Below are 72,089 nucleotides of genomic sequence, written 5' to 3' on the forward strand. Positions count from 1 at the left end.
ACTTTATAGGAACCACTCTTTTTATTGTCTAATCTAAGGGTGTAAACTATAAGTCTAAAGCTTAATGCTAAAAGGGAGTGCATGCAAAATAAAGAAATAAAAACACGGGGAAAGGAAAGAAGTTTTTAAATAGTTGTGCTCGCTTAGGCCCCGCGATCTAATGCCTACGTATCTCTTTCAGGAATCTGAGCGTCGTAGTTAGGCTCAAAAGTTTTAGTTTGTTTGTATTTTTTAGTGGACGAAGTTACATTCACATTCTAGCTTTAGGATAACTGCTCATTGAGTGAAGTCTTATGTGTTACATGTCTGCAATCGAAAGGAAGTAACATGTTCGATTAAGGAAAAGAAAGCCCTAAAGGCAAGAGAGGAGAGAATTATTTGTTGAATATTTTTTAAGATGAATGCAAAAGAGAAAGACTAATCAAAAGGGGATCTCAATCCTACTTGTTGTCATCTTATGGACCTAAAGTTGGGATAAGAGGGAGATCTACTTAATGTTGGCATGCATGGATATGAATCCTAAGGTCTATATGATTCACCTTGAGCCAAATGGAATCACAATCCTAAGGGAGCATGGTATCACACAAGAAAAAGAAATTAACACTTCAAACAATCAACATACAAGGCATGAGCTAGCCAAAACAAGAATCCAAGGTGGATTTCACCGTGGGAGTCAAAGGACTCTTTTCCACTTGAACGGGCTCAAGCTCAAAATGAGTAAATCGAGTGAAAACTCGAAGCATCAATGTCTAAGGGACGCGAGCTAAGTATCGTCGGAACGAAGAGAAATTGTGGGGGTCGATTGCGGGTCTTTTCCACTTGACCGACTCGATAATATGAACAACACAATTCAAAGCATTAACGTGTGGCGTGAGCTAAGAACGACCAGGGGGACTTGAAAGGCGGGGGCCGATTGCGGACCCTTTACACTTAAATAGTTCACCAACTTTTTTTTAAAGACCTCCTTTAAAATTCGTCTTAAATCTCAATGTAGGTTGGATCAACCCTAATTAATTCATGTAGTTTAAAATATGCGGACCCAAAATTTAATTCATATAAATTAAGAAAGATAAGATACTATATACTTTTAATTTATTTTTTATTTTGAAGGCATTGTAATCTAATACCAAAATAAACATGTATACACACACATTGCTGTTTAGATATATTTAGACCTGTCAATATGGGCTATCGGCCCTAAACGGCCGGGTCCTAGGCTTTTCAGGATTGGCCCAAAAAGACATTGTGTAATAAGGGTTCGAAATTTACTACCCGAGCCCAACCTTAGATGGACTTCGGGCTACCCGACTCTAAATGGACTTTTTATTTTAAAAAATTAAAATAAAAACTCCACAATATTTATTATAAATAAAATTAAAAACTATGTTATTTTAAAAATAATATATTTTTAATTACTATATTATCTTTTATAAATATTATAATGGATTTCTAAATACAATATATGTCTAAATTGTATAAAATAATACTTGAATATTTATTATAAGAGAAAAACTAATATAATACGATGAAAAAATGTTGATTATATTAATGTATAATATTTAAAAGAGACGGATTAAATAAAATAGAGATAAAATTTAGTGAAGTGAGAAAAATCAATATGCTATTTTGGAGTAAGATGATATAAATATTAATAAATTTTTTTTAAAATTTATAATTATGCAGGTCTAATGGACTGATCCCCACAGCTCATATGAGCTAGTCCTAATGAATAGCGGACTTTTCAAAGCTGGATTAAAAAGACCATGAGAATATGACTTTAATTTTAAGACAGAAGCCCTATATTTTTAGACATTGAAAGTATCTGAATATTGTGAATCCATTTTATTAATAATTCTCGTCCATACTTGACGATTATTTTACAATATTTTATTACTCAATTTATAAATTTGTAATGTAATTGTTGGAAGCTTATTTAGTGTACACATGTACACGAGCGATGAACGCATACAGGAATAGTGCCGGATGGGCAAGGCCAATGTTTACGTACACAATCGCCATCGTTGGCACAATCTTGGAGGATATCCTCACTCACTCCTCTGGCTTGTGACTCTCTAGCCATATCTACATACACAAACAAAGAAAATAAAAACAGTTGTATATAAAATATAAAAGACGTTTTGAAGTAGAAATCATAAACAAATTTCAAATCATTTATTAGTTTTATACCTGATGCAATTATAAGAAATGCCAACAAAAATACCATTGTTAGAGAATATTTTCTGGTTGGCTCCATTGTTTTTAGGTAATATGTTCTTTTAGAGTTTTTGGTTTAGTAATGGTGGTTCTTTAGGAGTGTGTTTATATAGCCTCTGAGCCCACTTTAAACATTGAAATTTTTATTCATAAAAAATATTATGTATGGTAAGTAAAAATTATTTTATTAATTATTATTATTATAAAGGAAATATATTTGACTACACTTTATTAAAGTATTATTTTTATACATAATTAAAAGTAAAATAGACTTGAATATTATATATATATATATATATATATATATATATATATATATATATATATATATATATATATATATATATATATATATATATATATATATATATAGGAGGGTTATATTGACTCAAAGAGTAAATGTTCAACACTTACTCCAAATCATAACCATTGATTATCATTAATCCAACGGTTTTAATTAAAATTTTATATAAAAAAATATTTCCAAAAATAATTAGATTAAATGATCAATTAAAACCGTTACATTAATGAAAATCAATGGTTATGATTTGGAGTAAGTGTTGAACACTTACTCTTGGAGTCAATATAACCCTCCTTATATATATATATATATATATATTATATATATATATATATATATATATATATATATATATATATATATATATATATATATATATATATATATATATATATATATATATATATATATATAAGGAGTGCTAACAACACTCTCAAACACTCACTTTTTTATTGGTTGAAACACATGTGGGTCCCTCACTTTGAAAATAGGTCCCACATAAAGTGGTAGGACTCACACATGTTTCAACCAATAAGAAAGTGAGTGTTGAAAAGAGGGTGTTCTTAGCATTTCTCATATATATATATATATATATATATATATATATATATATATATATATATATATATATATATATATATATATATATATATATATATATATATATATATATATATATATATAACGTATACTATGAAAATATCATTTTTATGTGAGAACATGATAATGAATCTGAATCATTAGATTTTAAAATAAATGGTAAAGATTATGTGTTATTCTTTTTTCTGTCACCTTGATTCATAAGCATTCTTGTGAAGAAATTTTTATTATTCTCAAAGGCAGGAGCATTCTTGAGAAATACCCTTGGAAAATCCAGAGGAGCCCTTGATCTTTCTAAATAGCAGCACAACATATTTCATATTCCATAATTAGGCTCATCAGGTAAATCATTTAAGTATTGTGACATATGTTCACCTTGATTTCAATTAGGGGGTGGGGAGTTTAAGAATTGTTTCTTAGATAAAGCAGGTTCATTTGAGTCTTTTCTTGACATAATAACTCATCAGTAGCAATTCTGTAAGATGATATTCTTACTACATTTCAATTTTTATTACTCGATTCGTTTCAAAATAATCGTCATTTAAGCATATACTCATTTTCTTCTTGTTGCAGTTTGCTAGACAATAATGACCTTGTTGGGAGCCATCGAAGAAGCCAATGAAGTCAGTCGATTGGTTACTCCCATCACAAACATTGTCTTGGTATGAATTTGTGTTAATTTTATTGATTTATTTCTTATAGAGATGTAAGTTGATTTTGTTATTGTATCGTATTTGGGGGAGGCAGCAGCTGAAGGTTTTAGGTATGGGCTACAGGGAGAATCAAGCTTGGGCGTGGGGCTTATACTCGGTCGAATCCGAGCTGACATTAGAAGGGAATGAGCTGTGGAATGAGCTTTGTTCAGTATTGCAGGGCATTCACTTGGTTCAGCTGTGGTGTGATCTTCCTTCAGGGATGATCTTCGTTCAGTATTGCAAGGCTATTCAATCAAGCTTTTAGGGTGTTATACTTTTTTTCTTCATTAAGTTCAATGTCAAAAACTAATATTTGTACTCAAGAAAAACAAAATGAAGGTTATTGATATTCTGGCAAAGGATATGAATTTTTGTTGTTATTATGATTTTTTTGTGTAAATTCATCATTTTAACGTGGGTTATAACCCTCTGTAGGTTGTTTTAAACCATCACAATTAGCATTAAAAACGAAACAACAAATAATATTCACGACGGTTTGAACCGTCGCAATCAACAATGAAAACAAAAATCAATTGGAAATTCACGACAGTTTGAACCGTCGCAATGAACAATGAAAACAAAAACCAAACGGAAATTCACGACGGTTGGTAACCGTTGCATATTTAAGTTAAAAAAGAATACATTTCATGACAAGGTATAATGTCAAGGCGCACCATGTTTTAATTTAAAAAGAAAAATCATCTATTCCCTCAGTTTCTGAATAAAACCGAGGGTAAAAATAATTCAGGACATACTTCGAATTCCAGCAAATACAGTTGATGTTTTGACTTCTTTAAAAATGGTGTCTTTCTTTTTATTTTATTTTTTAATTGTAAATTAAATAATCTATTCCTTTGGTTTCTGTAATAAGTGAGAGATTATATAATCAAACTTTACTATAAAAGTACATGTTAATTAAGTTGTCCAATAAACCTAACCCACCTATAGCCGCTCCAAACTCGTACACATTACTCTTGGGGATAGATTGCAAGACATAAAAAATCTTCAAGGTTCTGTGTTGTATGTTGTTCTTCTAACACCAACGTTGAACACAACTTTTTTTTCTTCTGATCTTACAATTTATCTCACATAATGATGTTTTTGTTATTGTTGTTGTTTCCACCTCTAGCAAGACCATTGTTATATTTTGGAATAACCTTTCTATGTTATCAATCAAAGAAAACATTCCATAATTTATTGTCTACTCAGTTGACAATATTGAGAAATTTATTCATCAACATACTGTAAATTGCAAACAATGTAGTTGTTTCACAATACACGTCATTTGTTTGAATATTATAGCACACAAAGAAAGTGGTGAATGACAAAAAATTGAAAAAGGAAACAATACATGTTACTTTTAATTTTTTACCATTCACCCATTTTTTTACAAGTAATATATTACCTCGGCTCTTTTATAAAACCAAGGGGAAAGTCCCTATTTTGTTTTATTTTTCATTAAAAAAGAAATAACCTTTCCCCTCAATTTTATAAATGAACCGAGGGGTATGAGTACTCAGTTAACCAACATCAAATCTATGTCTTACGTTGATAAACTAACAACGTCCAAGATATTACAACACATCAATCCACAAGAAACCCTTTACATCCACTAAGAACGCGAACACCACCACTATATATTGGGCGCTATCATGTGAAACTCAAACATTGATAATGAATGTATTTGCCATGAAAACAATGAAAACATTTGTTCCAAGGTTGAAAGCAAATCTCTGGATGAATTGCAAGTGTAGGAAAATATTGGTTCCAAAGTCGATGTTCTTACATAATATCTTATCTTTTTATTCAAAGTGATGATTATGAATTAGGTTTGTTAAAAATTTGTACATGTAGATTGAAATCAAAATAATGTAACATAAAAAACTTTGAATTGAAAATTTTGTGTAATTTAGTTATTATGTGTAATTTAGTTATTATTTTGTGTAAATTTTTTAAAAAAGTTTTTTATAAAAGTTTCAAATGAAAAATTAGTTTGAATAGTTATTCTTAAAATTTTATTTTAAATATTTTATTATTTTATTGATTTTTTTAAATATTAAAATTTGAAAAAATCACTTAATTGTGAAGTTAATTCAAATAGTTTTTCACAAAAATCATCTGAGATGTAATTTTTTTTTTTAAATTGTGATTTCGACATTTTCAATAATATATCTTTATTTTATAAGATGTTAAAATTAATTTTGAAATTTAAAAAAAAAAAATTTTAAAGAATAGTTTTATATAATCCATTTTTTAAAATAAAAATAAAAAAACCTATTTTTTCTAAAGATAAAATAAACGGACCCTAAATGTCAAATTACTCAAACAACCTCTAAAATTTCTCCAAGACCGATAACTATCCAGAGGTTCAGTTATTGTAGATAGTATAGTAATTTGCACTTTGGTGGATGGAATTGAATTTAATGTTATTATTAAGGAATTATATATTTTTTAAAAGGCAAAATATTTATTTTGGTCTTTTAATTCTTTTTCGTATTATTTTGGTCTTTTAATTTTTAAAACGTTTTATTTTAGTTTTTTTTTTTAATTATAGATGAATTTAGCGACCTACTTCAAAGTTTTTCCGTTGTAACTTATACAAAAAAAAGACTAAAATGAAATATTTTAAAAGTTAAGAGATCAAAGTGACACGAAAAAAAAATAATTAAAAGACTAATCTAAACCCAAAAATATAATCAAGAGACCGAAATCGATATTTTGCCTTTTTAAAACTTAATATTCGAGTTTTAGGATCAGCTAATTCGAGAGATCAATTTTACCACCTATTTGTAAAATCTTATTTAAAGTAAGTTTTGTTCGGTATGAACTCATCTAGGGGCGGATGCATGTTAATGACATTGGGGGCTTAAGCCCCCACAAGAACAATTTTTTTTTAATGCCATTAACATGTATAATATTTAGAGCCCCCATAAAATTTAAGTAGTCACATCATATTAATTTACACTTAGCTATACATTATAGTTTTATCTTTTAACTTTAACTATTTCAATTGTTGTTTTTTAAATTCTTATTATAAATTCTTCCACTCTTTATAAAAATAGTTTGTCTTTAATTTGATATTTTATTTAAAAAGTGTTAGATGTGTAGTTAGTTTTGTTAGAAAATAAAATTTTTTTCAACCATAAATTTTAAAGAGAATAAAATATGCACTCATATATGAAGGATAAACGATTGAACGGTTATATAATTTTATGTATAATAAAGTGTCATTTTCGAGAACTCATGGTAGGTATAGTAGGCTTCAAAACTCAAGAATATATTTATAGTGTCATATTTGATAATATTAATAGTAAAAAATCATTAAAAAATTTTAGAACAAATTCATAAGAAATAAATACAATTTATATAAATTTTTATATAATTTGAATTTATATGTAATTATCACTACAACATTTAGGCTCTCCAGCAACACTTGAAAAATGTTGCCAAAACTTTGGAAAACGTTGCCTAAAAGAAAAGGGGACGTTTTTTAAGTGTCTCCTGTGCAGGCGTTGCCTATTCTCTAAGGCGACGTTTTTCAATGGTCTTTGGGCACGCTTTTCAAAAACGTCGCCTAAACCGAAGGAATAGGGGACGATTATTAGCGGCCTCAAAGGCGACGTTTTTAAGTGTTCTTTGGGCACGCTTTTAAAAAGCGTTGCCTAACCAAAAAAGAATAGGGGACGATTATTTGTGTCCTATTAGGGGACGCTTTTTAAGTGTTGCCAGATGTGGCTACAATTTACTAATTGTTCCCTTAAATCTGAATAAGGAGGAACGTTTTCAAAGTGTAGCCATAAGTTATAGGCTGTTCTTTTAGATTGTCCCCATAAAATATATTATTTTGTAATTATTTTCTTGATAATATAGTCGATGATGACTAATTTAAAAAAAATGTCGATAATAACATAAACAAGATCAAATTTAAACGTACATCCATAAAAGTTATATTATAATAAAATCTAGTTCTAACATTAATTCAAGATAGTAGCCAATACATAAAATACCTAATGTAATAATACTTATAATATTACGTTTAAAACTTTAAACTATGACCCTAGCAAAATAACAAAAAACATAGTTCAACAAAAAACAAGTTCAAGTTTAATGCTTTCAACTACAAGTAAAAAAAATCCATCATCCAACTCATTTAAGTTTTTCTTCTTCGAATTCATCACCCACACCGTCTTTTTGAAATTCATCACACATGTCTTCTTCCAAGAATTCTTCATCTACGTCTTCCTCTTGAAATTCACCATCTATATCGTCCTCTTGAAATTCATCATCTAGATCTATGTCGTCCTCTTGAAATTCATCATCTAGATTTGTGTCGTCCTCTTGAAATTCGTCACCTACACCGTCCTCTTGAAATTCGTCATCTACGTCGTCCACTTGAATTTCACTATCTACGTCGTCCTCTTGAATTTCATCATTGATATCATCATTTTCTACATCTTCATTGATACCTTGCTGTATAAGTAAATAAAATAAAATACATCAACAAGAGTTAAACCTCGCATAAATAAAAACTCAAAAAAATGAGTAACACACTCAATTATGAATTATCAAACCCTTTTTCAATTTATGTTTTCCAATTATGGAACGCAAAAATAGAAACTAATAATGCAGAGAACACAAGTTTGTACAAAAAACACAAATTGAAGAAACAAAGTTTATACATGAAATCAATCTCCGTATGTGTAAAATTATATCATGCTCCAAGGACTACATATAATACTCTGTCAAGTGAATTTATTTATAATGTTAGAAACCTGTGATTATTATAATCAACAAGCTAGATTGACACCTTTAAATTATACTAAATATATATAATATAGTCCTAAATGGATTAAACCCATCACTTGCCAACCCAAGTCTTATGTTACGAGTTTCACAAGCAAAATCTGAATGTTTGGCATCAAAGTCTTTCCATGCTTGGGCATCGGCCGGATGCCTTAACTTCCCATCCCTTGAACGATGCTCGGCATGCCATCTCAATGTGTCGGCTGTCTTTGAACACATAAAAAGTCTTTTCAATCTTGGAATCAAAGGAAAATGTCTTAGAACTTTGGCAGGAACCTTGTGAGCTTTTATAGATTCTTCAAGATCATTAGCAACTTCAGGATATTCAATCCACCTTGATGCTCCACAAATATGACATGAATCATCTTTCCCATGATCTTTCCAAAATAACATGCAATTGTTGGGACATGCATCAATCTTTTTATAGTCTAAGCCCAAATCTTTTATCATAGATTTTGTTTTATTGAAAGAGACAGGGATGTTCAAATCTGGCATAGCCTCTTTCAACAACTCTAAGAGAGCAGTGAACGATGCATTGCTCCATCCATGGAGACATTTCAACAAATAAATTCTAATAGTGAATGATAACGAGGAAAACTTTTCACAACCAGGATACAACTCTTGATTTGCATCATCAACTAGTTTATAAAATTTCTTTGCATCTTCATTTAGCCCTTCATGTACTCCACCTCCTTCAGCCGCATCTTTAAATGTCTCAAATAGCAACCCATCAATATCATCATGAGATGATGTTTCATCATTACTATCACCATCCAGATCCATAAGGCTTTCATCTTCACCATGATAAATCCATTCAGTGTATCCCTTTACAAATCCTTTGCTACATAAATGGTCATACACTACATCTCTTACTTCCCAACTATCATTGCAACATACAGCACAAGGACACAAAATCTCTTCTTCTTCAACCTTTCCTTTGGTGAATGCAATATCCAAAAAGTAATTGACACCATCCTTGTAACCTTGACTGTGTGGAGGCAACTCCACCCAATCCTTTTTTATCATGTTTGGTTTACTAAAATGAAATAAATTATATACATTTTAGACATTCTTAAATTGGAAATTACTAGATAAAATAGTAGAGTACCCTTTCAATTATTAACTAAAATACAAGCTGTCATATGCCATGGTGAGACTTGAGAAAATACGTGAATATATAAAACATTTTTATTCTTAATAACTAAGCTTTATTAGTGATATATTTTTAATTCTAATTTAAAAGAAAAATTAGTTTAAGCGATGACTCTACAACTTTTTCATATATGCACTGTATTATTGAACTAGAAAGAGACTAACGGGAAAAAGCCAAGCATTTGTTGTTTCGGTTTCTATATAAAAAAAGGAAAATTCAAACACATTCTAATATATATTATATTTTCTATTCCTTTATTCCTTGAAAAGCTATACTCATTTTTTTAAAAATAGACAAGATATAGTATTCATGTCTTATACACATGCATTGTTAGTTTCTCATGTAAATTGTTAGAGTTTTTCTATCACATAGCCATGTGCTCTTAATTTGGTTAAAAAGTAGTGAGATTAATCATTTCTCTTTTGTCAAAAATTACAACTTTTTTATCCTAAAAAACTGATCATTATTCGGTGAAGGTGAAGAAATAGAAAGAAAACTCTTATTTAATATTTTTTTTAGTATTTATATATTTAATAGAAAGAAAACTATAAATACTCTTTCTAGCTTTACATAGAAACAAATGTTTTCTTAATTTGAATTAGAATGATTATTTTATTAAAAAAATTATAAAAGAATATATCTAAGATAAAACAACTGATGTACAGTGGATACCCTTTCAATTATTAACTAAAATATAAGCTGTAGCAAAATTAAAACAGAAGCAAATATTTTCATTTTTAAGAAAGCTAAAGCTAAAGCAAAATATAATATATTAAGCCTGTATGAAACATATAAGCAAATAAGTTTAAAAATTTACCTGAACACACCAACACAAGGAAGCAAGAACGCAAGAACGTCAAAAATGTTGAAACGCAGAACGTGTCGAAAGCGATGCTGCAACCAATTGTTCAAAGAAGTTAATTAACTTAAGCTATGTGACTTGTAATAAACCAAAATGAAAATGTAGGAAACATGAGGGAAAAGGCCTTGAGGATGGGTATTTTTTCTTTTCAAGCTATTTCACAGGATGGTAAAGAATTACTGCCTAATATCACTTTAAGTATAAAAAACTTGTGCTTAAAAACTGTTTAATTAAATATTTGAGATCAAGTAGTTTTGCATTTTCACCAATTGTAGCTACAGTCATTTCTTGAATTTGTGTGTTCTTAGTGTGCAACGAACTCTTTTGATCTATTTCATTTCTATTACCTTCCACTATTTCCAAAATAATAATTTATTTCTCCTAGAGTTTTCTAACTGAGAGAGTTCTTGACCTGCTTTTTGTTCATTGGATTTGCTATAATTGGCACAAGAATATCGTTTCATGAATATAGGTTTATCAGTATTGTATATGATACCTGCACTTTCATGCAGTTTTTGTATGATATAAATTGCAATATGATATTTGTGTTATGACCTTAGAGTACCCATGTTCAATAATTGAAGAAGGTATGTTTCTTATAAGTGTTTGTGATATTCAGTTCTGTCTCAGTATGAAGTTCTAAAGTTATTGTTTCAGATTGGTAGACTGCTGGACTGATGAAGAGATAAAAACTGCAACCGGTGATTCTGAGCGCCACTTGGCTGTGCATCCATTAAAGCTGAATAGTTCGTATGCCACTGTCAATGTACCTAATCATTCTTTTGTAGCCTACTTTTTATATTAGTTTTCATATTCCTTCTCATGGTAAATGATAAACACTACAAGAAAAATGAGTTTTCACAGCGACTGAAGTTGTTGAGAAAAACACAAAATTGCTGCGAAATGTGTTTTTAATAGCGAAAACATTGTCGTTGCATATCGTTGGTATAAGTGCCGTTGCAAAAAGTTTGCAACGACATTTGATGTCGCTGTCGTAACTTGTGTTCTTACAACAATAATTATTGTCGCCTTATTTGATAGAATAAAATAATCATAGTCGCTGCGAAAAGATATTTTTGTCAACTAAAGATGTTGTTAAAAGTTTATTTTGTCAACAATAAAAATTATTGCGATAAATTAGATTTCCCAACAACTTATATCATTTAATAAAAATAAAATTATATTTTTTAGCTTCTTTTTAAAATTAATATTATTCACATTTTTAATTTAAATTTTTATTTATATTTAAAAAATAAATAATTTTACAATATAAATTACGACATTGTTAATATAATTTTTTTCAAAAAACATAAACAATAATTAATATAACATTAAAATATAAAATGTCATAAATTATCATAATTTAATAAAAATTTAAACACCTAAAAAAATAAAAAATAAAAACTAAAAAATAAAAAACAATTTTATTCCCATTAAAATTAAAATTTATACATTTGACAAATAAAATCATGACTTGTGCCGAGCATAAATATTAGTTCTTCTTCATATCCTTGTTTCAAAGCTTTCTTTGTGAACTAGTTGAAAAACTCTAATTTCACCTGCAATTTCAATACAATCAAAAGTTATTAGGAACCCATTCTCAATTGGAATAATAGGTGAGTAAATTAGAAACAGGAATATAGAAAATACAAAAACCAAGTCGGACATATCTGTTTCATTCCTACTTAAGCCAAAATGTCTATATTCTAGAGATAATAAAAAAAATTCACTCCATGTTGAAGGTACCGTTGAAATTTAAAAACCACATAATAAAGAAGTTCTTATTTTCAGTTAGTGAAAATCATGTAAGTGAGAATAATTGTATACTTATTTTCTTAGGTTATTAAGAAAAATCTCTAACTTACTGCTAGAGCTCTATTAAGATCCTCTAACAGAAGGTGTGATAACTTTTGTGTATAACATTTCACTTGCATCATAATATATACATGAATCAGTTTCATATATTACTAAAGAAATATACTAAGGATGATGCCACAAACATACTTACATTTTTCAGTAGCCAATGATGGTTCCAACAGAGGGTCATAGATTATTCTTCTTCCTGAGCAACTGACAATCTATCATTTTCACAATCAAATAAATTGGACCAATATAAGTTTCTGCCACATTAACAACTAAACATTTCACAAAGTATTTAACACCAAGATAAACAATAGGATTGAGACCCTTGCACATTGTTAGTCCAAAACACAACATTGTTCCATAAACATAGTTTACGGATAGCTACATCCAAGTAATCACCAATACATGCATTCAGAACCAAAGTCATCAAAAAAATTGAGAATTGCAAGCATAAATGAAGGAAGAATAATGTCTAACCTCAAAACCAAGCTCATCTCAAGCCTTTCCATCATCTAATCTTCCATTTCCAAAAGATAGTGTCTTACCCGCCTTCATAGTCCAAGGAAGTCGGAAAGATAGGATATTATATTAATTCAACATGAGAGTTATAATTTAAGATTGCAATGATTTGCTAAAATAATGTATATAGACAATGAAAGAGCACACAAAACTCACACCATTTTTGGTTCTAAGATGGATCAAGGCATGTACATAATCGATAAGAAGGCAATACACAGACAATAAAAGAGAACACAAAACTCACATCATTTCTAGTTGTAGGATTGATCAAGGCATAGACGAGATCAATAAGAGAATAGATGTGATGATGCGGCATGGAACTAAATCTGAAAAATGTACAAAAACTTTATCGGTAAAAAAATTCACTCCATGTGCATCAATTTAATTCATATCAATTAAACCCTAACTGCAGTTTTGAACAAAATCACATAGGAAACAAAGCAGTCGGAAAAGTAGTGTTCATAATAATACCAAACTCTAACCTATCATTAAAATACAATCAAAGAATAGGAAAGTTAATACAAATATCAGAGATGAAACTAGAAGTTAATACTAGAAATCAAATACAATGCGAAGAACAAATAAGAAGTTGCTTTTGGTTTTATGATACCTAATAACAGAAAACTGGAAGAGGTAAAAATTGAAGATAAATGAAAATTCATGGACAACACAGACAATCAGAACCTGCATAGATCAGAGACATATTGATCGACGAGAGACTAGAGATCAGCGGGAGGATTGAAGGAGCAGATTGATGATGAAATCGATTGAGAGATCGAAAGCGGGATTCCCAATTTTGTTCTAAGTTTTCGATGAGAGCAAGAGAGCGTTGAAATTTGATGGGAGCGGTTTGAAGAGCGATTTATGTTGGGGGTAGTAGAGAGGGATGCGTGGTTTCAGACTCCTTAGAGAGAGAACATGTGTATCTCGATTGAGGGCACGAATTTTTTTAATGTTATAAATTTATCATAGAATAAATAATATAATAATACTGAGCAATTAGTTAAAAACTCAAAAGGAATGTTATTTAAAATTGAATTTTACTTTTATAACTTGATATTAATCACTTATTTAATTGGTAGTTGAATGATGGTAATGAATCATATATTTATATTAATCAATGATCTTTGTGAATCAATAATTGGATTCAAATATATTATATCCAAACAAAACGCATGCATACAAGATATAAGCGTTCTTATTTGAGTTCAAGTTTAATATATACTTTTCTTGGCAAAAAAATATTTTTAGAAATAATTTTTTTTCCAACGATAATGAGCTTGTTGTCAAATAAATATTTATTACAACCACTTGAATTAGTCACTGCAATATATATATTAAAAACTTGTATTATTTACAGCAATAAATAATTATTGTTGTGATAAGTCACTTTTCCCAACAATAATGTCATTGTTGAAAAAAATATTAACTTATTACAACAACTAAAATTAGTCGTTGCTATATACATGTTATTGACAACATTTTGAAAGTCGTTGAGAAAAAGTCGCTGCTAACACTACGCCAAATTTGGCTTTTAGCAGCACCCCTACGAAAGCGCTTTTAGGAAAAGCGCTGGCATAGGCTTCGCTAAAGACAAAATTAAAAAACACGCTAAAAAAGCGCTCTAATAGTGGGGGGGTATGAAAGCGCTTTTAAGAAGCGCTCTGGTAGGGGGGGGGTTATGAGAGCGCTTTTCAAAAGCGCTCTGGTAGGGGGGGTACGAAAGCGCTTTACAAAAGCGCTCTGGTAGGTGGGGGGAACGTGGGGGGAACGAAAGCGCTTTTCAAAAGCGCTCTGGTAGGGGTGTTTAATGAGAGCGCTTTTTGTCAAAAGCGCTGGTATAGCCCAGGCTATGAGAGCGCTTTCCAGAAGCGCTTTAGTAGCCTTATTACTAAAATTAAAACCAAAAACACGCTTCTACTGTTTCTCACTTTCTCTCTTTCTTTTTCTCTCTGCACGCGAACCAGAAACCCCACCCCTCACCGTCGTCGGTCCTCCGTCCACCACCATCGCGCGAACTTCTTCTCCTCCGTCCACCACCATCGTTTCGTCTCCGTCTCTTCTCCTCCGCCACCCAGGTATCACACTTCTCATAGCTTTCATATCTGGAAGGCTTCATGTTTGTGAGTATTTGTGAATATCAGTTGTTGTTCTTTGTTGTTTTCTTTTCCTCTTAGATTCATTATGAGATTGTTGTGTTTAATAATATATTCTAAGAGAGAAAATTGCAAGATAGATATAAAACAAGTGTATGTGTTTCTCAATCTGTTAGATTACACTCAAAAACACAGCATTTTGTTAATTGAATTACCTCTTTTCTTAACAAATACAATTATTGTTGGGCACTGTCATGGAGAAACATGAAGCCTTGCAGCAGCTACAAGAGTTTTTTACTTGAGTATTTCTTGAATTAGAGGAAAATGTTAGGTTATTTCCATTGAGGGAACTATTTGATGAATACATATCTGGAACTATGTTCATCAATGGCTTGTAATTGATCCTAAATCATACATTTACTTGTGGTGAACTATGTTAATTTACAATGACTCCTACTGGGCCTTGAGTTTCTTCTTTTTGACCCTCATGGCATCACCAAAAGAAAGTGTAAAACTAGTGTATGTTGTATGCAATTCATGACATGCTTTCTATTCTGTTCATGTTCTTTATGCATGTATTAAATGACTTTATGCTAATGTAAATATAAAATATTTTATTTTAGTATCACAGGGTTAAAAGGAGTCCAGGATATGATTTCTAAAATAAATTCAAATAAGTTATAAAATAAATTTGTGTATGGAATTTATTCTAATGCATTATAATTATCTGTAAGATAACCATTGATGGTGCATTGGTGGTGACTTCAATTCTATTTCTTCTTCGGACGAAAGAATTGGAGTTGCTAATAGAGGAAATAGCAACGACATAAGGAACTTCAATGAATTTATTGATAATAGTAATAATAGAAATTAAATAATAAATAATATATAATAATAGTAATAATATATACCTTATGAGAGTTGAATTAATGAGGAAGAGAGAAGGTAAAGAATGAAACAAGAGTGAGTTAATGTATATAGACAAGGATGATTCATAAGGTTTGCTTTTGAGCAAAAAGTTTTATAGCTTCGTGTTAGTAGTGGTGTATTTAATTAACTGCATCGTGTGTCTTGTGTTAGTAGTGTTAGTAGTGGTGTATTTAATTAACTGCATCATGAGCTATTCACCCATTCTTATTATAATCATACATTGAATTGAATTTCTTGTATAGGTCTGACTGGATTGATAACTTTGGATCTCTTTGGAGCTCGTATCATTGACTCTGGTACTACATATTTAGGAGTATGTACACACATCAAACTATTGTTGATTTCCTTTGTTCAATCGATTTTGTCTTGGTGGTTACTAACTTTGTGAATTTGCTATAGGGGTAACTTGTGTATAGTGAAAGTTTGATCGTTTCCCAGCCTAGTTCGACGTTTGGCGTTTTCTTGAGTTCGGTAACATCCGAGGTAAATTTCTTTCTCAAATTACTGGTATTATGATGAATTTGTCTGAAATTGTGTGATTATATATGTTACGTTTTATTGCTTCGGATTCATTCCGTTTATACTTTGCGTTTTGACAGAAACACATTAGTTTTATGTGTTTAGAGAGTTAATATAGGAGGTACTTACTAACTTTGTGAATTGAATTCGCCATAGGGGTTACTTGTGAAGAGTGGAAGTTTGACCGTTGTTGTTTAGCTTAATTAAGACATGGATAAGACATGGATGAATTCAAACCGATTGTCGAAAGAGTACGAGAAAGGGGTATGGGAATTTGTTGAGTTTGCGGTTGCGAACTCCAAAGACCCGCTTCGAATGCCGTGTCCTTGCTTGGGTTGCTGTTATGCCGGGGGTAAGGTTAACGGGAATCAGTTGGGATCTCATTTATTACGGTTTGGAATTGATAGAAGTTATACATGTTGGACAATGCATGGTGAGAAAAGTACCGGGAATGCTGGGTCGAGGTGTAATAGGAAGTATGCTTCAAACGACGATTGCACAGACACATACGATTGTGATCGTGTCGAAGAGATTGCAGAAGCGCTGGAAGAAGATCTAGCGGATTGTCCCAAAATGTTTGAGAGGTTGGTAAGCGATGCAGAGAAACCGTTGTATGATGGTTGTTCAAAATTCACAAGATTGTCTGCGGTGTTAAAGTTGTACAACTTAAAGGCGGACAATGGATGGTCGGATAAAAGTTTCACAGAGTTATTAGCCCTTATGAAAGATATGCTACCAGAGGATAATGTTCTTCCCAATCGAACGTATGAAGCCAAAAAGATGTTGTCTTCTATTGGAATGAGCTATGATAAGATACACGCATGTCCAAACGATTGCGTTTTGTTTCGAAACGAGTATGCAGCGTTGAATGAGTGTCCTAAATGTGGTGCCCCTCGATATAAGAAAAAGTTGTCTCCTGCTAAAGTCTTATGGTATTTTCCTATAATTCCGAGATTTAGACGCATGTATCGTAGTGAGACCGATTCAAGACACTTGACTTGGCATGCAGATGAAAGAATTATTGATGGAAAGTTGCGACATCCGGCAGACTCACCACAATGGAGTAAAGTTGATACTGAATATCCTGAATTTGGAAAAGAAGCAAGAAACCTTCGGTTGTCATTGTCTACTGATGGAATGAACCCGCATGGTATTCAAAGTATCTCGCATAGCACATGGCCTGTGATTCTTATGATTTATAACTTACCTCCGTGGCTATGTATGAAGCGTAAGTACATGATGTTATCTATGCTAATTTCTGGGCCTAAACAACCAGGGAATGACATAGACGTATACTTGGCACCCTTAATCGAAGATTTAAAGTTTTTGTGGGAGAGAGGTGTGGAGGTTTACGATGGGTATAGGAAAGAAAGTTTCAACTTGAGGGCGATGTTGTTTGGAACAATTAATGATTTTCCAGCATACGGAAATCTATCCGGGTACAGCAACAAGGGTCAAAAGGCGTGTCCTGTTTGTGAAGATGAAACCGATACGACACGATTGGCGCTTTGTCAGAAGAATGTCTTTCTCGGCCATCGTAGATTCTTAAATTCTAATCATCACTACCGTGGGTGGAGAAAAGCATTCAATGGAGAGGCCGAACATCGTACAGCCCCGCCTTTTTTGTCAGGTGATCAAATTTTTGAAAAGGTGAAAGATGTGAGCACTCAGTTTGGCAAGCCTTTTGCACATTCAATTGTCAAGGGTGGGTGGAAGAAGAAGTCAATTTTCTTTGAACTTCCATATTGGAAGTCGTTGTACGTAAGACATTTCCTGGATGTTATGCATATTGAAAAAAATGTATTTGACAGCGTTATAGGTACGCTACTCAATATACAAGGAAAGTCTAAGGATGGCGTTAACATAAGGAATGACATGGTAAACATGGGGATGAGAACTGAATTGGGGCCCGTGACGAAAGGAAGACGAACATATCTGCCACCTGCTGTTTACACTCTATCTAGAAAGGAGAAGAAAACATTGTGTAAGTTCCTCAGTGAAGTAAAAGTTCCAGAAGGCTACTCTTCAGATATTAGAAGACTTGTGTCCATGAAAGACCTCAAGTTAAAGAGTTTGAAGACGCATGATTGCCATGTTATAATGGAACATTTTTTACCAATAGGTATACGTTCTATTCTGCCAGAAAAAGTAAGAAGCGCAGTAACTAAGCTGTGTTTCTTCTTCAGGTCTATTTGCAGTAAGGTGGTCGATCCCGCGATCTTACCAACATTGCAAAATGAGATAGTTGTTACTTTATGTGATCTTGAAATGTATTTTCCTCCCTCGTTTTTTGACATAATGGTTCATCTAGTCGTTCATCTTGTGAAAGAGACACAACTGTGCGGACCAGCTTATATGAGATGGATGTACCCTGCTGAACGTTATATGAAAATATTAAAAGGGTACGTGAAAAACAGAAGTCGACCGGAGGGTTGTATTGCCGAGCGATACGTTGCTGAAGAAGCGGTTGAGTTTTGTACTGAATATCTGTCAAATGTTTAATCAATTGGACTCCCCAAATCTCATATTGTCGAAAAAAAAGAAGGAAAAAGGCTAATTGGAAATAAAGTTGTGACAGTATCAATGGTCGAACGGGATCAAGTGCACTTGTATGTTCTGCACAATGAGATTGAGGTTGAGCCGTTTGTTGAAATGCACAAAGTTGTTCTCCGAGATTTAAATCCAAATAGAAATGAGAACTGGATAGTACGAGAGCACAATCGAAGTTTCATATCGTGGTTTAGAGATCATATTTATTCAAAGTATCGTTCAGATCCTGCTTCAGTAACAGAAAGGTTGAGATGTTTAGCCTATGGTCCATCTGTAATTGTACTTTCTTATAGCGCATACGCAATTAATGGATACACATTTTATACCAAAGAACAGGATGATAAAAGTACTATGCAAAATAGTGGTGTTACCTTGGTAGCTGAAGCTATGCACATATCAAGTGCGAATGACTTAAATCCGAAATTTGCAAATTTGTCATATTTTGGGGTTATCGAGCGCATTTTGGTGTTTGATTACGCGAAGTTTCAGATTCCTGTATTTGGTTGCAAGTGGGTTGAAAATAATAGTGGCGTACGAATGGATAAGTCAGGATTTTTGCAAGTGGATCTCAATAGGGTAGGGTACAAAGATGAGCCTTTCATTCTAGCCTCTCAAGCTAAACAAGTGTTCTATGTCAATGATCCGACAAGTACGAAATGGTCTATAGTGCTTTTATCTAACAAAATAGTTGATGAAAAAATTGAAGATCAAGGTGATATTGGTGTTGGCATTGAATCTTGTACAAGAAACGATCAAAATGAGAATGAATCTTGTATTAGAAATGATCATAATGAGGGTATTTGGATCAATCCAACCGTCCGCATTGTTAAGAGACGCGTAGTACACAAACCTACCAAGAAAAGAAAGAGACGTTAGTGATAAAGGTAATAGTATACATAGTCCGACTAATTTGTTTTATTCAATTTGGTGCATATTCTCGTTTTGTACATAACTTTTGAACCATGTATCCGCTTGTTGACTTCTTTACATGTAACTATACTATTTTGACGATTCCGGAGCTGCTCATGCACTTATCTTTACATTTCGGGACTATTTTTTTATCGGTTTTGCTTCTGCCCGTAATCAAAAGTCGGGCTTAGGGTCTGAATTTCGGAAAACCGACTTTGTTTTTGAGTCCGTGGCGACGTTTTACCATAGCCATGTAAATTTCGTTCAATTCCGATAACTTTCTTTTTTTACGCTTATTTTGATTTGTACCGATTTCGTTTCCGATTTACTTGTACATGCATGGTTTGACTTCCATTTGACTTGTATAGATTGTTAGCTTATTAACAGTGTACTAATGTGCTTTAGTTTGTTTGATACAGGTTCAATGGCTTCAGATAGAGATGCTCCACCTGAAAACCCACCTGAAAACTTACAAGAAAACTCACAAGAAAGAGTTGCTTCGGATACAAATGCTCCACCTGATACTGAAGCAAAAGAGGTTGCACGAGGCATCACTATTATGAGGGATATCATACGACATAGAGACCAAGGATTAGTATACCGATTGGAATGGAATTCTGATAAACAACCAATTGGTCCTAATTCTGCAAAGTTGACAAGTTATATTGGTACACTTGTCCGTATGCATATTCCAGTCTCCATAGCTACCTGGAAATCGAAGACGAAAAATTTAGAATTGGAGGAGAAAAAACAAGCGATTTGGGAAGAGCTTCAGGTATATATCATATATGGTTAATTGTTGTTATTATCTTGACGATAAATTGTTTAAATTATTTATACTAACACACTATGCGTACTCTTTTTGCAGAGGACTTTTGAGATACCAGATGAACGTAAAAGCTACATACTTAGTTTGGCCGGCAAGAGATATAGAGGGTGGAAAAGTTTTTTGACAAACACCTATCTTAAGGATAAAGATGGAAAATTTCTTGAAGTTGCACCGGGACGGCCAACAAAGTATGCGACCTTCATTGATGAAGCAGATTGGGCTGAGTTTGTAAAGCAAAGAGATGAAGCTTTTCAGAAAAAGAGTGCCACGAATAGGGAGAGAGCATCCAAACCCGCGTATCCATACAAAAAAGGGCGTTTGGGATATGCACGCTTAGAGGATAAAATTGTAAGTAAATAGAAATTCGATTTAATTAATTGTCTACATGTGCATGTTTTAATTGACGATTTTATCGTTTGTGTCAATGCATAGTTGGAGGAGACTAAAAGTGAGGAAGCTTCACTTCCTGTACATGTGTTGTGGAAGGAAGCTCGTGTGGGCAAGAATCACGCTGTCGATCCCGATGTTCAGAGAGTTTATACTGAATGTGTAAGTATAATACTGTGTCTTTAATTAAATCAAATGTTTTTTAATATATAAATGACTTTTTATCTCCACTAATAATTATTTAAATGTAAATGAATTACAGGAGACCTTGTCGCAATCGGCATCCACCGGTGAGGAGAGCGTACTTAGTAGAGTACTAGATGCTCCCGAGTATCCCGGTCGGGTGAGGGGTAAGGGTCATGGTGTGACTCCAACCTCTTTTTATAAGAGTTCTAGGAGAAGATCAAATCTTACCAATGAAGAAGTGTTGCAAAAGTTGCAGGAATTGCAAGCACAGGTCTCTGAATTGCAAAGAGATAAAGATATGTATATGAGAGAAAAGTGCAACACTTCATCGGTGAGAGAAACTAGTGATAAGGCTAGTATCAACTATCAAAAGAAATTTCCCGAGGTAATTATAAGTTTTTTTCCTTACAAACTGTTCTATTTTATTAATGATAATGACTTTATATTTACTTTTGGTTTAGGGCATTTCATCTTGCCAACTATACTTATCGGAACCGAATTATCGACTAGTTGGCAAGGGAAAAGTGCACAACACTTCGGGAGATTTACTTCACCACAGACCGCTCCCGGATGGACACCTGAAAGTATCAGTGGATGTTGTATTAGATCGTGATGCGATTCTACCGGTACCTGACATGGTCTCAGAGACGACATTGCTGCGAGATGCAATAGGATCGTTTGTTGCATGGCCCTCGGAGCTCATTACCATTAGTGATGAGGTAAATTGAAAACGATTATGAATCATTTAGTTTTCGAATGTCAATTCTAAACCGTTTATTAATTATGTTTTACATTTTATTTTTAGACTGCTCCTATAAAACCCGCAATTAAGGGTAAAGGGATTTTACAGGAGGAGGAGTCTGTTGCATCGCTAAAAGAGGTACATTTAAAGTGTTAATATATAATCTGAATCAAAATATGCATGATTTTATATTTTACCTAACTTATATGATTTTTAGGCATCCGCTCGGGAGTCACAACAAGTGACGCAGCAGGTTCGTAGCGTACCACCCAGTGGTCCTCCGAAGCAAGCGGCAAGAAAAGGCGGTGCTTTTGTGCCTCGATACCGGGCGACACTCGCAACAATGGTTGATATGTCCGATATGAAGGATGGTGCTTTACGGGAAATCGATATGGATGAAAGTGTCTTCGGTATTGAGTTCAAGTCACATATTACAATTGACGACTTGCAAGAGATTTTTGACCAGGATCAACTAGGCGTCAGTAATATGCAATCATACATCCGGTAATATTCACTCATCCGATATATTATTTAATTAGTCCCACAATATAATTTATTTACACTTTTCAATAAAAAGAATCTAATGTTTATTATGTTTTTATTTAAGGTTGTTGTATGACAGAGTGTTGCGCGGGACTGCATTGTCTAACAGATTCCGGTTCGTGTCTTCCGCCCATTGCAGCGGAATGGAAATTGTTTCGGATCCGGAATCTGTTAGACAGCGCTTAGTCGATAGATTCATGTCCACCGGCAATACAGAATGTCTGCATCTTTGGGCGTATAATACCCGACCAGTAGGGTTAGTTTCTCATTCTTTATTCATCTAATCTCTGTTTCTTTAGTGTATAGCAATATTTTCATATAACCTATTGTTTTAATTTATAGAGCACACTGGTTGCTGCTTGCTATCAACCCGATAAGGGAAGTCGTGTATTATCTGAATTCGGTAAAGGGTGAATGGACCAATTATCCGGCCATGAAGGAAATCGTTGATTTGTAAGTGGGATCGTTCTAAATATATATTCGTGTATATTTATATATTTACTTATTTGTGGGATTGATCTAAACATATGCTTTTATATATTTGTTAATTAGATCAATACAAGTATTCCGTAGTCAACGGGACGCACAGGTATCCCGGACTAAATCAAACAACATCACCTGGATCGAAGTGCAGGTACATTACTTTTCACAAATTTGCTTATAATATTTATGCTACTTGGTAAAACAAGACAACTTATATAGAATCTTATTTGTTTTTCTATGTAGTGTCCGATACAGCGTAACAGTTCAGAGTGCGGATACTTTGTATTGAGGTTTATGAAAGAAATCATTCAGGCGAATCAATTAGAGATTCCTCCCACGGTATAAAGTTATAACTTAAGATAATTTCATATAATTTATTACATTTACCTAAATATATTATTCATATTATGTTTTTGTTTTATAGTACCTTGACGAATTCCGTGCTGCTGGGTACTCGAAGCTAAAGTTAGAAGAAATCAAAGAGGAATTGTGTCAATTTTATATTAAGCAATTTTTCATGCAGATTTGAACTATAATATTGTTGATTTTGTAATGATGTATATATATAATTTTGTAATGATGTATATATATAATTTTGGATATTATAATGGTATATATTAGTATATATATTGTCTTACTGATGGCTGAAATAATATAGTCGAAAATATATTACAGGTCGAAAATATATTACAGGTCGAAAATATTACAGGTCGAAAACATTACAGGTCGACTGGGAGGATTAAATTATAGGCTGCACATAAGAATACCTCATTTAGCAACTACAGCGCTTCTAAAAAGCGCTCTTAAAGGTCCACATACTAGAGCGCTTCTTAGTAAAAGCGCTGGCAAAGACCAGTAAAAAAGCAAAAAAAACTAAAAAATTACGCAGCATACAAAAGCGCTTTGGGAAAAGCGCTCTGGTAGGCCCCCCTATGAGAGCGCTTTGTCTGGAAAAAGCGCTCTCATAGGGGGGCCTACCAGAGCGCTTTTCCAAAAGCGCTTTTGTATGCTGCGTAATTTTTTAATTTTTTTTGCTTTTTTACTGGTCTTTGCCAGCGCTTTTACTAAGAAGCGCTCTTAAAGGGGGGTCTACCAGAGCGCTTTTTCCAGGAAAGCGCTCTTATAGGGGGTCCTACCAGAGCGCTTTTTCCAGGAAAGCGCTCTTAAAGGGGGGGTCTACCAGAGCGCTTTTAAAAGCGCTTTCGTAGCCTACGCCAGCGCTGGCTTTGGCAGCGCTTTAAAGCGCTGTTAAAGGCCAAAAAAAGCGCTGTGAAAGCCCTTCCGTGTTGTAGTGTAAATATCATATTTCTTGTAGTGAAACCTTTTTCAGGGTTCAGCTAGTACCAGGGGATTCAATGGGGAGCCCTTGGCAACTTCCTATCACGCAAAGTTTATTGGTACTGTAGATTATTTATGGTAATGAAACTCCTTCTTTAGTTCTGACAGTTTAGGTTATGTAAAATATGATGTTTAAGGTCTTAATGATGACAATTACCCAATAATAATAATAATAATAATAATAATAATATCTGAGCGGGATAGTTTCAACCTAGAGGAAGAAATTCTGAAGAAAAAGAAACGTAATACTTATGACAAAGACAAACAAATCCTTGTTGTTGATCCAAGTTCTCCATTCTACATTAGTTTTTTAGACAACCTAGGAACTCCATTGGTGTCGGCTGTTTTCAACGGCGAAAACTACAAAACAGGGTCACGATAAATGACGATGCTTCAAACAAAAAAGAAATTTGGTTTTATTGATGAACAATAACAAATTTGGTTTTATTGATGAATAATAACAAATTTGGTTTTATTGATGAACAATAACAAATTCTGAAACTCTCGACCTCAACGGTAATACTTGCTAACTCGGCATGGTCATTGGGAGAGACAAAGAGCTTACAAGGGTTTTACTTTGGTTGTCGACGACAAACCGGAACCCAAACGCATGAAATTAACCAGAATATAAGAAACATTCAGAAAATGATAAAAAATCTAACCTTTCGAATCGACTACTTTTTCTTGAAAGTTCACAGTTGTAACTGGGGCTTCACTCTCTGCTTCTATTCACCATATCAGCATAGACACTTGAACCAAAACCTAATCCATAAAATGGTTAACAAACACATTAAAATAAGCTTTTTTTTCAAAAAACATACAATTTATTTATAAAAAATGATGAAACGCGTGGAAGATGAAGAAGAGAAGAAGAGTTACAGAATGAGATTGGGATTGAGGAAGATGGGCAACAAGAAACTCTTCTAGGGATTGAGCACTCTGTGAGATTGGGATTTAAGGTAGTGATTTAGGGTTTGAGGAACGATTGGGATTGTGGTTTCGATTTAAGACGGATTTAATGAGCGATTTGAAGAATTACGATGCAATTGGGATTTTGGTTTGATTTGGGATTCTGGTTCAATTTGAAGAATTATGGAAAGCATTAGATTTGAGGTGCGACTTGAAGACTTGCGGAACGAGTTTCATGAAGGTGAAAGGTTTTTGAGGAGCATATTCTTCGATATAGGTTTTTTTTGACGTACAATATGAAAAGGGTACACGTATGGTTTTGGTGATGATACTGAAAAGTTTAATGAATAAAAAATTATTTCTATAATGTTTAAGATGATTTTTTATATTAGTATATTATCTGTTAGATGCATTTTTATATTTAAATTTTTTCTAATAATGTTTCAAGGAAATTTTTTGTTTTTTTAGTTTATAAGTTTGGAGGGAAGATTGCCACCAAAAATTTGATGTTGAAATTTTTTTTTTGTAACTTGAAGAGATGTAGCCTTTAATTAAAAATAAGATAACACTCTAAAAATGACCCCAAAAATATTTAAGGGGACAATTATTAAACATTGCTAAAGAAATTGTCTAATGACATTCCAAAATCGTCCCCAAAGTATTTAAGGGGACAATTATCAAACATTAATAAAGAAATACTATAATAACGCTCCAAAAACGTCCCCAAACGTATTTTAGGCAACAATTATCAATGGTTGCAAATATATTTTTGGCAACAATCATAAATCGTTGCCTACATGAATTTTAGGCAACAATTTTTAAATGTTACTTAAAAAAGTGTTGCTAGAGACAACAAATGTTGTAGTTTTATATAATTATTTTAAAATTTGTAATATCTTTTTTAGTCAAAATACTTGCACTATTTTTTGCCCCCACCAACAAAAGTTTCTGGATCCGCCACTGAACTCATCCAAGACATAAAATTATTTGCTATATTACTATTGAATTTATAATAGAAAAATAGTTTCCTATATTACTATTGAATTTATAATAGAAAAATAATTACTATTGTCGCATTGAAAGTGTGAAGGCATATATATGATAGTTGCAACTTATAATATGGGACGAGACAAGTTATAACTTGGCTTTAACGTAGTCCTAAAGAGTGTATTCATAGAGACACTATTAAGAACATATTGTAAAAATATTATCTATCATTCAGCTAGCTTCACCATCGCAACAACAAGTATTTTCATGACATTTTCCATGTAATTCATATCCAAAGTTTGAACATAAGAAGAAACACTTGTGTTTGTCATCAGGACAGCCCCACCAGTTAGTGCAAAATACTTCATCATTCTTGTTAGTTCCTCCTTCTAATCAAGGTGAAAAATATTTTGTATTTCAAACATCATTCACTAAAATATAAAAGAGTAATTTAAAGTTATGAAGTAATTACCTGAACTTGAAACTACAATCATGGCAATGCATATAATTGCAAAGGTAAAATAGAGACTTTTGATGTTGGTAGCCATACTACTTCAAAAGGTTGATGAGCAAGTCCTTTCGACATGCTATTTAAGATGGCTAGAGAAGTTAATTGAATGATAAACAAATGAAGAGCCATTTAAGAAAATATATTATGTAAATTCTGTCCAAGCAAAAAAACACATTAAATTAAATACATTGATAATAAGGCTGGACATATACATATACATTTATCATTTATATACTTATATAAGTTATTTAGATATATTTCCGCTATGTTGAAATATCGACATCAATTTGAATCTGCAAGATTTTAATTATTTATTTTTAAGAGGTGAAATTCTTATCATTATATTAATAAACAAAAAAAGTGAGCTCTCAATCTTAGCAAAATGTTATTTTTTTTACTCGCTAACAACTTATCTACCGCAATTTTTAGATAAAAAAAGTGACTCAAACTTAGTAGTCTCATTTTTCACAAAAAATAAATAAATTATTTCTTTAGCGCTTTAACAATTCATCTACCTCAATTTTTTTATATAAAAAAATCAAATAAGTGATTTTTACAGAACGTGGGTTTATAATAGTACCAGACCTAATACTCGACCCTTTCCCATCTAAAGCAGGTCGTTCTCTACAAGCCTAATCTTCTTACTCGCTACACCTCCTCTAAGTCCAACACACAATTCTTTTCTCTTGATCCATGCAAACACACTTCCACCCTTACCGCATCTTTCAACCTACTCATAAATACTCCTCGCAACATCTTTTCATCAACATGGTGCAACAAAGATGACATGAGTTCGAATTCCTTAATAAACTCAACCACTAAATGAGTTTTCTCCAAGCTCATCAACAATTCATAAGGATTTTCTGACATTGCATCCTGAAAATGGCTTAGAATTTTTTTGCCTAATTGAATATATGAAATACATTCAGTATGAGCTTCCCACCATTGAAACCAATTAAGGGCTTTAGCTTCAAAATAGATTGACTCTGCTAACACCTTCTCCTATGAAATATGGTTGATTGTAAAATATTGCTTAGCAATATAGATCCACCCATAAGGACCTTCCTTGGAACAATAGGGTACCTCAAATCGGTGCACCCGCTCCTCTCGCCGATCAAACATGTGTCCGCAAACGATAAACATTTCGTCCTCCTACAATTGTCGTTGCTTTGTATAATAAATACATGAAAATCTTCCATCACACCCACTAGTGACTAACGATTCTTATGTTGGATCTCTTCCAAATGCCTTTCTAATGATTGAATTTACTCCATTATCGTTAGTACCATACACACCCTTGGAACGAGCATTAAATACCAAATAATAGACTAAATATAGATGTATAATTCATGATATTATAAAGTGTTGCATATATAAGGATAATCAACAATATTAATGAATAACTTTAACATACATAACGTCATGATCATAAGGAATACATGAGTTTTTGATAACAACATCTACTCCTAACAAAAGAGAATTTATATAGTCTTACTCATAATATCTTTACACAAATGATAAAGAAAGAAATGAAAAAACATCAACAATCAATCTTCTAACTGGGTGAAGCCTCCACCTTCGATCTTCAATTCCGTCCTTGAGATTTCTCTCTCTATTTGTTCTCTTTGTTTTATGTTGTATTATGTATTGGAATGAATTAATTGATGGGATTATATGGCCTCTATTTATTGTGGTCTGTCAAGGAAAATTTTTCCACTGACTACTTAAGCTCGCACAACGAGCATACCTTACTTCACCTAAAAGTTTTTCAGCTCATCCCAATGGGCTTTGAACCTCTTGAATTTCGCCTAGTGAGCCAAAATCTTCTCATAGTGAGAATGTGTCTGTTTCACCATGAAGTAACTTGGCCAAATAGGCTCTAAACCGCCTGAATTCCATGCAACAAGCTTGTATCTTCGCCTAATGAGAATGTGCTTGCTTCACCATGAAGTAACTTAGCCAAGTGGTGTTATGAACCACCTTATTTCACCCAATGACCTATACTGCTCATCGAACACTTCCTTTCTACAACATGAAGTATTTTCCAACTTCTCCCAATGACCCAATAAACTCGCCTAGCAAGCCCTATGTTATTCAACATCTCTCTTTTGTGATCCTTTTGCATTCTACAGTTGTTTAACCTGCATTTGATAACGGCATAGTCATAATGTTAATAAAGATGCTAAATTTCTAGTTTATCAACTATTTATACTGAGTTAGAGGATTTTCATAAGATTACTTGTTAGATAAGTTAGTAAATATCCTTAAATGTACATTTAAAACACGTAATTTTGACACTTATCAATGAGACGTTATCTAAGCCTTAAACTCTTGAGGTTAAGGGTCCATACTTCCATGAACTCTAACAATTATTCACTTGGAAATATAATGAAAGTTTATTTATATTGTCTTGAATTTTTGACAGAATCTTGATTTAGATAGAACCAACTACAATAAATCAGATACCTCCAAGAAAAGTAGGATAACAAATTATATACCTCCAATAATAAATCAGAACCAACAACAACAAGTCAGATACCTCCAAGAAAAATAGGAGAGCCACCAACCAACTCCGAAATTAGGTCATAAACACTCGAACCAATGACGGAGCCAGAAATTTTAGGCAGCTTGGACAAAAACTTTACACCATTGATTATTCATCTGTTTTAATTTTTACACTCTATTTTATTAAATTTTCCCCTGATTTTTTCTAAAAATCGACTATTAAATTGGGAGGAGTACAAAGAAAATAGGGGTTGAGTCCGGGTGTAACACCCTTCTAAATACCCCGAAAAACATATTACAAAATCAGAGTTAAACATGAATTCAAGGGTGTCACAATTTAAAACAATTATACATTCCAGGTGTAATCACGCTCTACTGAGAAAACAACATGTAATTTATTCAAACTCATGTTTTATCACAGCAGAAAATAAAAAATATTTGGATACTCCATGAAACATCATTCATAAGGATCTAAGCCTTTTATTCCAACAAAAGAGAATTATCCAAACCAAATAATAAAGAAATAAAAGAGTATGATAACTATAAAAACATGCGTTCCCAGTGTTACAAGTATTCAGAGCATGACACCAACACCTAATTATTAGACTAAAAACGATAACTCCTTAAAAGCCATCCTCACCAAACATCTAAGCCACTTATCTTTAATCTGAAAAATAAGAGTAAGGGTGAGACTACATCATAAATTAAATAGCATTATAAATCGTCAAATATAGAATTCATAAGCAATTATCCACCCTAATTAGCATATTCAGATTTATCAATTCATACCAATCACAATCATTAATCAACACACAATATTATAACATTGGAACACTTTCATTCTTATAATGATTCATACACCTAATGCAATGCAACTATATGCATGTGGTACCAATCATGGGTTTCACCCATCTCACCGATCCACCATCATCAAGGATACGACTACTTCCACTCACTAATTCCACACAATGAGAATTAGCGATCATTGATCCATCTACGTCGGGATTCAACCACCATATGATTCATAAATGCATGCACCATCTATCACATGCTAATCACCACTTTAAATCATATGAACATCATCAACATAATTTAATTCGCCACACAGTGTAAACAACAATAGCACCTCTCATAATCGTGTACCAAGTACAACAAATCAACCCAACAGCAATAGGGCATTTACATCATTCATCAAAACACATGATAACAACATTTACCATGAATAACATCCATCTGCATCATCATTCATCAAAACACATGATACCCATATTTACCATGAACAACATCCATTTGCATAACAAGCAAAAGCAATCACATTATAACAACACACGTCATTGCATATATTCAATTATGCAAACAACAAACCATTGCACATCTTAATTATGCAATACAAGAATAAAACTCATTTGGAGAAAATGATACTTTTCAAAATAAAATCAAGTTATTTTTATTTTCCTTATTTCATATGGTAGAGTATTTAATTTAAGGAACAATGTCCAAAACGGCGTCTAAAACAGACTTACGGTTTGAAAGTTAGGAGCTTTTAAAGTTAAGTGAAATTTAAGAAAAATTTGTGGAACCCGGTTCCTCCCCATCTGGGAACCGGTTCCTGCTGAACAAAATCACCTCGTTTCAGGTTTTTACTATGGGAATTCGGTTCCTCCCACCTGGGAACCAGTTCCTGATGCTGCTGTAGCAGAAAACTCCAATTTTATGACTTTTCTTCATTCCCACTTTCACTATCAACACCAAATACGAACCCACACATTATAGTGACCAATTTTCATCAGTTTTCATGATTCTAACACAACAACAATGCAATATAACTATCATCCATCAATCATAACAAACCAAATGCATCATATTCATCAAATTGGGCATGTTAGTGTCAGAATCTCATAAATCCTAACATCCTAAATAGAGGTTCAACTCTTAATCTATTCTACCATCATCAAAACTATAATACTATTTAATAAAGAATAGTCACTCCTTACCTTGATTCACGGTTGGATTCTATTTCTCTTCGCGTTCTCTCTACGTATTCCTCCATGTTCTTCGTGCCCTAGCTCTCTCCCTCTGCCTCTTCTCAAAACTTTGATCGTACAGAATGAATCCCTCTTTCCTACTTTCTCTTTTTACCCCTAGGACCCCTAATATGGTCTTCCCATATTGCCCTCACTTACTCTTCACAAATGATCACTCTTATCCTTAATATCTCTAACATTGATATTATTTTATTTTACTAATTAAAATAATTCCTCTTATTATTCTAATTATTCTAAAATACGCCAAAATTCATCGATACACATAAGCATCACACAACCGCCAGGACATCACATGAATCACCAAGACATCACATAAGTCATCATAATCTCAAACATCACAAACCATAATAAGGACTCAACATATCATCACATTTTCAATACTTCACAATGACTCATAGATTCACGCTAAAATAATTAAGTAAATAATTAATCTAGAATTTGGGGTGTAACACCGGACGCCTGTCCGGTCTAGTTGGGCCTTGACTCCGCCCCTTACTCGAACTACTATTGATTTAGATAAAAGAGAGGATTATGAAGCTACTCGAAAAAAGAATATAGTTAGTCACTAATCTATCAAAATACTAATTCCAAATTTGAAAATTATATTTTTCTTCTACTAGTACATCTTTCACATTTATTGATGAGACAGAGAAAATAATATCATTACATACATTTAAATAGTCCAAATTACAAAATGTCAAATTATAACAACACTATTCATAAATCGTGTCTTCTGTCCTAAACAATATTTTGAACTTAACATAGACATGCTCTTACTTTATTTCGACCGAAAAGGTCATTTCACTGAATTTTTTTAATACAACACATTAAAAAATAATAAATAAATAATAATAATAAAGAAGAATTCATAACTTGGGAAAAAAAAAAAGAAGATGGTATCACCCTCTCTACCCTTTATTAATTTTTTTAATTCACTAAATAACCTTTGGTATTAAGAAAAAACATTCCATTAACTTCTCTAGCTATCTTAAATAGATAATTGGAAAGACTAATTCTTCAACCTTTCAAAGTAGAATGGCCACCAATATTAAGATTCTTTATTTTACCTTTGCAATTCTGTGTATTGCCTCAACTGTAGCTTCAAGTTCAGGTAACAAACTTACTTTATAACTTGAATTTTATTTATGTAGTGAAACAAATACGAAATGATGTTTGAAATACAAAATATTTGTCTAGAAAATCCTTTTTTTCAAATGCATATCTATAGTGTATTTGAAATATATAAAGTTTCTTAGCAATATTAGATAATATATATTTTAAAGAAAATGTTCCATCTATTATTTTTCTCAAATGTTATTTCATTCAAAATTGTGATTAACAGGAGAAACTAATCAGAAAGAAATGTTTTGCGGTGATTTTTACGGATGTTCTGATGACGATACAGCGTGTTGCTTCCATTGTGCATCCCATGGATTGCATGGAACATGTTATAAAAATGAATGTTGTTGTGATACTACTTTACCAACTTGTTAAAGAGAATATTATTAATGCTCTTCAAAGTGTATATTTATGAAATATACTTTTTATGATTCCGGAAAAGCCAAATTAAAATAAATAGAAAAGTTTAATTATAATTCTTTTTTAGAATTTTTTAATTATTAGTTATTTTTATAAAAAAGAAGTTCATTTTTAATATATATACACACGCGATCGTTAAACATTAAATCTCACTAACGATAATAACATTAAACATTTTATCTGACACAATAACAACAATATGCTAACTTGAATCTATATTTCTTCCTTGCCACATTCAAGTTGGAGAAGAGATGTTGGAGTTCCGAAACTTATCAATGAAAGTTTTTCGAGTTTGGTTTAGTGAAAGAGATTATTTTGCATTGCTGAACCAAAACTTATAATTCTTACTAGTTCAAATATAATGTTTATTATTTTGAGGGACAATTATAATGTTAACTTGAGATATTTGAGTCATCCTAAAAATAAGAGACAAAGAACATATGTGAGAAGTGGAATAAATATGGTAGAATTATCTAAGTGAGAGAGAGAAAGTGAGGAGCAAATGCTAAGAAACTTCAATATATATGCTTTACATGGTGAGAAGAAGTGGCAAAAAGGTGAAATTATTTTGGAGTAACTTTATGTGATATTAATTTCCCAAACTGAGTTTTATGATGATATCCTAAAAGTAAGCATCACTTATATACAGATATGACTTTTGCATTAAAATGTTTGGTTTTGATGTTGACAACACTTTTAAATGAAGTTTTCATCAGAAATGCAAATCAAGTCTCTCTGGTGTTGATGATGACAAACACTATTCGATGATGTTATCATTTAATGTAGTGATCAAGTTTTAAAGCTTGGAGATCAAGATGTCAAACTTATCTTTAGAGTACAACCCTAATATCAAGCGGCATTCAATGGAGTCAGTGGAGATCTTTGATTAAGAAGTATGTATGATGATGGTATCTATCATGAAGAGTTATTTCAAGCCTCATCAGAAGAAGATTCAAGATTCTCGTGAAGTGTTAAAGTGAAATATAATGTAGCAAAAAGTAGAAGTGTGAAAGCTCGCCGAATTTAGGTACAAAACTAAATGTTCACGCTGGAAATTCATAAACAATCGCTAGTCCTCCAAAAACGAAAGTTATTAGTTTCTCGCAGGATCAACTAGATTGATCCTAGGACATAGTCTAATTTTTGAGATTTTTTATGTTTGTTTCGTACATATCTTTCGATTGTTTGGTTAATTTGTAAGTAGACAGTTTGTTTAACAGACAAACTAAAAGTGCAGAAAAGTAAAGGTAATTTAAAAGGGTTTGACTCGAAATGTAAAAAGAAAGTAAATGGCTTTTGATAAAGTAAAGGCAGAAATAACTGGAAATTTGAATAAATGGTGGTGAATCATATGTACATTTCTTAGTACTCATTTCTCGATATATGTTGGTACTTTGAGTATAATTGAGTATTTGTACATTGAACACACAAAATCTAATGCTAAGACTTTAATTTATACTAATTCGACCCTAACGGTCTTTTCCTAATGGAGCGCCACGTTCGCCGCTTGCATGCGTCTCGATCTCTAAGGCCTCCACGCGGCTTTTTGGATAAGACTTATCGTTTGAATTTTAATTTTTCTCCTTTCGAGGCGCCAAACTCAACTAACGTGGCCGTCGAAGTTTATTCTTCTAAAAAGCTACAAAAATATTCTAAGTCTTTATATATCTTTGCTTCGATGGCATTTCATTCAATAGCTCTTGAGAAGATAAAAACTTTCCAAACGTTTGACATGACTTCGAATGCTCTTCGTGAGCTTGAATTCGCATCTTATTTCGAAGTAACTTTTTTCATCAATAATTTTCATCTCATTTTATTCGTCGAAATTCCCAACTAACAGTAACTCTTCAATTTAGTAAAACAAATATCACACACTTTTAATGATTGAAAAATATCTTTCTTTTTATTTATAAAAAATAAGTTGTTATGTGCACTTCATAATTTTGTTATGTAGATACCACGACTTACACTGGTATCCACCATTATATAAGTTAGCTCACTGTTTATTTTGTAATTGCGCAATCATAATGACATTAAAATAAAGTTGATCATCCATTAAATCTAGCACTGTATCTTAGTTTTATTCATTTTAAAAGAAATTATATTTTATTTTAGCTTACGCTCTTACTTAATTTGGAGCCAAAAGGCCATTTCACTAGAAATTGTTTTTTAATACAAGACATCAAAAATATATTAAAATAACAATGAAGAAGAGTTCATAATTGAAGGGGAAAAGGGAAGATGGTATCACACTCTCTACCTTTTATTAGTTTTTTTTCTTTTTTTCTTTTTCTAATTCACTAAATGTCCTTTGGTATAGAAAAATCATTTCCTTAACTTCTCTAGCTATATATCTTAAATAGGAAATTGGAAGTACTAGTTCTTCAACCTTTTAAAGTAGAATGGCTACCAATATCAAGATTCTCTATTTTACCTTTGCAATTCTGTGCATTGCCTCAACTGTATCTTCAAGTTTAGGTAACAATCTCACTATATAACCTAAATTCTATATATTTTAGTGAAACAATCTGAATATATATTTTGTGATTATGCTTGAAATTTTATATTTGATCTTTTGATTTCATGCAAGAATAATCTATATTGATAATGTGATTGAAATACAATTTATAATGATTTTGTGATTAGCAGGAGGAGGAACCAACGAGACTAATATGGTTTGCGGTGACATGTATGGATGTCCTGATGACGATTTTCCATGTTGCTTCGTTTGTGCAACTTATGGATTACGTGGAAAATGTCATAACAATGAATGTTGTTGCGATAGTGGTGCACCAATGTGCTAAAGAAAGTGTTATTATTGCCACTCTTCAAAATGTATTTATGAATATACTCTTTATGATTTTGGAAAAGCCAAATTGGAAGAAATATAATAATTTTAATATAACTTTTTTTGTCATGTCCGTATTAGTTGTTATAGCAAAACAAGTTTATATATGTCGTTTTAGGATTTCATTGAGACAATAGTAATTATTTTCTATTACAAAAATTCAGTCATTGTTGTTAATATAGTTTTTTACATGAGAAATCTAAAAATTCTCCGTTGCACTTTGGATGATAACACCAAATTCAATATAAAAATAAGTATGGAATCCATCTAAGAATTACGTTCCTTGATCATAAAATAACTTTATCTATAATTGTTGTAACATTTAATGACAATCATGTTGGAACAATTTGCAAAGGAAAATGTCAAAATTTTAATGACGATGAATTTGAAAAAAATTCTTGTGTTAATTTTAACATGTCTCACGTTGATCATGCTTGTCTTGCATAATTTTTGGTTATCTTGCAAATTAGCTTAAAGAGAGCGATCACGTCAACGACCCGATTAGATAATTTTTCCACTAGTATATTTTTAAAACTGATTTTAAATTAAAAATCTTTAAGACATTTTCAATTGATATGGTTATCGAAGAAATTATTAGTACTTTTGTTGTTATTTTTAACAAATCAATCGGGTTTAAGGGAAGCTACTTCAAACATTGGTAATAGAAAATGCGTTTTCTCCTAACCATAAAAAAGACTGTCAATGTTTTGACCGATGAAATTTATGTTGTTCTTCCTTCTTCAAGATAAAATGAACATATCAATGGTAAGAAATCTTTAAATTCAGATGGAACAATCAATTTTGGTATATCTAAGACTAATGCTCAAATTTAAGAAAAGATTTCACAATTAGGGAAAGAATTAACCTTATGGAAAGAGAATGATTATCTTTGTAAAAATTATATTCTGAATGAACTCGCAGATGATTTGTATGAGTATTAAAGTAATTGTGATATTGCAAAACATGTATGGAAGACTACGAAGAAGAAGTATGATATCAAAGAAGTGTTGGAGCACAATGTTGAAGATGAAGATGATGGAAGAGAGAGAAAAAGAGAAACTATAACCAACTTTTACTCAAATTGAAAACGATTACAATGATTCTATACATATTACCAACTACAAAGCAAAATGCAAATTATACTAAACTCATATTAGACCAAACTAATTAAATCCCAACACAAGGCCCAAAACAAACTAACAGCAAACACTGAATGTGCAATTACACTTCAATACATTTTCTTATATCAGCCTCTGATTAACAAGATAGTGCAGAGAATACAGTCATGGATTGCAAGTATGTTGAGCTATGCGGGCAGAAGGCAATTAATCCAGAGTATGCTCAATGTCATGACCACCTATTGGATGCAAGTCTATCATATGCCTAAGAAAGTCATCAAACACATATGTGTTATCTGCAGAAGCTTCTTATGGTGTGGGAAAGATGTCATTAGCAGAAAGTCACCAACGGATCGGGAATCTGTTTGTAAACCAAGGAAAGTTGGGGGTCTGAATCTGGTGGACCTAATCACTTGAAACAAAGCTACCATAATGAAACTTTTGTGGAATCTCCAGGCTAAGGATGATAAGATGTGGGTCCAATGGATGCACACCTATTACTTGAAAGGCCAAGACATTACAACATGGCATGTCCCTAGCATCTACTCATGGATTTTGAAAAAAATGACGAGCTACAGAATTGATTTATCTCACAATAGTTATATTGGCAAACTACTAAACACAAAGGTGAGTATAAAACAAAGCTGATGTATCAAGAATTTCATGGTGAGAAACCTCCAACCCCAGGGTACAAAATCTTCTACAACAATGCTGCAAGGCCTCGTGCCAAATTCATCCTCTAGCATGAAGTGTGAGGTAGATTACATACAAAGAGTAGAATTGCTTGTTTTGGCGTTTTCAGGGATGGTCATTATGCATTTTGTAGAGAAGAGGAAACACAAGAACACCTTCTATTTTCTTGTGACTTTAATAAAAAAATATGGAAAAATATCCTTGGTTGGATAAGATTTTGCAGGGTCCCCAAGGAATGAAAGTGTGGAAAAAGCTTGGTTGAGTACAAAATCAAAGAAGAAAAGATGGAGGCGCCAAATACTAAAGGTTGCAGCAGCGGAAACAATCTACTCCATATGGAGCTTTGATAAGTGCAAATTATAGCTATTTTTGCATATACTTTTTAGTGCACTTATTGACTCTTTGTTGTTAATTTCGGTTGAATAAACCCAACTTTTGTGTAAATACGTTTAGTTTGTGTATACTTGTATTTTTGATTCATTTATATACCTTTTGATAGTTTTCCATTCATTTTGTAGGTATTGAGGCGTATTTGGAGCATGAGAAATAAAGTGTCGAAGACACGACTTCAAACGCGCGATTTTGAGCAACGAAACCAACTCGTCAAGGAATAAGGATCAAAATAAGGATTATAAAAATCATCAATTTGGTTTCCATTTTGTCATTTTTAGATAGAGCATTGAATAAGCTTTCCAACGCTTTGAACCGGGCGCAAATCGGAGTTACGGTTCTCAAGTTATGGCCGAAACAGTGCAGAAATTTTTGCTGTTTCTGGTGTGTTCCGCCGGGCGAAGCGGTGATGACAGAAACACGTTTTAAGGGCCAAAAACACAATTTTTAGGATGGTTTGGGTATTTTTTGCTCCCACTCCATCACCAAACATTTTGAGTTATAATAGCTTAGAAAACAACTTTGGAGCTTGCATACGGATGATCCAGGGTGGATTGATCATCGATCGGAGCTGACAAACCGGGAGATTTTTGGTTTATTTCTCTTCCTCTTTGTGTATTTTCTCTTTAGTTGGGTTTTGTATATGATTTTACTTTGAACTCATGTATATTTTTTGATCATGGTGTTGTATAAAGCTTGCTTTACAAATCATTATTGATGTCTTCCTTAATCTTTTTGCTTTATGTTTGGATTTGGGTTGTTATAGACATATACCTCACAAGTCTTGATTAGGGATGGATATCTATTAGTTCTAGACTCTAGAGATAGATTTTGGAGCCTATGTGTTGTTTGTGTTGGTTGAGAGATCGTCGAAGCGATCAATACAGTTGTCTGCTGTGTAGTTGAGGTTGGCTGAGAGATTGTTGCCGAGATGATATAGTAGTTCTCTCTACTTTGGGTTAGAAATGACTTAGGGTGTGAGCGATGCTTGATGATATTGATGAGTATTGTAGGTTGAGTATAACTGATCGATAAGTTTAAGTTTGTGAGAAGTAGATTATATGCAATGCCTGATAAGTCTCTTCTCTCTAACAAATGAATTCTTTTTGTGTTGATATTTACTTTTGTGTTTTTATCTTTAACAAATTTGTTGTGAAAAACGATACCAATAACAAAGTATAATAGGGAATTAGGGAAGAGAATAAGAACACAAGAATTGGTTATAACTGCTATTCTTTTACTTTCTCTTAAAACAAGATTACAAGTTTACAAGAATAACAAATAACCTCTCTCACCATAAATTAGGATTTGCAGCTTAGCAATGATGAGAGACTAGTATGCTATTTATAATAAAACCTAACATACTAACTAATGGGCTTTTTCAGCAAGGTCCATTACACAAGCCAACTTAATAAACAAGCTAACTTAACAAATTAGGGTTTAAACACTAAAACCTAATTTAACATGCTAACAACCCTATCATCTTCGACATCTGCATGCTAGACCCATCTTCGACTACAGCATGCACACTTCGACACCAGCATGTGAACAATCCTTCGACTTCATGCTTAACTCTGTCGAACTGTCGAACCAAGAAGCTACCCTTCGACAATACTAGAGTTCGATCCAATATCTCACAAATCTCCACCTTGGACCTAACTCTACAACGTCAAGGAACAGACTAGCTTTCTTCACGCAGCTTTATCAACTGCATACAGTGGAAAAACTTGCAACTCGGCAATGTCTTGGTGATCATATCAGCAGCATTGTCTTCAGTCGAAACCTTCAGCACTTGGACTTCTCCACGCTCGATTACTCCTCTGACGAAATGCAGCCTCACATCAATGTGCTTAGTTCGCTCATGATAGGCTAAATTCTTCGACAGGTGTATTGCACTTTGACTATCACATTTAACAGTGATACCTCGACCTTGAAGTTTCAGCTCATTCGCAAAACCTTCAAGCCACAATGCTTCTTTCACAGCTTCAGTTAGGGCAATATACTCCGCTTCAGTGGTTGATAGAGCAACAACCTTTTGAAGTGTTGCTTTCCAACTAATTGCAGTGCCAAACATAGTGAAAACATATCCAGAAATAGATTTTCGGGAATCCATACAACCTGCATAATCAGAGTCGACATATCCTTCTATTACTGCTTTACTATCTTCACCCAAGGCTCCACCATAAATTAGGACTCTATTCAGAGACCCATTTATGTACCTTAAAATCCACTTCAATGCTTGCCAGTGAGCCTTTCCAGGATTCGTCATGTACCTGCTTACAAGACTTACTGCGTATGCTATGTCGGATCTAGTACAGATCATAGCATACATCAAAGAACCGACTATATTAGCATATGGGATGCTATTCATATAGGCTCTTTCGACATCAGTACTAGGACACTGATCAATACTCAGCTTGAATTGAGGGTTTGTTGGAGTCACAACTGGCTTCGAATTCGACATACCAAACTTTTCAAGAATCTTCCGTAGATATGCCTTTTGAGATAAGCATAACTTCGACTTCTTTCTATCTCTTCGAATGTCAATTCCAAGAATCCTGGAAGCAGCTCCCAGATCCTTCATATCGAACTCCTTATTGAGTTCAGCCTTCACCCTCATCACATCTTCAACACTGTTGCTAGCTATGAGAATATCATCCACATAAAGCAACAAAATAACAAATGAATTACCAGGTCGAAATCTGAAGTAAACGCAGTGGTCGAACTGACTTCTAATGAAACTTATGCGTGCCATGAACTTGTCGAATCTCCTATTCCACTGTCGAGGAGATTGTTTCAGCCCATACAAAGATCTCTTTAACTTGCACACATAATCTTCCTTCCCCTTTTCGACATACCCTTCAGGTTGCCTCATCAGGATCGTTTCATCTAGATCACCATACAAGAACGCAGTCTTCACATCCATCTGTTCCTGTTCAAGATCGAACTGTGCCACCATGGCAAGCAACATTCGAATGGACCTATGCTTCACAACAGGAGAAAACACATCATTGAAGTCGACACCTTCTTTCTGAGTGAAACCCCTTGCAACTAACCTTGCCTTGTATCTTTTCGACGTCACTCCTTCAATTCCTTCCTTAACTTTGAAAATCCATTTACAACTGACTAACCTTGCCCCAACAGGTTTCTTGATCAGTTGCCAAGTATGATTATCATGAAGAGATTTCATCTCATCATCCATGGCCTTCTGCCATTCAGTCTTATTTTGACTCCTCATAACTTCCTTATAGTCTCTAGGTTCTTCGTCTAGAACCTCGCTTGTAGAGATTAAGGCATAAGCTATAAGATCTGCATATCCAAGTCTCTGAGGTGGCTTGATGACTCTTCTCGACCTATCTCTCGACAATAGGTAGTCATCGTCAGTTTCCTCAACTTCAGCATCTTCTGCTTCTTCTTCGACTTCATCTGGGATATGCAATTCAGCATCAACATGCTCCACCTCAACAAGAATCTCTACCTGTTCCAGCTCTTCGTCAGATGTTTCTGTACTTCGACCAACATCATCAGTTTTCTTAAAAGCCATTTCAGCTTCATTGAAAACTACATCTCGACTGGTGATACACCTCCTGTGACCTGGCTCTAGGCACCATAGCCTATAAGCTTTGACTCCTTCAGGGTATCCCATGAACATGCGTTTCAGAGCTCTAGGTTCGACCTTGTCTTGCCTAATGTGAGCATAGGCTACGCAGCCAAATACTCTCAGTTTGTCGAGATCTGGTGGATGTCCCGACCAAACTTCTTCAGGTGTCTTCATATCTAACGCTGTCGAAGGACATCTGTTTATCAGATATGTTGCTGTCGAAACAGCCTCAGCCCAGAACACCTTCTTTAACCCCGCACTAGTCAACATGCATCTGACTCTCTCCAAAATAGTTCGATTAAACCTTTCAGCCAAACCATTTTACTGTGGAGTACCTGCAGTAGTTCTATGCCTTGCAATACCAGAGGCAGCACAAAAACTGTCGAATGCCTCATTGCAAAATTCAAGGCCATTGTCGGTTCTCAACCTCTTGACCTTTCTGCCAGTCTGATTTTCAACCAGAGTCTTCCAACTTTTGAAATTCTCAAAAGTTTCATCCTTAGTCTTCTGGATGAATACCCATAATTTTCTGGAATAATCATCTACTATGGATAGAAAATACCTTGCTCCTGAATGTGATGGACACCTTGCAGGCCCCCAAAGATCAGCATGGATGTAATCAAGGGATCCATGTGTTCTTTGTTTGCCTTTGTTGAACTTCACTCTGCAAGATTTTCCAAGTACACAGGGCCCAAAACAAACTAACAGCAAACACTGAATGTGCAATTACACTTCAATACATTTTCTTATATCAGCCTCTGATTAACAAGATAGTGCAGAGAATACAGTCATGGATTGCAAGTATGTTGAGCTATGCGGGCAGAAGGCAATTAATCCAGAGTATGCTCAATGTCATGACCACCTATTGGATGCAAGTCTATCATATGCCTAAGAAAGTCATCAAACACATATGTGTTATCTGCAGAAGCTTCTTATGGTGTGGGAAAGATGTCATTAGCAGAAAGTCACCAACGGATCGGGAATCTGTTTGTAAACCAAGGAAAGTTGGGGGTCTGAATCTGGTGGACCTAATCACTTGAAACAAAGCTACCATAATGAAACTTTTGTGGAATCTCCAGGCTAAGGATGATAAGATGTGGGTCCAATGGATGCACACCTATTACTTGAAAGGCCAAGACATTACAACATGGCATGTCCCTAGCATCTACTCATGGATTTTGAAAAAAATGACGAGCTACAGAATTGATTTATCTCACAATAGTTATATTGGCAAACTACTAAACACAAAGGTGAGTATAAAACAAAGCTGATGTATCAAGAATTTCATGGTGAGAAACCTCCAACCCCAGGGTACAAAATCTTCTACAACAATGCTGCAAGGCCTCGTGCCAAATTCATCCTCTAGCATGAAGTGTGAGGTAGATTACATACAAAGAGTAGAATTGCTTGTTTTGGCGTTTTCAGGGATGGTCATTATGCATTTTGTAGAGAAGAGGAAACACAAGAACACCTTCTATTTTCTTGTGACTTTAATAAAAAAATATGGAAAAATATCCTTGGTTGGATAAGATTTTGCAGGGTCCCCAAGGAATGAAAGTGTGGAAAAAGCTTGGTTGAGTACAAAATCAAAGAAGAAAAGATGGAGGCGCCAAATACTAAAGGTTGCAGCAGCGGAAACAATCTACTCCATATGGAGCTTTGATAAGTGCAAATTATAGCTATTTTTGCATATACTTTTTAGTGCACTTATTGACTCTTTGTTGTTAATTTCGGTTGAATAAACCCAACTTTTGTGTAAATACGTTTAGTTTGTGTATACTTGTATTTTTGATTCATTTATATACCTTTTGATAGTTTTCCATTCATTTTGTAGGTATTGAGGCGTATTTGGAGCATGAGAAATAAAGTGTCGAAGACACGACTTCAAACGCGCGATTTTGAGCAACGAAACCAACTCGTCAAGGAATAAGGATCAAAATAAGGATTATAAAAATCATCAATTTGGTTTCCATTTTGTCATTTTTAGATAGAGCATTGAATAAGCTTTCCAACGCTTTGAACCGGGCGCAAATCGGAGTTACGGTTCTCAAGTTATGGCCGAAACAGTGCAGAAATTTTTGCTGTTTCTGGTGTGTTCCGCCGGGCGAAGCGGTGATGACAGAAACACGTTTTAAGGGCCATAAACACAATTTTTAGGATGGTTTGGGTATTTTTTGCTCCCACTCCATCACCAAACATTTTGAGTTATAATAGCTTAGAAAACAACTTTGGAGCTTGCATACGGATGATCCAGGGTGGATTGATCATCGATCGGAGCTGACAAACCGGGAGATTTTTGGTTTATTTCTCTTCCTCTTTGTGTATTTTCTCTTTAGTTGGGTTTTGTATATGATTTTACTTTGAACTCATGTATATTTTTTGATCATGGTGTTGTATAAAGCTTGCTTTACAAATCATTATTGATGTCTTCCTTAATCTTTTTGCTTTATGTTTGGATTTGGGTTGTTATAGACATATACCTCACAAGTCTTGATTAGGGATGGATATCTATTAGTTCTAGACTCTAGAGATAGATTTTGGAGCCTATGTGTTGTTTGTGTTGGTTGAGAGATCGTCGAAGCGATCAATACAGTTGTCTGCTGTGTAGTTGAGGTTGGCTGAGAGATTGTTGCCGAGATGATATAGTAGTTCTCTCTACTTTGGGTTAGAAATGACTTAGGGTGTGAGCGATGCTTGATGATATTGATGAGTATTGTAGGTTGAGTATAACTGATCGATAAGTTTAAGTTTGTGAGAAGTAGATTATATGCAATGCCTGATAAGTCTCTTCTCTCTAACAAATGAATTCTTTTTGTGTTGATATTTACTTTTGTGTTTTTATCTTTAACAAATTTGTTGTGAAAAACGATACCAATAACAAAGTATAATAGGGAATTAGGGAAGAGAATAAGAACACAAGAATTGGTTATAACTGCTATTCTTTTACTTTCTCTTAAAACAAGATTACAAGTTTACAAGAATAACAAATAACCTCTCTCACCATAAATTAGGATTTGCAGCTTAGCAATGATGAGAGACTAGTATGCTATTTATAATAAAACCTAACATACTAACTAATGGGCTTTTTCAGCAAGGTCCATTACACAAGCCAACTTAATAAACAAGCTAACTTAACAAATTAGGGTTTAAACACTAAAACCTAATTTAACATGCTAACAACCCTATCATCTTCGACATCTGCATGCTAGACCCATCTTCGACTACAGCATGCACACTTCGACACCAGCATGTGAACAATCCTTCGACTTCATGCTTAACTCTGTCGAACTGTCGAACCAAGAAGCTACCCTTCGACAATACTAGAGTTCGATCCAATATCTCACAAATCTCCACCTTGGACCTAACTCTACAACGTCAAGGAACAGACTAGCTTTCTTCACGCAGCTTTATCAACTGCATACAGTGGAAAAACTTGCAACTCGGCAATGTCTTGGTGATCATATCAGCAGCATTGTCTTCAGTCGAAACCTTCAGCACTTGGACTTCTCCACGCTCGATTACTCCTCTGACGAAATGCAGCCTCACATCAATGTGCTTAGTTCGCTCATGATAGGCTAAATTCTTCGACAGGTGTATTGCACTTTGACTATCACATTTAACAGTGATACCTCGACCTTGAAGTTTCAGCTCATTCGCAAAACCTTCAAGCCACAATGCTTCTTTCACAGCTTCAGTTAGGGCAATATACTCCGCTTCAGTGGTTGATAGAGCAACAACCTTTTGAAGTGTTGCTTTCCAACTAATTGCAGTGCCAAACATAGTGAAAACATATCCAGAAATAGATTTTCGGGAATCCATACAACCTGCATAATCAGAGTCGACATATCCTTCTATTACTGCTTTACTATCTTCACCCAAGGCTCCACCATAAATTAGGACTCTATTCAGAGACCCATTTATGTACCTTAAAATCCACTTCAATGCTTGCCAGTGAGCCTTTCCAGGATTCGTCATGTACCTGCTTACAAGACTTACTGCGTATGCTATGTCGGATCTAGTACAGATCATAGCATACATCAAAGAACCGACTATATTAGCATATGGGATGCTATTCATATAGGCTCTTTCGACATCAGTACTAGGACACTGATCAATACTCAGCTTGAATTGAGGGTTTGTTGGAGTCACAACTGGCTTCGAATTCGACATACCAAACTTTTCAAGAATCTTCCGTAGATATGCCTTTTGAGATAAGCATAACTTCGACTTCTTTCTATCTCTTCGAATGTCAATTCCAAGAATCCTGGAAGCAGCTCCCAGATCCTTCATATCGAACTCCTTATTGAGTTCAGCCTTCACCCTCATCACATCTTCAACACTGTTGCTAGCTATGAGAATATCATCCACATAAAGCAACAAAATAACAAATGAATTACCAGGTCGAAATCTGAAGTAAACGCAGTGGTCGAACTGACTTCTAATGAAACTTATGCGTGCCATGAACTTGTCGAATCTCCTATTCCACTGTCGAGGAGATTGTTTCAGCCCATACAAAGATCTCTTTAACTTGCACACATAATCTTCCTTCCCCTTTTCGACATACCCTTCAGGTTGCCTCATCAGGATCGTTTCATCTAGATCACCATACAAGAACGCAGTCTTCACATCCATCTGTTCCTGTTCAAGATCGAACTGTGCCACCATGGCAAGCAACATTCGAATGGACCTATGCTTCACAACAGGAGAAAACACATCATTGAAGTCGACACCTTCTTTCTGAGTGAAACCCCTTGCAACTAACCTTGCCTTGTATCTTTTCGACGTCACTCCTTCAATTCCTTCCTTAACTTTGAAAATCCATTTACAACTGACTAACCTTGCCCCAACAGGTTTCTTGATCAGTTGCCAAGTATGATTATCATGAAGAGATTTCATCTCATCATCCATGGCCTTCTGCCATTCAGTCTTATTTTGACTCCTCATAACTTCCTTATAGTCTCTAGGTTCTTCGTCTAGAACCTCGCTTGTAGAGATTAAGGCATAAGCTATAAGATCTGCATATCCAAGTCTCTGAGGTGGCTTGATGACTCTTCTCGACCTATCTCTCGATAATAGGTAGTCATCGTCAGTTTCCTCAACTTCAGCATCTTCTGCTTCTTCTTCGACTTCATCTGGGATATGCAATTCAGCATCAACATGCTCCACCTCAACAAGAATCTCTACCTGTTCCAGCTCTTCGTCAGATGTTTCTGTACTTCGACCAACATCATCAGTTTTCTTAAAAGCCATTTCAGCTTCATTGAAAACTACATCTCGACTGGTGATACACCTCCTGTGACCTGGCTCTAGGCACCATAGCCTATAAGCTTTGACTCCTTCAGGGTATCCCATGAACATGCGTTTCAGAGCTCTAGGTTCGACCTTGTCTTGCCTAATGTGAGCATAGGCTACGCAGCCAAATACTCTCAGTTTGTCGAGATCTGGTGGATGTCCCGACCAAACTTCTTCAGGTGTCTTCATATCTAACGCTGTCGAAGGACATCTGTTTATCAGATATGTTGCTGTCGAAACAGCCTCAGCCCAGAACACCTTCTTTAACCCCGCACTAGTCAACATGCATCTGACTCTCTCCAAAATAGTTCGATTAAACCTTTCAGCCAAACCATTTTACTGTGGAGTACCTGCAGTAGTTCTATGCCTTGCAATACCAGAGGCAGCACAAAAACTGTCGAATGCCTCATTGCAAAATTCAAGGCCATTGTCGGTTCTCAACCTCTTGACCTTTCTGCCAGTCTGATTTTCAACCAGAGTCTTCCAACTTTTGAAATTCTCAAAAGTTTCATCCTTAGTCTTCTGGATGAATACCCATAATTTTCTGGAATAATCATCTACTATGGATAGAAAATACCTTGCTCCTGAATGTGATGGACACCTTGCAGGCCCCCAAAGATCAGCATGGATGTAATCAAGGGATCCATGTGTTCTTTGTTTGCCTTTGTTGAACTTCACTCTGCAAGATTTTCCAAGTACACAGGGCCCAAAACAAACTAACAGCAAACACTGAATGTGCAATTACACTTCAATACATTTTCTTATATCAGCCTCTGATTAACAAGATAGTGCAGAGAATACAGTCATGGATTGCAAGTATGTTGAGCTATGCGGGCAGAAGGCAATTAATCCAGAGTATGCTCAATGTCATGACCACCTATTGGATGCAAGTCTATCATATGCCTAAGAAAGTCATCAAACACATATGTGTTATCTGCAGAAGCTTCTTATGGTGTGGGAAAGATGTCATTAGCAGAAAGTCACCAACGGATCGGGAATCTGTTTGTAAACCAAGGAAAGTTGGGGGTCTGAATCTGGTGGACCTAATCACTTGAAACAAAGCTACCATAATGAAACTTTTGTGGAATCTTCAGGCTAAGGATGATAAGATGTGGGTCCAATGGATGCACACCTATTACTTGAAAGGCCAAGACATTACAACATGGCATGTCCCTAGCATCTACTCATGGATTTTGAAAAAAATGACGAGCTACAGAATTGATTTATCTCACAATAGTTATATTGGCAAACTACTAAACACAAAGGTGAGTATAAAACAAAGCTGATGTATCAAGAATTTCATGGTGAGAAACCTCCAACCCCAGGGTACAAAATCTTCTACAACAATGCTGCAAGGCCTCGTGCCAAATTCATCCTCTAGCATGAAGTGTGAGGTAGATTACATACAAAGAGTAGAATTGCTTGTTTTGGCGTTTTCAGGGATGGTCATTATGCATTTTGTAGAGAAGAGGAAACACAAGAACACCTTCTATTTTCTTGTGACTTTAATAAAAAAATATGGAAAAATATCCTTGGTTGGATAAGATTTTGCAGGGTCCCCAAGGAATGAAAGTGTGGAAAAAGCTTGGTTGAGTACAAAATCAAAGAAGAAAAGATGGAGGCGCCAAATACTAAAGGTTGCAGCAGCGGAAACAATCTACTCCATATGGAGCTTTGATAAGTGCAAATTATAGCTATTTTTGCATATACTTTTTAGTGCACTTATTGACTCTTTGTTGTTAATTTCGGTTGAATAAACCCAACTTTTGTGTAAATACGTTTAGTTTGTGTATACTTGTATTTTTGATTCATTTATATACCTTTTGATAGTTTTCCATTCATTTTGTAGGTATTGAGGCGTATTTGGAGCATGAGAAATAAAGTGTCGAAGACACGACTTCAAACGCGCGATTTTGAGCAACGAAACCAACTCGTCAAGGAATAAGGATCAAAATAAGGATTATAAAAATCATCAATTTGGTTTCCATTTTGTCATTTTTAGATAGAGCATTGAATAAGCTTTCCAACGCTTTGAACCGGGCGCAAATCGGAGTTACGGTTCTCAAGTTATGGCCGAAACAGTGCAGAAATTTTTGCTGTTTCTGGTGTGTTCCGCCGGGCGAAGCGGTGATGACAGAAACACGTTTTAAGGGCCAAAAACACAATTTTTAGGATGGTTTGGGTATTTTTTGCTCCCACTCCATCACCAAACATTTTGAGTTATAATAGCTTAGAAAACAACTTTGGAGCTTGCATACGGATGATCCAGGGTGGATTGATCATCGATCGGAGCTGACAAACCGGGAGATTTTTGGTTTATTTCTCTTCCTCTTTGTGTATTTTCTCTTTAGTTGGGTTTTGTATATGATTTTACTTTGAACTCATGTATATTTTTTGATCATGGTGTTGTATAAATCTTGCTTTACAAATCATTATTGATGTCTTCCTTAATCTTTTTGCTTTATGTTTGGATTTGGGTTGTTATAGACATATACCTCACAAGTCTTGATTAGGGATGGATATCTATTAGTTCTAGACTCTAGAGATAGATTTTGGAGCCTATGTGTTGTTTGTGTTGGTTGAGAGATCGTCGAAGCGATCAATACAGTTGTCTGCTGTGTAGTTGAGGTTGGCTGAGAGATTGTTGCCGAGATGATATAGTAGTTCTCTCTACTTTGGGTTAGAAATGACTTAGGGTGTGAGCGATGCTTGATGATATTGATGAGTATTGTAGGTTGAGTATAACTGATCGATAAGTTTAAGTTTGTGAGAAGTAGATTATATGCAATGCCTGATAAGTCTCTTCTCTCTAACAAATGAATTCTTTTTGTGTTGATATTTACTTTTGTGTTTTTATCTTTAACAAATTTGTTGTGAAAAACGATACCAATAACAAAGTATAATAGGGAATTAGGGAAGAGAATAAGAACACAAGAATTGGTTATAACTGCTATTCTTTTACTTTCTCTTAAAACAAGATTACAAGTTTACAAGAATAACAAATAACCTCTCTCACCCTAAATTAGGATTTGCAGCTTAGCAATGATGAGAGAGTAGTATGCTATTTATAATAAAACCTAACATACTAACTAATGGGCTTTTTCAGCAAGGTCCATTACACAAGCCAACTTAATAAACAAGCTAACTTAACAAATTAGGGTTTAAACACTAAAACCTAATTTAACATGCTAACAACCCTATCATCTTCGACATCTGCATGCTAGACCCATCTTCGACTACAGCATGCACACTTCGACACCAGCATGTGAACAATCCTTCGACTTCATGCTTAACTCTGTCGAACTGTCGAACCAAGAAGCTACCCTTCGACAATACTAGAGTTCGATCCAATATCTCACAAATCTCCACCTTGGACCTAACTCTACAACGTCAAGGAACAGACTAGCTTTCTTCATGCAGCTTTATCAACTGCATACAGTGGAGAAACTTGCAACTCGGCAATGTCTTGGTGATCATATCAGCAGCATTGTCTTCAGTCGAAACCTTCAGCACTTGGACTTCTCCACGCTCGATTACTCCTCTGACGAAATGCAGCCTCACATCAATGTGCTTAGTTCGCTCATGATAGGCTGAATTCTTCGACAGGTGTATTGCACTTTGACTATCACATTTAACAGTGATACCTCGACCTTGAAGTTTCAGATCATTCGCAAAACCTTCAAGCCACAATGCTTCTTTCACAGCTTCAGTTAGGGCAATATACTCCTCTTCAGTGGTTGATAGAGCAACAACCTTTTGAAGTGTTGCTTTCCAACTAATTGCAGTGCCAAACATAGTGAAAACATATCCAGAAATAGATTTTCGGGAATCCATACAACCTGCATAATCAGAGTCGACATATCCTTCTATTACTGCTTTACTATCTTCACCCAAGGCTCCACCATAAATTAGGACTCTATTCAGAGACCCATTTATGTACCTTAAAATCCACTTCAATGCTTGCCAGTGAGCCTTTCCAGGATTCGTCATGTACCTGCTTACAAGACTTACTGCGTATGCTATGTCGGATCTAGTACAGATCATAGCATACATCAAAGAACCGACTATATTAGCATATGGGATGCTATTCATATAGGCTCTTTCGACATCAGTACTAGGACACTGATCAATACTCAGCTTGAATTGAGGGTTTGTTGGAGTCACAACTGGCTTCGAATTCGACATACCAAACTTTTCAAGAATCTTCCGTAGATATGCCTTTTGAGATAAGCATAACTTCGACTTCTTTCTATCTCTTCGAATGTCAATTCCAAGAATCCTGGAAGCAGCTCCCAGATCCTTCATATCGAACTCCTTATTGAGTTCAGCCTTCACCCTCATCACATCTTCAACACTGTTGCTAGCTATGAGAATATCATCCACATAAAGCAACAAAATAACAAATGAATTACCAGGTCGAAATCTGAAGTAAACGCAGTGGTCGAACTGACTTCTAATGAAACTTATGCGTGCCATGAACTTGTCGAATCTCCTATTCCACTGTCGAGGAGATTGTTTCAGCCCATACAAAGATCTCTTTAACTTGCACACATAATCTTCCTTCCCCTTTTCGACATACCCTTCAGGTTGCCTCATCAGGATCGTTTCATCTAGATCACCATACAAGAACGCAGTCTTCACATCCATCTGTTCCTGTTCAAGATCGAACTGTGCCACCATGGCAAGCAACATTCGAATGGACCTATGCTTCACAACAGGAGAAAACACATCATTGAAGTCGACACCTTCTTTCTGAGTGAAACCCCTTGCAACTAACCTTGCCTTGTATCTTTTCGACGTCACTCCTTCAATTCCTTCCTTAACTTTGAAAATCCATTTACAACTGACTAACCTTGCCCCAACAGGTTTCTTGATCAGTTGCCAAGTATGATTATCATGAAGAGATTTCATCTCATCATCCATGGCCTTCTGTCATTCAGTCTTATTTCGACTCCTCATAACTTCCTTATAGTCTCTAGGTTCTTCGTCTAGAACCTCGCTTGCAGAGATTAAGGCATAAGCTATAAGATCTGCATATCCAAGTCTCTGAGGTGGCTTGATGACTCTTCTCGACCTATCTCTCGACAATAGGTAGTCATCGTCAGTTTCCTCAACTTCAGCATCTTCTGCTTCTTCTTCGACTTCATCTGGGATATGCAATTCAGCATCAACATGCTCCACCTCAACAAGAATCTCTACCTGTTCCAGCTCTTCGTCAGATGTTTCTGTACTTCGACCAACATCATCAGTTTTCTTAAAAGCCATTTCAGCTTCATTGAAAACTACATCTCGACTGGTGATACACCTCCTGTGACCTGGCTCTAGGCACCATAGCCTATAAGCTTTGACTCCTTCAGGGTATCCCATGAACATGCGTTTCAGAGCTCTAGGTTCGACCTTGTCTTGCCTAATGTGAGCATAGGCTACGCAGCCAAATACTCTCAGTTTGTCGAGATCTGGTGGATGTCCCGACCAAACTTCTTCAGGTGTCTTCATATCTAACGCTGTCGAAGGACATCCGTTTATCAGATATGTTGCTGTCGAAACAGCCTCAGCCCAGAACACCTTCTTTAACCCCGCACTAGTCAACATGCATCTGACTCTCTCCAAAATAGTTCGATTAAACCTTTCAGCCAAACCATTTTACTGTGGAGTACCTGCAGTAGTTCTATGCCTTGCAATACCAGAGGCAGCACAAAAACTGTCGAATGCCTCATTGCAAAATTCAAGGCCATTGTCGGTTCTCAACCTCTTGACCTTTCTGCCAGTCTGATTTTCAACCAGAGTCTTCCAACTTTTGAAATTCTCAAAAGTTTCATCCTTAGTCTTCTGGATGAATACCCATAATTTTCTGGAATAATCATCTACTATGGATAGAAAATACCTTGCTCCTGAATGTGATGGACACCTTGCAGGCCCCCAAAGATCAGCATGGATGTAATCAAGGGATCCATGTGTTCTTTGTTTGCCTTTGTTGAACTTCACTCTGCAAGATTTTCCAAGTACACAGGGTTCACAAAACTTCAGCTTTTCGATTTTGTCTCCACCAAGCAGATTTTGTTTCCCTAATTCGACCAGATCCCTTTCACTGACATGGCCCAATCTCATGTGCCAGATTTTTGTTTTCGACAAAGGTTTCGTGGATGCAACATTTGTCGAACCACTTACAACTTCAGCCTCAAATGGTATACAAGCCTTGTTTCTTCACGCCTCTCAAGACTTCCTTCGAACCCTTCATGACTCTTAGGATACTTTTCTCTCCTTGGAAAACATATCCTTTCTTGTCGAATTCACCAAGAGAAAGCAGATTTCTCTTCAAATCAGGAACATACCTGACTTCAGTCAACAACCTTATTGACTCATCATGGAGCTTGAATCTCACAGATCCAACACCTGCAATCTTGCAAGCCTTGTTGTTTCCCAGCAATACTGATCCACCATCTTGATCACATAATTCCTCGAACAAGTCTTTGTTTGGAGTCATGTGCCAAGTGCAGCCTGAATCCATAATCCACTCCTTCTTAGAGTCACTGCTTGAAACCACAAGAACATCAGATGATTCGAAATCATCTTGAACAATGGCAGCGTTGCCATTATCCTTACCTCCATGATATTTCAAGCGTTCAGGGCACACCTTTCTTGTGTGACCCTCCTTCTTACAATGGTAGCGTCGAATGCCAGATGCTTCGCCACTGTAAGTCTTCGACTGGCTTTTGCCTTTCTTCTTGTCGAACTTACCATCCTTTCATAAGAGTTTTCCTTTAACGGCCAAACCTTCGCCAACAGTCGAAGGTTTATGCTCCTTTCGTTCATTCAAGTCCTTAGAGTACAAGGCTGATTGAACTTCTTCAAACGTCAGGGACTCCCTTCCATACAAGAGAGTTTCTTTGAAGTGAGCATGTGATCGAGGCAAAGAACACAATAGTAACAGCGCTTGATCTTCATCATCGATCTTCACATCAATATTTTCAAGATCAAGAATCAGCTTGTTGAACATATCCAACTGCTCAGCCAAGACTTTGTCTTCAATCATCTTGAATGAATACAAAGCTTGCTTCAGGTAGAGTCGATTTACCAGCGATTTGGTCATATACAAACTTTCAAGTTTCACCCATAACCCTGATGCCGTCGTCTCCTTTGATACCTGCCGGAGAACCTTATCACCAAGGCTCAACAAAATTGCGCTGTGTGCTTTTTCGATCATATTTGTCTTCTCCGCTGCCGTCAATTCTGCATTCATGGCTGCCTCTCCCTTCAACGCTTCCAAACAACCCTGCTGAACCAGTAGGGCTTTCATCTTCAAGCGCCACAGACCGAAATCATTCACTCCGGTGAACTTTTCAATCTCATACTTTGTTGAAGGCATCTTCTCCACGCTCACCGCACCAATTTGTTGTGAAAAACGATACCAATAACAAAGTATAATAGGGAATTAGGGAAGAGAATAAGAACACAAGAATTGGTTATAACTGCTATTCTTTTACTTTCTCTTAAAACAAGATTACAAGTTTACAAGAATAACAAATAACCTCTCTCACCCTAAATTAGGATTTGCAGCTTAGCAATGATGAGAGACTAGTATGCTATTTATAATAAAACCTAACATACTAACTAATGGGCTTTTTTAGCAAGGCCCATTACACAAGCCAACTTAATAAACAAGCTAACTTAACAAATTAGGGTTTAAACACTAAAACCTAATTTAACATGCTAACAACCCTAGCATCTTCGACATCTGCATGCTAGACCCATCTTCGACTACAGCATGCACACTTCGACACCAGCATGTGAACAATCCTTCGACTTCATGCTTAACTCTGTCGAACTGTCGAACCAAGAAGCTACCCTTCGACAATACTAGAGTTCGATCCAATATCTCACAAAATTCAATCCAAATTCATAACTTTGGAAACTGTTGAACGGAAGTTCAATGCACTGATCCCTGTGGAAATGATAATTTCTCGGATAAATACTTCCAAAACTTTTGTTGCTTTCCGCTTTATCGCTCCAGCAAAAATGGCGCCGTTGCCTGGGATTGGTGTTTTATTGAATTTGCATTTCAATAGTTTCTATAGTGTTGAGTTTTGTATATATCGCACATATTGTATATTCTCACTTGTTAATATTGATACCTGTATATGTTTACTTACTTGTACATGTTTTCTATACTTGTAAACAATGTTGTCAAACTCGCAAGTCTACTCAGACTCGAAAAGGGTCCGTAGACTCAACTTGCAGACTCGACTCGCAAACTCGCACGAGTTTATGGAAAATTAAAATCTGACTTTCAAAAGCTTGTAAGTGACACATACATGACACACAATATTTTTGAGCTTGTAAATGCCTCATATATGACACAATATATATATATATATATAATAGAGCACCAATTAACATAAAAAATTTAATTTCATTCTCCATAACAAATTTTTTTTAAAAAACTCGATAATAAAACAAAAAAATAGCAAAGTATGCGGCTAAAGACTCGAAGTACTAATTTCTTCTTAATTTGTTACTACATGAAGAAAAAAAACATAAAGCAAATATGCTAATGGCTTTAGACATCCAAAGCTCTAGTTAAATCATCACCACTAATATCATCACCATTATCTTCATTGGTATCTTGAGTATCATCATCAAATTCTACCCCATATGAAGCTCCTTCTTCATCCTTAACCAAAGTTGGATTGTTTGAAGTTCCATTTCCACCTAATTCAACATTGCCACCACCACTTTTCATAACATTAGTAACAACAACACCAGCTCCCACAATATTGTTAACAATTTAACTTCATTTTTCAGACTTTCTTCATTAAAATCATCAATTATCCATTCATCATATGAATGAATATCTTCAAATGAAATACCAATATTTTTTTCTTTTCCTTTTATACTTTTCAACTTAAAATTGTACATGGCATAAACCAAGTTATTCATATTTTTTTATTCAACATATTTCTTCTCTTTGTATGAATCTACAAAGCAATTTACAACCAATTTAGAATTGTACGCAGGTTCCACAATTTACGACACTTTTCTGTCTGTAGCAAGTTTTCGTTATTTCAAAACTATGAGCAATGCATTTTATCATAACTCGTAAATCACACTTTTGTCAAACATGTAGCAATATATTATATCAAAACAAACAAAAACAATTTTCTTTGCCATAAATCATAAATTTTCTAAAACATTTTTTCACGTCAAATTTATAGATGGGGATTGAGATCAACTGACCTAATAGAACAGTGGGGCATCACGTCTACACAATAAAATATACAAAAGAAACATTCAAGTGAAACATATAAGAAAATACTTACACAACAAAGAATTGATTTACGACAACAAACGCAAACAAAGCAAGAAACATAACAATGCACGTCGTCGATGAAGGGAGGAAGGAACTTTGATGAAACAAGAGACTGGGATAGAGACTTTATAGTGCAAGCAAAAAAAATGAGGATTTTTTTTAAAAAAATAAATAAAATCTTTTGGGGAATTTGGGCCTTTTTTCGATTTATTTATTTTTTTAAAAAACTCATAGAATCGTAATCTCTCCATAGACTCGCGAGTCTATACAAGTTTGTGCAGGTCTACCCGAATCTACTCGATTCTATCAAAAAACGATTCTATAAGCGAGTCTAATTGTTTTTGCTTCCTAGACTTGTAAACTCGTACGAGTTACGAGTATACCCGCGAGTTTGACATCCATGCTTGTAAATTTGTTATCATTATGTTTGTTTCCTTTCACGTTTGCTTGTGTGTGGTTAGGAATAGCCGGGAAGAAGTAACTTGAAGGAACTTTCTTAAATAACAGGCGTCGAGCTTACGACGTAAAACAAGCATGTTTATTTTTTTTAGTTTTTGTTTAGTTTAGGTAGTGTGATGCAATTGTCTAAACAAATTTAGATCGGACCTGTTCTTAAATTTCAAATCTTCACTTTTAAATTTGTTTAGACAATTTCATATGGTCTTTTAGTTTGTGTATATTAATAGTTGTGTGTTTGTCTTTGAGCTTGTTTTGAGTAGCTTGAGGAATTTGAGGTGATTTTCCAAGTTTGATCGTTTCGACTTGCGAGTGTATGGTAATGATTTTGTTAAAGCTTTGTACACGTTCAAGGTATGTGTTTATCGCTTTCTAGACTTTAGCATATTTATGATACTTAGGCTTTTTACAACTTTTATGTCATTCATTCTTTTGTATACTTGTTCGTTTGTGAATCACTTTAGTTCCCATCTTTTTGTGAGATAGCTTTCCATTGTTCACATATATTGGGGACCATAATTCTTGTTCTAACTGGATTTTATTATGCTTAATCTTTTGTTTGTGTTGATTATAAGATGCATGAAAGTGATCAAGGCATTTTTGTTCCATTTTGAGCACAACTACCTTGGCTAAATAGTCAATTTACCTTGTGAGTGTATGATCATTAGTAACCCCTTTGAGCTTTTTATCAATGTCTATGTTGTTTTGCTAAATGCTTGTCTTTGAGTGTTTGATTTTCCTTTTTGAATGGATATTGATTTCTTTTTTCTTGAACCCTCAACTTTGTGTTGTTGTATGAATTTTTACCTTGCCTTAGAAAGTAGGGAGTATTCATATGATGATACAGTTGAATTCAAGTTGGGGAGAAAAATGATTATGCATTTGTGGTTGATTTCTATGAGGTTGAAAGAAAAGAAAAAGAAAAGAAAAGAAATGTGAAAAAGAAGTGAAAAGAAAGAGAAAAGAGAAAAAATTTGAAAAAAAAAAACAAAAAAAAAAGTATGGAATAATGTTGTGTTAATAAGTATGTGATTGGTTTGAGAAATTTGGGATTATGAAGAAGTTTGATTGAAATTTTGTGTTTGAACTTTTGTGAGTTGATCACTCCCTTAGGTTTGGGCAATTTTTGTTTCGATTAGTCTTAGGAATTATCCTTTGTTTGTTCACCAAGCCACATTACAACCTTGAAAAGTCCTTGTGATTCTTGTCTTTGTGTTTTCAACATGATTTTTGGATGATTGCATAATTTAGTTTTTTGTTTGCAAGATTGTTGGATGAGTGAAAATACCCCACTTTTGTGTTTTTCATCTACCGATGATTGTGTGCTAGGTGTGATTCATTTTTGAACTAGTATTGTTTTAGAATTTTTGGCATATTCTTTGTATTTAGCATTTGTAACATGTTTATGTTATCGTCGTAGTTAGTGGTAAGTATGGTTCTTTGTGTGTATTGTTGTTCATTTGAGCCATGCATTTGTTTTTGTTTTTCAAAACTTGTTGTTGCGTAATTGCTTGAATATCACTTTTGTTTCCTTGAGTTAGTTTATTCTTGTTTAGGGACAAACAAGTTCAAGTTGGGGGGAGTTTAATAAGTGAAAATTATAGCTATTTTTGCATATACTTTTTAGTGCACTTATTGACTCTTTGTTGTTAATTTCGGTTGAATAAACCCAACTTTTGTGTAAATACGGTTAGTTTGTGTATACTTGTATTTTTGATTCATTTATATACCTTTTGATAGTTTTCCATTCATTTTGTAGGTATTGAGGCGTATTTGGAGCAGCAATAAAGTGTCGAAGACACGACTTCAAACGCGTGATTTTGAGCAACGAAACCAACTCGTCAAAGAATAAGGATCAAAATAAGGATTATAAAAATCATCAATTTGATTTCCATTTTTTCATTGTTAGATAGCTTTGAATAAGCTTTCCAACGCTTCGAATCGGGCGCAAATCGGAGTTACGATTCTCAAGTTATGGCCGAAACAGTGCAGAAATTTTCGCTGTTTCTGGTGTGTTCCGCCGGGGGAAGCCATTTAGCCGTCGGGCGAAGCGGTGCTGATAGAAACACGTTTTAAGGGCCAAAAAACAAAATTTTTAGGATGGTTTGGGTGTTTTTTGCCCCCACTCCATCACCAAACATTTTTGAGTTAGATTAGCTTAGAAAACAACTTTGGAGCTTGCATACGGATGATCCGGGGTGGATTGATCATCGATCGGAGCTGACAAACCGGAAGATTTTTTGTTCATTTCTCTTCCTCTTTGTGTATTTTCTCTTTGGTTGAGTTTTGTATATGGTTTTACTTTGAACTCATGTATATTTGTTGATCATGGTGTTGTATAAAGCTTACTTTACAAATCATTATTGATGTCTTCCTTAATCTTTTTGCTTTATGTTTGGATTTGGGTTGTTATGGACATGTACCTCACAAATCTTGATTAGGTATGAATATCTATTAGTTCTAGACTCTAGAGATAGATATTGGAGCTAATATTCACCGTGGGTATCAAAGCTTAATGCCTTTGTGTTGTTTGTGTTGGTTGAGAGATCGTCGACGCGAGCAATACGGTTGTCTGCTGTGTTGTTGAGGTTGGCTGAGAGATTGTTACCGAGATGATATAGTAGTTCTCTCTACTTTGGGTTAGAAATGACTTAGGGTGTGAGCGATGCTTGATGATATTGATGAGTATTGTAGGTTGAGTATAACTGATCGATAAGTTTAAGTTTGTGAGAAGTAGATTATATGCAATGCCTGATAAGTCTCTTCTCTCTTAGAAACGAATTCTTTTTGTGTTGATATTTACTTTTGTGTTTTTATCTTTAACAAATTCAATCTAAATTCATAACTTTGGAAACTGTTGAACGACAATTCAATGCACTGATCCCTGTGGAGACGATAATTTCCCAGATAAATACTTCTAAAACTTTTGTTGCTTGTCGCTTTACTGCTTCAACAAGCTTCCGCAATGCAACCATCTTCAAAGCCCATCTCATAGAAGAGGACACCCAAAGAAAGATTCAGGTCAATACTATCATTAGATGTAATATGCTCCCAAGCTCTTTAACCATGTTAATTTAAAAGAGATTAACATTATTGAACTGGACAAGGGTGACACGGTCTATGCCTTGTGTTCAATATAGACATGAGGGCAAATGGGTAATTATACACAATAATATTATCACGAAAAGGTTTTGTCAGATCACATGACATTTTCGTGACTTGGGTAGCAGTGATGTGTTGCTAGATACCGTTCATTGTTTATTATATTAAATGCGTGATTTAATATAATTGCCAACGTCGGGAGAACCTACAGGGTCACACACGTAAGGATAGATTGATGAGAGATAGAATAAATAAGGAACACCGTAAGGTACATTGTACTTGAGAGAATTATGGAACACCGTAAGGTATGGTGCACTTAAGTGAAATATGGAACATCATATAATATAATAATAGTTATTATTATTATTATTATTATTATTATTATTTTATAATAGTTATAAAATATAATAATAATAAGACAAAATACTCTTTTTGGTCCCTTATGTTAACCCCGGGGTTCATTTCGGTCTCAATTTCAAAAAGTGTCATATTGGTCCCTTAACTCTTCAAAAGGTGTCATTTTAGTCCTTTTTGTCACATTAGCGACGGAAAAACTCAAAAACTGGTCGCTAAATCAGACGCTAATATGACAAAAAGGACTAAAATGACACCTTTTGAAGAGTTAATGGACCAATATGACACTTTTTGAAGTTATGGGATTAATATGAACCCCGAGTTAAACATAATGGACCAAAAAGGGTATTTTGCCTAATAATAATAAAATATATTTATTATAATAATATATTATTATTATTATTATTATTATTATTATTATTATTATTATTATGTGGTGCACTTAAGTTGGACTTTTTAGCTTGCAGTCCACACAAGTGGTTCTATAAATGCAACCCTTGTGTATATGCTTTGTTACTTGATGAAATTAGGTTTGTGAAACCCTGGCCGTATTTCTCTCACATTCTCTCTCACTCAAAACCTTCATTCGTAGCAACTAGCTCTGAGAATGAAGGTTGTATGTTCGTATGGACTGAGTAGAGGCGTTGTTCTTCATCAACGCTCGTGACCTTCGATTCTGCATCAAAGGTTTTAATATCGACAAGAGGTAATTGTTTCTATCACTGATCATGCTCATTCGTAAGGATCTCTAAAGAATTTTTTTTGTTTTCCGCTGCATATTGTATCGCGATTTTCCTTTAGTGGTATCAGAGCCACTTATGAAACCATGATCGGATAGTTGATAGTTTTTTGTATTTTGTGTATTAATTCGATTAAAACACATAATAAATTAAATAATAATAAGAGATTAAATTTTGGCATCATGTTGTGTATGATTTGGATGATTCGATGTTGATTATGCTCTAGAATCCGACTTTTGTATAGTGAAGCAGCGATATGTCGATAATCCATAAGTTACACAAAATTGATTGATCAATTTCATATAAGATATGATTAATTATGATGCAACGGCGGTATATTTGATATGCCTTTTATTTCATCGATTCGATTTGAGTGATGATTGTGTTTCACGTGAATAGTCAATGTTCTTTTGATTCGGAATCCAACATTTGTATGGTGAAACAATAACATTTAGATCATTCAAATTGAATAATCGATCATTGCGGTTTTGATAATATGAATATGTTGCATTCGAGTTTATGACGATACAAGAGTTCTATTGCCAAGAGTTATAATATTTGGGTTTGGAACGACACAAGAGTTGTGCATCAGATTTGGGTAATTTTATAATAATATAATAAAAATATTGATAATTGTTATTGTTATTATTATAAGTTTTATTTGTTTCATGATATAATAGTAATAGTTATTATTATATTTAAAATGAATATGAAATGTTACAACAATAGCGGTTACGGAAAAGCATATGTGAATGATATAACATATGTTAGCACGAAAGTTGTTGTAGCAATCAATGTGACGACGTTGTGGTGATAATGAAAAATAAGCCAAACATTTTCTTATGTACCGTGGTGTCAAAACATTATGTTACATTAGTCACATGGATTTATCAAGTTAATTTAATTAGTATAATTATTATTATTATTATTATTTGATTTAAATAATTTGGTATAATTTTATAATAAGGCAGCGAATTACAAATAACTCTACATGATCAATTGTTAAAAATTAATTTAATTATTTAATTAACAGAAATTAATTGAATAATTATAATAATAAAAGTATATTTATTATTACTTGTAGCGGGAAATTTTTTGAGACTAAGGTCATTGATTGACTTAGCTCATATTTTAACAGAGTCGCCACCACGCTTTATTGTTTCAAAAGGAAATGGGAGAAAGAGCGAAATTAAATCCACATAAATTTTTAAAATCAAAACTAATAGAATTATCAGAGATTTGGGTAGGGGGGATTTTTTATGCAAGGGGAATGTTTTAAGCACCCCCCACATCTACGGTACTCCGTAGGAACCTTTTTATTGTTTATTATTGTTATAAAACTGATTTTGTGGTTTTTTGTTTAAATAGAGTGGGAGGATGAGGAAACAAGATTTTAAAAGTGAGCTCAGTAAGATATCGCATCTTAGGCCTACATACCCCTTAAGTGCGATTAATTGGGAAGTCAGAGCTTTTATAGTTTCTCTTAAAAGGAGAATACAAGGCCAAGTGGCAAATTTTTTTTGGGTATTGAGCTTTAACAATACTCAACGGGTTTTGAAAATGTGAAGCTTTAAAATATTTAACAAGTTTAATAAAAAGAGCCAAGCTTTAATAATACAAGGCAAGGGTTTAATAAAAGAGGTTGGTTGAGCTTTAACAATACAAAATCAATAGTTGATTTTATAAGGGTTGAGCTTTAATAGAGTGTCTTAATATTCTGTTAGTATATTTCAGTATTGTTGTATTCTCTATAAAGCAAGAGGGGTGCAAAGCTTTAACAATACTAAGCACAAAATAAAAGAGTTTGGAAAAGAGATTGAGTACCTTGACAATTTTAGTCAATATCATTCTCATTCCTTTGGATATCCAGGCAACAGCTTAAGCAATCAATCATGAATACCTCAAGTGATGTGTGTGATAACATGTGTATCATGAGAGTAAACAAGTGGGTATAACAAAGATATCAATGTATAAGACTCAAATGTAAATGGTTTAAGGACAAGAGAAAATGTATACCTTTGAATCCATTCATGTATGAATGAATATGATGGATGATGGATGAATAACTATCTCATGTATGTAGGTTAGTAAACAAAGTACATACGTACAAGGATAAAAATCAACAAGTATATGTACAAGTATAGACAAAGTGATCAAAGCAACAAGTTATATCAACATGGTGAAGATAAAGATCAAAAGATGTTTCAACTTAGGGTTTTGAAATTATGGTTTCGAAACATACCTATACCTATTTGATTTTAAGATTGATTAAAAGACCAAACCCTAAAAGAGAGTTGGTTTAAGGGAACATATCATCATTAAGATGATTTTAACCTGGCCCTAATTAATTCACACAAATATATTAACAATTTACTTGGTGGGAAAAGTCAAAAGAAATGATTTAAAAAGGGTTTTAAAACATATAAAAGACTTGTTTTTGATTTAATTTTAAAATGATCAAATAATAAATATTTTTGTGATTTTAAAATTTATGCATGAAATAAATAAGCTAAATAAGAAGCATGCCAAAAATCACTTTAAAAAGTTGATTTTCTATCTTAATCAATTAACTGAATTTTCAAAAGAAATAAAGGAAATTAGTGGTAAAAAAAAAGGATTGCTGCCAATGGGGTTTGTATCCACGCCTAGGGGTATTCGCGGTGCGGTTTGGGCGGTTTTGACGAAAAAATCATCCGAACCGCAAGAGAAAAAATCGTGCGGTTTGGTTTGGTTCGGTTGGGTTTTAAAAAAAATCCGAACCAAACCAAATCAAACTAATGCGGTTCGGTTGGTTTGGTTTTTTACAAATATTTTATTGAGCCATAATACACATATAGATGACAACATAATTTTGTATTTAGACATTCATACACTATCAAATAACAACAAAATTCGTCATATTTTGACAACAATTTTCCATTTAATATGTAAAAATTAAATTAGAAAAAAGTGGAATATTAAATATAAAATAATAACATAAAACAATATAAAATTATTATAATGAAACAAAATAAATATAAGAGACAAGAGATTAGTGAAGCTGAAAAAGAAAAAAAAAGTGTTGAGAGATTAGAAAAGAAAATGTGCGATAAAAACGAAACTGAAATACGGAACATTTACATAAAAATAGAAGGTGAAAAAGAAAGAATATAAGATAGTAGAGATTATAGAAGAAGAAGGAAGATGTATGTGACAAAGAATGTGTGATAATGTTATTAGAGATTTGAGAAGATCGAGACTGAAATTATATGTGTAAGGATGAGAAAATTGTTGGTAATCATAAGGCTAAGGTATAATAGGTTTAAGTTTGGGTTGGATGTGAGTTAAGTAAAATTTAGGTTGTAACATAATGCGGTTTGATTCGGTTTACAAAATACAAACCGCAAACCGAACCAAACCGTACGGTTTTGTTAAAAAATGACCCAAACTAATCCGAACCAAATGCGGTTTTTTGCGGTTTCGGTTTGGTTTGGTTTGGTTTGTGGTTTTCTATTGGGTTGGGGTTTCGGTTTGGTTTGGTTTGGTTTGTGGTTTTCTATTGGGTTGGTTTGATTTTGAGCACCCCCATCCACGCCCTCACCTTTACAAGCTAAAACCTTAGCCACTGAGCGAAGTGCTTGTGTGTGATTATAAGGCGCCTCAAGTAGATAATATAAGAGGACAAGTTCTAAGTGCTTAAAAATGAAAACAATTCACAAAGTTGCTAAAGGGGTGGATCGAACTCACGCCCTTGTATAGTATAGCCTTGTAACACGCACGCTTGCCATATGTGCCAGTTTATTTAGTCATTAGTGAAACACATTGCATTAAACTTAAAATAAAATAAGTCCATGAATTCAAAAATTAAACTTCATCTTCAACCTCACGACACTATGAATTTCTGGAAATTCATCAACATCAAAACTCAACCATTTTCAAAAGTGTAAAAGGCAAACATGTTCAAAATTTAATCACGGACTCAATCATGTATCACTCATTCATTTATATTAACTTTAACTATTGAATTTCTCAGAAAACGTAAAGAACCCTATAATTTCAATTTTAAATTAAATGGTTAACATGAACAATCAATCTCTAATACTTTAGGGCTTTCATTCAGCACATCAAAACAACAATTTGGTATCAAGAAATGCAACAATTGATGCTTAAACCATAGAGTTCAAAGTTGAGTTTAGTACCTCTGAAACTGGAGATCGAAACCCAGATTAATGGAGGTATGGAAGTGTTGTAATGATCCTGTTAGCTTCACTGAACTCCCAGGAAGCTATTGCAATGCTCACCTTGGATTGAGAGTGGCTGGATTCCTCTATGGACCTCGACCTGCAATGATGAACAAGTGGGATATGGAGGTTTGGATTCAAGTGTTTCAGTTGGATTCTGATGCATACAGAAGTGTCTATATGCTATATAGAAGGTGTTGGAATGGTTAATTTGCATAGAGTTTGCAAGAGAAGAGAGTTTTGAAGTTATGGACTTCAAAGCTCAAAATGGAGAAATTTTGCCAACTCTGATCTGAAGAGTTTCAGAGAGACTTGAGGGGGATTTCTGGTGTGTTTTGAAGCTTAGAAATGGTCTCTATTTATATAGAAACATTAGGGCTTGAGTCTGATCACATGGATTCTTAAGGTTCCATAACTTGTTTTTGAAGCAATGTTGTAAGACATGGCTCCAATGCTTAGAACAAGCATGCTTGGAGTGTGTGCAGAAAGACGCATAGAACAAGCATTCTTTAGGTTGAGTGTGTGCAGAAAGAACAAGTTGGGAGCTCAAGGAGAGTGGACTTTGTGTTTAAAGTTGGCTTTTTCAAAATGGAAGTCTTGCCTTTAGTCTTGAAATGGAATAAATCCTTGGACAATGCTTGAAACACTTGGTCCATAACTCAAAATTAAGTGAAATCATCTGATTATGGTGTTTTGAACAAGTTATAGGGTCTACAAGCAAGGTTTATACAGATTTGATTCAAAGTTTGAAACTTGGTTCTTCATGATATGGCTTGAAATAAAGTCTTATGGTGCCCTATTCACAAATTCATATCTCTTAGCTCAAGCATTAAAATTTTGTGCTAATGGTATCTTTTCAACACTCTTCAACTTTGGTCTTTGGTTCCCCTTCAAATTCACCTTGGATCTTGGTGAAAATGTCCATGAAGTTAGGGAAAAACTAGGTTAAGACACTTAGAAATTTTCTAAGTCTTTTGTATAAAACTTCATGATCCCATAACTCTCAAATGATTCATTGTTTGGGAAAAAGTTGTATCTGAAAAAGTTGTTGTATGGATCAAGATCTACAACATTTGTTTTGGAAGATTTTTTAGTTCCTTCTTGAATTTTGAAGTTACTTGCATATGAAGTTATGGCTACAATACTTGAAAAACACTTACAAATTTTCCAAGTCTTTGAACTTTCCAACTTTGACTTTTGTTGACTTTTTATTCTTGATTTATTTTCTTGATTTTTCTTGACCAAGTGACTTCAATAATCATATGTTAATGATTTTTATCTTCAAAAGTCCATAGTTGACCAAATTTCCCAAAAGTCAAAGTTAGTTTAGGATAGTTGACTTTTTCCAGATGAATTGCATTCTTGTGATTCTCAATTGAATCAAGCTCTCTTCTTCAAATGAATGACATGAGTGGATCATAATAAGGCATTGGAGATTCTTGAATCATATTTTGAGCCATGGAGTTATGTCCTGATTAAAAATTAATCCTCTAGAGGAATTAGGTCAAAAACCCTAATTTGTGTGCCAGATGAAATTTGAAGTGGTTGATCTTGAATTGAGCCATATTTGGACTTGGATATTGATGAGGATAACCATTCGAGCATATGAGAATTCTTGGGCTTCTTTGGGACTTGAATAACTATAATAATAATAATAATAAAAATAATAATAATAATAATAATAATAGTTTTTATATTATTATTATATGGTGCACTTAAGTTGGACTTTTTAACTTGTAGCCCATACAAGTGGTTCTATAAATACAACCCATGTGCATAAACTTTGTTACTTGATGAAATTAGGTTTGTGAAACCCTGGTCGTATTTCTCTCACTCAAAACCTTCATTCGTAGCAGCTAGCACTGAGACTGAAGGTTGTCTGTTCGTGTGGAATGAGTAGAGGCGTTGTTCTTCATCAAGGCTCGTGATCAAGACTTTTGGTTCTGCATCAAAGGTTCCAATCCCCACAAGAGGGAACCGTTTCTATCCCTGATCATGCTCATTCGTAAGGATTTCTAAAGGATTTTTTTTTTGTTTTCCGCTGGGTATTGTATCGCGGTTTTCCTTCACCTTGAACTCTCGAGAATGGAATTTCTTGTCAAACGCTTTCTTGATCCTTTTCTGATAGAACTTACCGTGACACAATGCAGTAATTCTCTTGTCTTTGATAAGATTTATTTGGTCAAACCTAGTTTGGACCCACTCCGCCTCTTCTAATTTAGTCTCAATTACGACTCTCAACGAAGGGATCTCAACTTCTATTGGAAGGACTACTTCTATGCCATATACTAATGAGAAAGGGGTTGCCCCTATGGAAATGCCGACAGACTTTCTATAGCCGTGCAACACAAAAGGAAGCATTTCATGCAAGTTCTGGTAGGTTTTCACCATCTTCTAAATGAATTTCTTGATGTTTTATTTGTTGCCTCTGTAGCGCCATTCATCTTTGGTCTAGAAGGTGACGAGTTATGGTGTTCAATCTTGAAGATCTCACATAACCCTTTCATCATCTTATTATTCAAGTTTAACTCATTATCAATGATAATTTTGTTACGAACTCTGTAATGACAAATTATATCTTTCTTGATAAACCGGGTAACCACTTGTCTTGTTACGTTGGCATAGGAAGCAACTTCTACCCATTTGGTGAAGTAGTCAATGACAACTAGAATGAAATGATGTATGTTTGCAATTTTTTGTTCGATGAGCCTAATCATATGTATTCCCCACATAAAGAATGGTCATTATGCAAGAAAGACATTCAAAGGAGTTGGTGGTACGTGCACCTTATCAGCATAAATTTGGCATTGTGGCATGTTTTTATATAGTGAAAACAGTTGGTTTCCATAGTATACCAATAATATCCAGCTTTAAGGATTTTCTTTTCCATTGCATGCCCATTGGCATGAGTCCCAAAGGATCCTTCATGAATTTCCTTGATGAGCATGTCTACTTCTTGTCTATCCACGCATCTGAGCAGGACCATGTAGAGCACATCTCTATTTAGGAAGAGTTTTATTGCCAATTTTCTTAATGTTTGCTTATCCCTAATCGAAGCATTTGTTGGATACTGTTGCTTTTCAAGGTAGTGTTTGATGTCATAGAACCAGGTTTTGTCATCTGATTCCTCTTATGCTGATAGACAATGTGCCAGTTTATCCCTACGATCCATTCTTATGATTAGTGTTTCATTGTGAAAGTTCACCTTCTACATTGATGATAATGTAGCGAAGGTGTCTGCCACCTGATTTTCATCTCTAGGAATTTGATGAATAGTGATTTTTCATCTAAGTATTTTATCAACTCAATCACATAATCACGGTATGGGATTAATTTCGGATGACGAGTTTCCCATTCTATTTTTACTTGGTAAATGACTAGTGTTGAATCTCCATATACCTCTAGGATTTTGATCCTCAAGTTAATAGCAGCTTCAATGCCCATTATGCACGCTTCATATTCTGCCATGTTGTTCGTATAGTCAATAAATAACTTTGCTTATTAGAGAGTATAACCATTCCTTGGAGAGATTAAGATAACTCCAATTTCATGTCCCATGGAATTTAAGTCACCATTGAACGTGATCTTCCATCGAGCTCCTGGTTCGGGTCTTTCATCATCACCTGTGACCTTTTCGATATTAAGGACCATGATTTCCTCATCGGGAAACTCGAACGACATGGGTTGGTAATCTTCCATTGGTTGGTGGGCGAGATATTCTGATAACACACTCCCTTTTATAGCCTTCTGAATAACAAACTGAATGTCATACTCAGACAACAATATCCGCCGCTTAGCAATCCTCCCAGTTAGGGCAGGTTTCTCAAAGATTTACTTGATAGGATCCATCTTTGATATCAACCATGTTGTGTGTCATATCATGTACTATCTTAAGCGACGAGCGGCCCATGCTAATGCACAACAGATTTTCTCTAACATTGAACATCTGATTTCACAGTCTCTGAAATTCTTACTCAAGTAGTATATGGCGTGCTCTTTTTTTCCTATCTCACTGTGCTGCCCTAGTACTCATCCCATGGATTCATTGAGTACTGTCAAGTACATAATGAGATGTTTTCCTTGCATAGGTGATATCAAGATCGGTGGTTCTTACAAGTACTCTTTTATCTTATCGAATATCCCCAGATAATCTTCATTCCACTCAATGGCTTGATCTTTTCTCAATAGCTTGAAGAATTTTTCACAAGTGGCTGTCAGATGTGAGATGATTCTAGAGATATAGTTCAATCTACCAAGGAAACCATGAACTTCTTTTTATGTTTTAGGTGCTTGCATATTCTATATTGTTTTGACCTTGTCAAGACCCACTTTAATTCCTCTCTACCAAACAATGAACCCTAGCAGCTTTCCAGATCTTACGCCAATTGAGGTCAGTATAGTCAAAACATATCATCCATTTCCCTGAGGCCATCGTAACCAGGACCCTAATAGACAATCATTCAGTATACTTTGATGCTAAAATGAATATGGCATCCCATAGGCCTTTCACTGTGTTTTTGGTGGCCTCGTCTTTTTGAGGGGATTATTTTCTCTGACGTTGGGATACGTACTAGGCATCGAAGTCTAGTTTCAACATATGGAAAGCTACTTGGGGGTCAATGCATGGCATTTTATACGAGAAATAGAAAAGAGGTTGGCGTTTTCCTGGAAGCATTCAATAAACATGAACCTTATCTTGAGGGAGAGCTTGGACCCAATCTTAACTGACCTGGCTAGATTCTCTCCAAGCTGCACAGACTCGAATTCATCGTCTGAGGTAAGTCTGACTTCATCCTCGTGTGTGTCTGGGTCGAATCCATCACCACTTCTTGACTTTGATGCTAGGAAATTCTTGCATATTATCCTCTTGATTCTTCTTGCCTTCGATAAATCTCCACCGGTTGTGATCAATATTCCTTCTTCGTTATGGTAAGCTATCTTCAAATGAATAGTGGAAGCGACCGTGTCTAGCTTCCCTAGGAATGATCTTCCTAGAATCCCTTTGAATGCGCTTTTACACTGTATTATGAGGAACACGAGAATTATTTTTCTATGATGCGCCCCTTCTTTAATTGATAGTGCTAGATATATTGCTCCACAAGGATATGAAATTGAATCATTGAAGGCTAACAAATTTTCCATGATGTTCAGATCCAAATTCATTTTCTTAGGACCTAGCAGTTCAACTGCGTCTTCTTAAAGGATATTGCAAGAGCTTCCGACGTCTGCAAGGAGTCGTGTCAAGGCTTGATCGGTGGTAACCACTGCGATAATTAGAGGTAGTTCAGAATTTGCAATTCTATTGGTCTTTTCTTTATCTAGGAATCCTAACCTCGATCTATCTGCTTGCTGAGTTCCTGAATCACCATCTAGCAAAAAGCAATCGGGAGGCGGTGAAACATTGGACGTGAAAAATCGGGAGGCGGTGAAAAATCGAGTCCCATAGATGGCGCCACTCTTCCGTTCCGGAATAAAAAATAGAGTGAAATGTGGAAGCTGTTGCGGAGTAGACCTTTCGATTAAACGGAGCGAGGTGTACATGTAAGGTTAGCCCTCTAATATTCAAGTTAATATGTGAAAGAGTATAGAGTATTCAAATTGTGTTTTAAAACTTATTACCTGAAATAGCGTCATTCCCCATATATAGAAGAGAAAAATAACAGTCTCACCATTTTCTAAGCGTGAAATATGGTGGACCATTCAATGCGTCTTAGACATAATTCTCCTATACTAAGATAACAGATAACCCTACAATAGGCAGGAGACTTCCAATGATACATCTATGTAGTGGATCTAGAAATAAAGACTAGGACTGAGTTCTCTCCCATTGATCGGTCCTAAAAGACTATGGTCGGTCCAGAACAAGACTTACTATTTTAGTCACTTCATTGAAAATAAGACATATATTCTCATATCATTTCATTTGGTAGATAAAAATTTAACTCATGCGCACACACATATTTTTAAATAAAGTGGTTGTATTATGAGAGGATGGAGAAATTGCTTATCCGATTCCTCATGAAATTTATACACTTCACTACTAGTCCTATTTTGACATGATTTTAGTAAGAATAAATAATATTGCATAGAAATATAGTGACTTTTTGAAAGCAAAAAAAATAGAAATGAAATTTTGGATCCTTTATCTTACTCATTTTTTTCTTTACAGTTTACCAAGTATCAGTATCAAAGTATATACTTCATCACTGCAAAATAAATTTCAGTACCTTTGTTGCAAAGCTATCAAAAGAAGAAGCTGATAAGGCTAGGTTTGCGACAAAATAATTTTATTTTTCTATTAAAAAGTCACTCAATTTCTTCTTCAATATTCATAAATTTGAAACCAATAAAATTTATAATATAGAATTTGATGGGGTGCTTTCATTTTTACCCTAATGAATATTGACACTTACTTACAACCAAATTATGGGTTTTCATTCTATTTCTAATCATTCTCCTTACAAAGCTCTTGCTTAGAGAGCATAACATAATGCATTACAATATTATCAAACAATTTGGAATGAATCAAATACCAATTCAAATAGTGAAACACTTTACTCAATCCAACACAAGAATATAGAAAATTTGGAAGGAAAATATTGTTCTCTAATCCTTAATTTCATTTTCTAGTTCTAGTATACAAATAAATATATTTTAAAAAATAAAATAATTGAGGTAGAAACACTAAAAAAAACGCGCATGAATTGTGGGAGTTTATTTTCGAAATTGAGAGGGTTTTTGACCCCTGTAAAAGGAATTATAAAAACTACCGATTATACGATTCTTACAATTTATTTGCGGGAGTTCTGAGTGACCGCTGGTATTGTGCCGAATAAATTTGGGCGGTTTGTTTGTAGATGTTAATAACCCGCAAAATGTAAAAATAAAATTGTTAATCTTTTATATATAAAGAGAATAATTATATTAATAAAATATACTCAACATAAGAA

The 72,089-nt window shown here is 34.4% G+C and overlaps 1 protein-coding gene and 4 long non-coding RNA genes across 6 annotated transcripts; 1 reads left to right on the forward strand and 4 right to left on the reverse strand.

The window, feature by feature from the left end:
- Positions 1-1,833: 1,833 nt before the first annotated feature.
- On the reverse strand, positions 1,834-2,300 carry LOC131617429 (uncharacterized). Its single transcript, XR_009288582.1, has 2 exons — positions 2,188-2,300; positions 1,834-2,082 (listed from the first exon to the last, which is right to left on the reverse strand). It is a non-coding gene; the product is annotated as an uncharacterized LOC131617429 (long non-coding RNA).
- Positions 2,301-7,956: 5,656 nt separating this feature from the next.
- LOC131619320 (uncharacterized) lies at positions 7,957-9,639 on the reverse strand. Its single transcript, XM_058890428.1, has 2 exons — positions 8,677-9,639; positions 7,957-8,280 (listed from the first exon to the last, which is right to left on the reverse strand). Exons 1-2 carry the CDS (start codon positions 9,637-9,639, stop codon positions 7,957-7,959), a joined length of 1,287 nt encoding a protein of 428 aa, XP_058746411.1.
- A 2,387-nt stretch (positions 9,640-12,026) lies between these two features.
- On the reverse strand, positions 12,027-14,012 carry LOC131620794 (uncharacterized). The gene is made up of 5 exons (XR_009289297.1): positions 13,695-14,012; positions 13,255-13,336; positions 12,969-13,040; positions 12,637-12,706; positions 12,027-12,187 (listed from the first exon to the last, which is right to left on the reverse strand). It is a non-coding gene; the product is annotated as an uncharacterized LOC131620794 (long non-coding RNA).
- Positions 14,013-24,232: 10,220 nt separating this feature from the next.
- LOC131620795 (uncharacterized) lies at positions 24,233-27,103 on the reverse strand. Of its 2 annotated transcripts, XR_009289299.1 has the most exons (4): positions 26,891-27,103; positions 25,402-26,807; positions 25,185-25,284; positions 24,233-24,882 (listed from the first exon to the last, which is right to left on the reverse strand). It is a non-coding gene; the product is annotated as an uncharacterized LOC131620795 (long non-coding RNA). The 2 variants fall into 2 exon arrangements; XR_009289298.1 differs by having other exon boundaries at positions 24,233-25,284.
- Positions 27,104-32,457: 5,354 nt separating this feature from the next.
- LOC131617430 (uncharacterized) lies at positions 32,458-33,135 on the forward strand. Its single transcript, XR_009288583.1, has 2 exons — positions 32,458-32,590; positions 32,822-33,135. It is a non-coding gene; the product is annotated as an uncharacterized LOC131617430 (long non-coding RNA).
- Positions 33,136-72,089: the final 38,954 nt, after the last annotated feature.

The sequence above is a fragment of the Vicia villosa genome, linkage group LG7 (genome assembly GCF_029867415.1).
Source record: "Vicia villosa cultivar HV-30 ecotype Madison, WI linkage group LG7, Vvil1.0, whole genome shotgun sequence".
In the NCBI taxonomy this organism is placed as follows: Eukaryota; Viridiplantae; Streptophyta; class Magnoliopsida; order Fabales; family Fabaceae; genus Vicia; species Vicia villosa.

Coding starts and splice junctions, on each gene's coding strand:
- LOC131619320 (XM_058890428.1), bottom strand. CDS start 9,639: ATGATAAAAAAGGATTGGGTGGAGTTGCCTCCACACAGTCAAGGTTAC. Junction 8,281..8,676: donor GTAACATAAGACTTGGGTTG/GCAAGTGATGGG, acceptor TTACTTATACAG/CAAGGTATCAATGAAGATGT.